Source organism: Mustela erminea, chromosome 3 (assembly GCF_009829155.1).
Source record: "Mustela erminea isolate mMusErm1 chromosome 3, mMusErm1.Pri, whole genome shotgun sequence".
Classification (NCBI taxonomy): domain Eukaryota; kingdom Metazoa; phylum Chordata; class Mammalia; order Carnivora; family Mustelidae; genus Mustela; species Mustela erminea.
In genome coordinates, this window is record NC_045616.1 from 23,158,525 (window position 1) to 23,230,613 (window position 72,089).

Consider the following 72,089-nt stretch of genomic DNA (forward strand, 5'->3'; position numbering starts at 1 on the left):
TTCATGAGATAGTAGTCAAGCTCTCAGCTGTGTCGGGGTTTCACCTAAACACTAGACTGGAGGAGAATCTTTCTCTAGGTTGGCTCACATCATTATGGGTAGACCTCAGAATATCTACTTCTGCAATCAGTCACGGGAACCTCCGCATGAGACTGCCTTATGACATGTCATTGGTTTTCTTCACAAAGAGCCACTGAAGAGCAGAAAGGGGATAGAACCATATTTAAAGAACCAATACACAAAACCACAGCAAATTTCATGAAAATTATAACTAGATTCAAGAAATCTGAAGAAATCCCAGGAGCAGAATAAAAACATGAAAAGAACCTATATTACATCACATTATTATCAAGTTATTCATAATATCTTAGGTGTTATATAAATATAAATTATATTTACAAAATATAAATATATATTTATAAATGCATAAAAATAAATTTTTATTTATTTTTATTTTATTTTTTATTTTTTATTTTATTTATATTTTATTTTATAAATATATATCTATTTATAAAAACATTTATATACACACATTAATATATTTTGTTGCTTGAAGTTTGTCTACAATTCATTAATATTCTGGTCACTTCTCCTACTTACTTTTTCTCTCATTGTTTTATTTTGGACAATTTCTATGGTTTTATTTTTAAGTTTATTCATCTGTTTTTTTTCTCCAGTATCTTAGCTGCCACTTAATTTCACCTGATGTATATGCTATTTGAGATATTCTTATTTTATGTCCATAAGTCTGAATTGCCCCTTCTTAATATATTTTGTGTACCTAGTTAACATTTTAAATTTTTTCTCTAGTCTCCTGAGATATAGTTTAATAACTTATAATATTGTCCATGTCATTTCTGGTTCAGTTTGATCAATTTATTTTTTATTATGAGTTTTTATAGATGCCAGGCATGGTGAATTCTACCATTTTGAGTGTTGGATATTTTTCTAGCCTTAAAAATATTTTTGGGGGTGCCTGAGTGGTTCAGTGGGTTAAGCCTCTGCCTTCAGCTCAGGTCATGATCTCAGGGTCCTGGGATTGAGCCCCACATCGGGCTCTCTGCTCAGCAGGGAGCCTGCTTCCCCCTCTCTCTCTGCCTGCCTCTCTGCCTACTTGTGATCTCTCTCTCTCTCTCTCTATCAAATAAATAAATAAAACCTTTTAAAAAAAGAGTTAAAAATATTTTTGAACTTTTTTCTGGCATGTGGTGAAGTTACTTAGAAACAGTGTGGTATTCTGGGTCTCATATTTAAGCTATGTTGTGTGAGACCAGAGCAGTGTTATGTCTGTGATTATTTTTTCTTTACTACTTAGATAGAATCCTTTTGAGTTCTAGAAAGTCCTATAAACTATGGGGATTTTCAGTCTAGCTGATAGGAGCTATGTGCACTGGGTATATAGGCTGTCTGAGTTATATGCACTCTTGCTTCTAAGTCTTTGGGGTAGTTCTTTTCCCCCTCTTTGAGTAGCTGAATCACATACATGCACTGCTTAATATCCAGATGAATACATGAGCCTTTTTCTACTCCACTTGGCAAACTTCAGTTGCCTTGACTGTTCTGCCTCAGTCTCCTCAAGTCAGATAAATCACTGGGCTCTGGCTGGGTTCCATCTCTCTGAACAAAGATCTATGTAAACTTCAGATAGAGAGCTGGGGCAATTATAAGGTTTACCTTAGTCTTCCATCCCACCTATATTTATCTGTCTCAGATCATTATCTTTAATGACCTCTTTTTCAATGTATAGAGGACCATTGTTTCATCCATTTTGTCTGTGTTTTTCAGTGTTCCTGACAAGAGGGTAAATCTGGTCCCTTACTCATCTTGGCTAGTAGAAGTTCTGGGCCCCAATTTTAAAGTAGCTGATGCATATCTACATGCTGTAATGGAAATGTGACAGTGACCACTAAAAACTCATTTCCAACCACCAGCTTCTTCTCACTTTTCTTATTTTATTTATGACCCCATGATTCAACCTATAGCCTCAGCATCTTTGTTTCTATCAATTGGCTGCTGTGTTCTGATAAACTTAAATTTTTATAAGCACTTGGTTCATCTTATTCTCATTTGTACTGTTCTCACTCGTATTCAGTTTTCTTTCTGTTTTACCCAGGCCTTCCGTAATCTTTTAACATAAAATGGATCCACATGACTCTCAGTCTTATATAGCTTTCATTTAATGTAGGATAAAATATAAAACTTCAAATGAGCTTTAAAGCCCTCACTATCTAGTCCCTTCATAGGCCTGCACATTTATGTCATGCTGTTCTGTCTGCAAATTACTTGTCATGTTTTCCTTTTTTCAGCTACTTGAAGGCTTTTCCCATGTCAGATCTCATACATATGCTATCCTCTCTGCTTGACGAGCTTTTCTCCTACCTCTTTGTGAGGTTAGCTCTTTTGTTTCCTTCGGGACACAGTTTGTGTGCCATTTTCTGAAAGAGACCTTCAATGGCCACTGAACCCCAAATAAGCCTCTTTTCTAGAGTATTCTCCCTCTTAATCTTGTTGGTTCTAGTGATAACTGTAACTATTAATTCTACTCAACTAGAATTTAATTTATATTTCTGACTGTGGTTTAACTGTATTTCTCGACCATAAATGACATAGCATAAAAAGTTGTCTCTTCCCCTTATTGTGGCTGGCACGAGCACAGGAACACCAGGAATAGTTAAATGAGCAAATGAATGAATGAGCTGTTCTCCATGACTTTATTGTTTGCTTCCATTCTGACCTCAATTTTGCTTTCAAGTTAATTTTTCAAAACATACTCCAGGTTACTTTTTGGTCTAAATAATACCAAATTTCTCTTCTAAATTAAAAAAATATTTAAACTTGGTCTCATTAACATATACTTAGTTAACAATTATGTATAATTATTATATAGCAATTATATATAACAATTATATATAAAAATGTAACATATACTTAGTTAATAATTAAGTACATTAACATATACTTAATGAACATATTATTAGTTCCAGAGGTGCAATTTAGTGACTCATCAGCTGCATGTAACACCCAGTGCTCATTACTTCAAGTGTCCTCCTTAATGCCCATCACCCAGTTACCCCATCCCCCCCACCCAGCAACCTTTAGTTTCTTTCCTGTAGTTAAGAGTATCTTATGGTTTGTCTCCCTCTCTGTTTTCATCTTATTTTATCTTTCCTTCCCTTCCCCTATGTTCATCTGTTTTGTTTCTTGAATTCCCATGAATGAAATCATATGGTATTTGTCTTTCTTAGACTGCCTTATTTTGCTTAGCATAATGCCATCTAGGATCAAAGTTCTCTAATTTCCTACCAAATTTAGAATGATTTAAAAAAAAAACCCTAAGGCTTCTAACATAAGTCATAGATTTATTATTTATTTCTACTTTATGCTCTGACAAAATATGTTTTCTCACTTTATGTCTTGGACAAAGTTATTCCCTCTGTGTAAAGCAAAAACAAACTAAAAAGCAAAGCAAAACAAAACAAAACAAAAAACCCTTTTACCCTGTACCTCTCCCGGTTCTTTCCAAGCCCCACTGCTCTCTGAGAAACTGTCTCTCCATTAACTCCATGTAAAAGTCATCACAGCAACTTCTAAATCCCCAAGTCTCTGTTCCCAAATAACTCAGTAATATACTCATTTGTGATACTGCTTAATATTTATTCTAAGCTTTACACACCTTACAAAGAGTACGGGACTGTCCTAGCCTCTTTAGTGTTTACATCTAGAATTGGACACATTTTTTATAATAGAATAATTATCACCATTTCATATGCAACTGTGAGTACAGACTGAAGTGTAAACTTGAGGGGCCCCTGGGTGGCTCAGTGGGTTAAGCATCTGCCTTTAGCTCAGGTCATGATCCCAGGGGTCCTGCTCAGTGGGGCGCCTGCTTCTCCCTCTCCTTTTCCCCCTCCTCCTGCTTGGGCTCCTGCTGTCTGTCACATAAATAAAATTTTTAAAAAATTGTGTACTTTAGAAAAACTATATAATTTTTTATACTGACATCTATAATTTAAAATATGTCAGCAAACTGGTAGATGGTGTGTGCTTTGCAGTTTAGACTATAATCCAGGTATGGCAAGCATTTTTGATTAAGAACACACATTCCAGGAGAGGTCAAGTGTTAGTTCTAATCAGGAGGTCCAGTCTCAACACTGCTAATTAGTATCCTAATAGCAGGATTTTTTTTGTGTAGCATAATAGTTGAATGTTTCCTGGCATTAGGAGTATCAAAAGAGACTCTTTGTAAAATCCAGCGTAATAAAGTTAGTGGGTTTATGTCAAATATTTTAAGAGTTATGCCTCAATCTGTATGAACTAAGTATGTGAATCCTGCCAAGTGTGGAGTCTAAACCACTAGGCTTTAGGAATGATAGCCAAGTATTGGCCTTGTATTTAGTCATGGAGTGAAATTTTAGGTTGTCTCTTGCTGAAGAAAGGGTAACAGTTCTGCCCCAAGAATGCTTTTTGGTATCAGAGAATTCGAGGAGGTTTCAAATCTGCAAAAGAAAAAAGAAAACAAAAACAAAACAAAACTTTTCTTCTCCTTGCTTTAGGAAGTTTTCTTGAAAATATGTTTATACTCATTAAAATTTCCAATTTTTTTTTTCTAACTTGATGATTAAGATAAGTAGTTCATAAAGCTTTTCTGGTTGTTTTATGAAGCTGATTTTGCCTGAAAGTGATAAAATTCATGATAAGGAAAGCATACTTTCTTTAAATATGATTAAGTTTGCTATTAATGAAGAAGGATTCTCTCAGAGATGAAATATATGTATATATTCAGATACTGAGAAAACTGTCCAAATAAGCATCATTTTATGAGAAAATTTATTAAAGAATTTTTCTTTCTTTTCCTTTTTTTTTTTTTTTTAAGATTTTACTTATTTGACAGAAAGAGAGGGAGCACAGAGAGAGGGAGCAGCAGGCAGGGGGATAGGAAGAAATAGGCTACCTGCTAAACAGGGAGCCTGATGCAGGGCTTAATCCCAGGATACTGGGATTATGACCAGGGCCTAAGGCAGACACTTAACTGACTGAGCCACCTAGGCATCCTAGGTGGACGCCTAAAGGAATTTGTTCCTTACCATACAAGATTAAATATAATTTATGACATTTTAGAAGAATGTTTTCTGCTGTCTTCTGGCCACTTCCACAATGTAGCCAAAATCTCTTTTTGGAAGATGTGTCTCTTTCTCTTATGCTGCAGAACCTCCCTTTTGTAACAAGGCTCTGGCTACTTACTAGCTACTTGCTGATGCTGTGCTCAATCTTCCCCACCTTTTTATCCCTGTTGAATTACTCTTCATTATCAGTTTTGTGAATCACCGAGTCTTCAATTCTCTTTTTTATTGACTTCCAATTAGCTGTCTTAGTCTACAATGACTTTCTGTCCTTTGACTCACTGTGACACATTTTTTTCAATTATCATGTTTTTTCCCCTAAATTTATTTATTTATTTTTAAATTTTATTTTATTTTTTCCGTATTCTAAGATTCATTGTTTATCATGTCTTCTCTGAAATTTCTGTTTTCAGTGGTTTAATATAAGTTTTACACTCATGATTTAACTGGAATTTCCTAAGCTCTATTGTTATTCACACTGTGCCCAACACTGCATCTTAAGTCTAAAAATACTCCAGAGGTAATTCTTTGTTGATTACGATAACAAGGTATTACTATGAAAAGAACCATTTAAAGACTTCCTATGCCATTAATTTGTATTTTGGGTTTTTGTCTATAGATGCTTTGTTTTTATAAAAAATCATTTGTAGTTTTTTTTTTTTTTTCTAATTTACATTCCTTTCCATCATTGTCACATTTTAGTTTTGCAAAACTATCCAAAACTGATTTGAGAAGTTATAATATCTTTCATTGGAACTGATTTTGTGATAGAAAATCATATCCAGATCAAGGTGGCCCTGGGCTAATAATGAAGAGATTTGTCTATTTTCCAGAATTAATACTTTGTAAACAAATACAAATTTCAGGAAAGAGCCACATCGCACAGAATATAAAATTTAAAATAAGTTGGTGTAAATATAAGTAGGGAATAAAGTAAATAGAGAGACAAATGCCCTCTCATACTTTTTAAACACATCCTTATACTGTTAGCTAATTCAAAAATATTAGTAAGTATATACTATGTGCCAGACACTGTTCTTAGTGACTGGGATAAATCATCAAGAGGAATTCTTGCTTCAGATTTATATTTGGGTCAAGGACAGACAACAGACAATTGTGGTTTATATATACTACTTTTTTTTTTTTTTTTTTTAGAGAGAGGGAGAAAGAGTACGTGAGCTGGGGGGAGGGGCAGAGAAAGAGGGAAAGAGGGAGAGAGAGAATCTGAAGAAAGCTCCATGCCCAGCACAGAGCTCAACACTGGGCTCCATCTCATGAACCTGAGATCATGACTTGAATTGAAATCAAAAGTCAGAACTTAATAGACTGAGCCACCGACATACCCTTGTGTATATTATTAAGGAATGACAATCACCTTTCCAAAGAAGACATACAAATGGCTAACAGACACACGAAAAGATGAATAGAATTTTCTTTGCTTAAAAGAAGAGTGAGAAATCAGTTCTGAGTGCTGGGTTCTAAAGCTCCCTAAACACTTGAGACAAATACCCATGACAACAGAGGACGGAGAGCCAAAGGTATCTCTTCCATTCTCTGATGAACAGGATCCTTCTTGGGCTAGTCGAGGATTCACAAAGGCACTTAGGGCCCAGGAGACGTTGCTCTTCCTTGGACTCACCTCATAAGAAGCTGTTTCATTTTCAGTCCTTTGTGGATCATCAGATGCTATATAAAGTAAATATCTTTTTTGGAGCCTATTATTTCTATTGTATGTTGCCTTATTGATGGCCACCTTGTCTTAGGTGGACTTCAGTACATTATCTCTGTTTTCCTGACAGGTACTTCCTGAGAATTCACTGGGTGTGCAGTTCAGTAAGATTAAGTAGTCTTCTCCATATTACAGCCTATCCTTCGGTGGTTTGTTTTATGACTGAAATGAAATGATGTTACTGAGGTGATGATGGAGAGTCATATGTTCTAAGGTGCTGAAACTCAGAGTCTTATTTTAGGGGCTGAAAATGTGGGAATGAACTTTGTATCACATGACCTCAGACATTTGGAATCACTCAGTGTTTTAAAAACCTGCCATCATAGTTTATCCTGTGTTTTAACATAGGATAGATCTGGGATCTGTTGCTGGGGCTGGTCCTCTTCACCAACATATTTACATCTATAACCTGAGCAGTAGGTACTTCATTCTCTAGACACCCCTGCATCCATAAAAACTCACCAATTCTTTGCCCTATTCCTGTGGACATGGTTCTTCTAACAAGGCAAGAGAGTCAGCACACCTAGCGCTTTGACTATCTCTTGATCTAGACTGCCTTGAACTTCTTAATGAAGTCAACAAGTGTAAATAGAGATAGAGGCCAACTAAGTCAGAATGATTGTTACTTTTATTATTTTAGAATGAATGTAGAAATGTAGTGCTTTTTCAAAACCTCTTAAGCATTCTTCATAAGCTTCTTTTCCTTCCATGTAATTCTCAACATCTGGTGAGGTGTGTTAAGTGGACATCTTAGTGTGGACAAGGAGGATAGAAATACTGTTTGAAAGTACCAATGTCTCTGCATCTGATCTTGAGAATAGGCTGTAGGACTGACATGCATGGAAGAATAAAGAATAATAAGGAGGTGATTGCAGTAAGGCTAATGAACTTCTCTCACACCCAGATGGTGACAGGGAATGTCATCTAAGAGATGGTCAGATTCTAGATATATTTTATATAAAAGCTTGACCATAGGGTTTGTTTCTTCCATAAAAATGACATGAGAGAAAGAAGAAGGTGAGGTATCCATCCATGGTTTTTGTTGTTTGGAAAAAGAATGGAGGCAATTGGTGGAGAGGTTTAGGACTGCTGAAGCTGGAGGTACGTTAAAATTCTGTGGCGATGTTGAGTTGGCACTTGTATATACGAGTTCAGAGCTCATTAGAAAGATCTGTGCTAGAGTTAAACATTTTTTGTTTTATTTATTTTTTAAAATATTTTATTTATTTATTTGACAGACAGAGATCACAAGTAGGCAGAGAGGCAGGCAGAGGGGGCGGGCGGGGTGGGGGAAGCAGGCTCCCTGCTGAGCAGAGAGCCCCATGCGGGGCTCAATCCCAGGACCCTGGGATCATGACCTAAGCTGAAGGCAGAGGCTTTAACCCACTGAGCCGCCCAGGGGCCCCCTAGACATTTTTTAATAGTCATCTAAATTCCATAGATTGTATTTTAAAGACTGACTGAGAAAATTAAGGGTATAAACAACTAGTGTACTAAGAAGTGAGTTTTGGGACACTCCAATGTTAAGAGGTCCATTAGGTTCGAAATATGGTACAAATGAACTAGGTAACTCTATCTTCATCATTTTCTCCAAAATGAACCCAAGAAGAGATAGATTTTTCAATGCATATACAATGGGACTATAAATGAATGCATGTTTTTTACATTAACATTCTATCATTAGGTTTAAGATGAATTTCTACAGAGCAAAAGGTATGTTCTTCTGAGGTTATTTTAATGATTTATAATGTTTTCAATATATTTTTATCAACTTTAATTTATAATAATTAGAAGTTTCTATTTTTAGGAAATAATTTTTATATTCTTAAGAGGATATCTGGAGATAGGGCAATTATTTAATTTCTAAACTTCCCATTTAAGTGCTATCAAAAGTTGGAAATCTGTTTTACAGCTTTTATTATGTTATTATCAGCTTTTTTCAGGTGTTGTATAAATATTCCATAATTTTTATTATGACTTTGAGCGAGCATTTCCTTCAATTATTTCTAATTAAAGTTACAGAAAAATAACAACAAGCTTCGTGCTAGGACATACACTCTAACTAGAAGATTTCTTATCTTCTGCAACTCTATTACCTTAGGAAAATGTTTTGTCCTGAAACAATATGTTTCAATATGATTGACTTGGATCCTATTTTAGATTTACTCAAACTTAATAAAAGTGCACTTTTGCAGATTGAAGTTTGCTCTTAGTCAAGAATGATGGAGGCCATTAAGGCACCCAGGTCTGTATGTCTCTGCATGTGCTTCTGTAGAGGGACATGTGTAAGTCTCATTGGTGTCTAGGTGTGTGGTATGTATTTGTCCAAGAACACAGTTTTAGTGTTTATTGTTTTTTATGTTACTCTTCATAAAATAGACATTAATACCTATAAATAATGCATAATCAGTATATATCGATCATCTTTGATAAGCCAAGCCTTGAGGAAGGTAACAATTTTACCACAAAAGTCACCATGCTATCTCCCAAATTGCTCGTTTACCTCTTGCAAAATTTAAAGACTGTGGTGATTCATTTCTCTAAATTTGCAGATAAAGTTCCCTCACATGAACTCTTCCTTTAAAGAGCTCAATGAAGTAAAAACATGCCAAATATTATTATGATGTTGTGTGAAAAGTGAGGCAGTCCCATCCACTGAAGGGACTGATAAACCTTATTAGGGTTAACGGGGGGAGGGTTTCCATATGGTAGCAACAGTTGCTGTATTTCTGGAAGGATGTTCAAGACTCAAATTTCTGCCATTCCATCCCTTTTTTCTTACTTAACAGCTCCTCATAAGCTCTTGTCACTTTTTGGAGATGCCTTCTCTGACACCTTTGGTTCATCATGTTCCTTTGTTATACTTTCACTTCCTGATGATGGTGTTCCTTTTCTTAATTTACAATAATACATTCACTGCTGAGATTGTGTACCTGCCCTTTCCCTGAATCCCCTTCCCTATCTGAAGGCCCATGAATGGAAGCATTGGAATGTGTCAATCTGTTCACCTCAGGATCCCACAGAGGTATGTTCAGTGGTTAGAGCAGTAGACTACACCTTGGTATCCCAACCACTAACGGAGTGCATGGTCTGACCAGTAGAAGGAGGTCATTAATTACTTACTGGATAAAGAATTAAGACATTTAAAAAAAGAGTTGAACTTTTGGGTGTCTTGGCAAAATCTAAGTATATAAAGGTCCTCTTAGACCTTTATATAAGTAATTGACATTTTCTCATCTCTTTGTACTCATTATATTCAATTTGAATGATCATTGGCATCTCTGGGCAGTTAGATATGGTACTTAATGGCTGCCTTTATTCATTTGGTTCTCTAGTGAGTTTACAAATTGTCTTAGTAATTCACACTTTTCTGCTTATGTTGACCTTCAAAGTCTTCATGCAATTTAAGGAGGAGTCTCCTCATAATTCTTTTCCTTTTTAACTTCTTCAATATTTCCATCGGAACTATTATATTCTGGACTTTTTTCTTGACCATGTTTTTAACCTTAGCTTCCTTCCACCCCCAAAGGTATCACATTGGACCTACCACTAATCATTTATTCTAAATTCTATTTGTGAAATGGATAGTAATTATAATATATGACTCGCTCTTTTTAAAAGATTTTTCATTTATTTATATGACAGAGACAGAGAGTGAGCACAAGCATGGGAGCAGTTGGCAGAGGGAGAGGGAGAAGCAGGCTACCCAAGGAGAAGGGACCCTGACACGGGGCTTGATTCCAGGACCCTAGGGTAATCGCTTGAACTGGAGACAGCTGCTTAATCAACTGAGCCACATAGGAACCCCAATATATGTCTCTCTTTGTATTTAAAAAATAATGTTTAATTGTTCATCATTATTAAAATCCTACCATCAGAAAGAAAATAATATGTTTCACCTCTGGGATGTACTTTCTGAAGGAAATGGGTCTAATTGAATATGTTGTTTATTTCCACAAAGAAGTTGTCATTTTCAGTGCATTATTGCTTGGAATCAGTTTTAGCTAATAAGACTGCCTGCTTTTGTCAGGCAGAATTAAGAGAACTTGATTTTCATAGATTTAGAAAAGTTCTCACTTATTGTCAGTTTTTCATATTGAATTTTTTAAATGATGTAAATTGGGATCAAGAGGAAGACAATGGAGAGTGCTTTATGAGAGCACAAACTGAGGAAAATAATGCTAAAATCCTGCAGAGTTCCAGTGCATTAAGTTAAAAAATATACATATTTGTGGAAAAGAGCTTCATATACATTTTAGAGGGAATGCAGACTGCCAAATTTATGCATGGGCAGAAGCTAACTCTGTTGTTTTTGAAAGGATTTTTTTTTTTTTTAAGACAAAGCTTCTGCCCACCTCTGAAATAATGTCTCTGAAATTTCCACTGCTTAAATAAGAAAATTTCCCTTTGAGCCTGTGTTGTGTTTGTGAGCATATCACAATAACATGTTAGTAAATCACCATGGATTGTGTAGGATCAGTCAAGTGCCCAAAATCAGGATACCAGAGTAAGAAGATACCTTGAATTATATAGAAATATAATGTAAGTGTCATACCATGAATACTCTGGATTCTGCTGTGTTCCTTGGAAGAGTATTGAGTTCTTTGTTTCAGCTACTAGTCCTTAAATGAGTTGGACATGACACCTGGACATACTTGGGTGTCAGGCCAAAAATCTCAGTTCTGAGAGGGGGATGGGGTTATGGACATTGGGGAGGGTATGTGCTATGGTGAGTGCTGTGAAGTATGTAAACCTGGCGATCCACAGACCTGTACCCCTGAGGATAAAAATACATTATATGTTTATAAAAATTTAAAAAACAATTAAAAAAAATCTCAGTTCTGTTCTTCTATCCCTGGCTGGGTTGCTTGGCATACCACCAACTAATATAGGACTCTGGATTGCTTGGAGATTATGGAGGGTTGATGTACAGAATTTGAACAACCTCTCTCTAATTCTCTTCTTTATGTGATTCTCTCTATGTCTACAAGTTTGGTTGTCTCATATTATTTAAAAAATACACACCATTGGATAGTCGACATTTTTTTTTATTCTAGTGTGTCCCTCAAATAAATAATGTTTGGACATTCTTTAAAGTTTTGGGACACTCCAATGTTAAGAGGTCCATTAGGTTCAAAATATGGTACAAATGAACTAGGTAACTCTACCTTCATCATTTTCTCCAAAATGAACCCAAGAAGAGATAGATTTTTCAATGCATATACAATGGGACTATAAATGAATGCATGTTTTTTTACATTAACATTCTATCATTAGGTTTAAGATGAATTTCTACAGAGCAAGAGGTATGAGGTACAGAGCAAGAAATATAATACATTATATTTCTATATTTCTATCTGGTTCCTCAGGCCAGTTAGAGTTCAACTCTAACTCTAACTCATGGTTCAACTCATGTCTGGTCTCAGTCCAGAAGGCTCAAATATGTGAAAATCACCCAGTGCCACTCTGTTCTTCCAAACAAAAGCCCCCTTCCAGAATCACCTACCTCTGGTCTCTCTTTAGTACTTTTAGAATACACATTATGTATTCTTTCTGGAACTTACAGCTATCTCCTATGAGAGAGTCGCTGTAAGAGTGGCTTATTTCATCCTATGTGTGGTTTTACAGTGTGATGGATTCATTCTAATTTGTCTGAGATGCCATCTGGTTATCGAGAGTATTCTATGGGCTTCTTTTCTAATACAGTTTATAAATCTCTATATTAATAAACTAAAATTTAAAAGATTTTTTAAAATTATGCCATAGCTTTGAGAGCTCAACATTCTTTATTTTTAAAAGCATTAATAAACTCATTATTAAGCCATTATGAAACTCAAATGGAATACTTTTATTTAAGCTTCAGCTTTTAGCCTGATGAAATAAGATGCCAACATATATTAATAATTGAAGTTTAATGAATGCTCTTTCTGTCAAATTTTTTGTGGTGTTAGATCTGTTTATCTGGATACGGTACAGTTTTGAGTACCCACATAATGAGAAAAAAAGTCCTGGTGATTTAGTCTCTCAAGTTTTCCATGAGAGAGAGAAATAGAAAGTAAAGGGGGCAGAAGTGAGATCTGCTTGTAGCAAGAAATGAAGAAGGTTGCCATCAGGGGTTTAGTCAGAAGGGGAAGGTCTGAGAGACATGAGCTGTAATTCTGAGGTAGAAGTAAAGAGGCAGTGAAAGGAATTACACTGGACAAATCGAGCCTGTTCTATTAAAAGATCATTTCTGAGATTCTATTATTAAAGATAGTTCTTGCCACTTCCTGCACTTTTACTTATGTCATTGGAAATTGGGTGTCACAATTCCCCTTGAAACCTTTTCATAATCTGTCAGAAGCTTCTGGCTCCTTTTGTCTTTTTGGATAGAATGGAACAATAATATCTTCAGTGACCTTATGTATAATACTGACAGTTTTTTATTTTCTGACTACACCAATGAATGAATGGATGAATGAATGACTAATCAGAAGAGCTGGGGAAGTCCTAGAATGTATCTGCCCAGGACAAGACTGAATTCCTCAACAAATTTTCCTTTCCCAGGACTTAGTAAGGACTTATTAAGTCCTTAACCAGAATAAAGAGAATTGAACACAAACAGGGTTTAAAGATTTTATATTAGGAAACATTTGAGTCCCTTTTATCAGAAGATTACAATATTAAGCAATATTGATGTAGTATGAACCCAAGGAGCAGAAGGGAAAGGTAAAGAGGAAAAAAAATGTGTGAAATTAGCTTTGGTGGATTACACTGAAGAAACAGTAAGTTTCTCACATTTTTAATAGTTTTAGCTGAATAGTCTTTTTAATCAGATGATCCTTGAATTTGAATTACATTTGAAAGTCTCATATTATTTAAAAAATACACACCATTGGATAGTCGACATTTTTTTTATTCTAGTGTGTCCCTCAAATAAATAATGTTTGGACATTCTTTAAAGTTTTGGGACCTGTACCCCTGGGGATAAAAACATATGTTTATATAAAATAAAAAATTAAAAAAAAATACACACCATTGGATAGTCGACATTTTTTTTATTCTAGTGTGTCCCTCAAATAAATAATGTTTGGACATTCTTTAAAGTTTTGGGACACTCCAATGTTAAGAGGTCCATTAGGTTCGAAATATGGTACAAATGAACTAGGTAACTCTATCTTCATCATTTTCTCCAAAATGAACCCAAGAAGAGATAGATTTTTCAATGCATATACAATGGGACTATAAATGAATGCATGTTTTTTACATTAACATTCTATCATTAGGTTTAAGATGAATTTCTACAGAGCAAGAGGTATGTTCTTCTGAAGTTATTTTAATGATTTATAATGTTTTCAAAATATTTTTATCAACCTTAATTTATAATAATGAGAAGTTTCTATTTTTAGGAAATAGTTGTTATATTCTTAAGAGGATATCTGAAGATAAGGCAATTATTTAATTTCTAAACTTCCCATTTAAATGCTATCAAAAGTTGGAAATCTGTTTTACAGCTTTTATTATGTTATTATCAGGTGTTGTACTAATATTCCAATATTTTTCTTAAGGCTTTGAGTGAGCATTTCCTTCAATTATCTAATTAAAGTTACACAAAAATAACACAAGCTTCGTGCTAGGACATACACTCTAAGATTTTTTATCTTCTGCAACTCTGTTACCTTAGGAAAATGTTATGTCCTGAAACAATATGTTTCGATATGATTGACTTGGATCCTATTTTAGATTTACTCAAACTTAATAAAAGTGCACTCTACTGAGTGTAGAGTTTACATTATGGGTCACTGTTGGTGTTTGACAATCTGTGGGCTGGACCAATCTGTAAGACAAGGGTTCCCTTGTTCTATATCCTCACCAGTATTTTGTGTTGTCAGTGTTTCTGACTTTAGCGATTCTAATAGGTACATAGCAGTATCTCGTTTTAATTTGCATTCCCTGATGACATATAATGTCACATATAATGACACATCTTTTCATATACTTACTTTTTGCCCATTGTATGTCTTTTCTGGTGAGCTGTTTATTAAGAAATTTGGTGCATTTCTTTTGCTCCCCACCCCGTTTTTCAATTTTATTTTATTTTTTCAGTGTCCCAAGATTCGTTGTTTGTGTACACACACAGTGCTCCATGCAATTCATGCCCTCCTTAATACCCACCACCAGATCACTCATCCCCCCACTCCCTTCCCCTCTATAACTCTCAGTTTGTTTCTCAGAGTCCTCAGACTTCCATGGTTCGTCTCCCCCTCTGATTTCCCCCAATTCACTTCTCCGCTCCATCTAATGTCCTCCATGTTATTCCTTATGCTCCACAAGTAAGTGAAACCATATGATAATCGACTTTCTCTGCTTGACTTATTTCACTCAGCATAATCTCCTCCAGTCCCAACCATGTTGCTACAAAAGTTGGGTATTCATCCTTTCTGATAGAGGCATAATATTCTATTGTATATATGGACCACATTGTCTTTATCCATCTGTCTGTTGAAGGGCATTTTGGCTCTTTACACAGTGTGGTGATTGCCGCTATAAACATTGTGGTATAGATGGCCCTTCTTTTCACTACATCTGTGTCTTTGGGGTAAATACCCAGTAGTGCAATTGCAGGGTCATATGTTGCTCTATTTTTTTTTTTTTTATTTTAGGATTTTATTTATTTCACAGACAGAGATCACAAGTAGGCAGAGAGGCAGGCAGAGAGAGAGGAGGAAGCAGGCTCCCTGCTGAGCAGAGAGCCCGGTGCAGGGCTCAATCCCAGGACACTGAGATCATGACGAGCCAAAGGCAGAGGGTTTAACCCACTGAGTCACCCAGGCATCCCAGGTAGCTCTATTTTTAATTTTTTGAGGAATCTTCACATTGTTTTCCAAAGTGGCTGCACCAATTTCCATCCCACCTAGCGTGTAAGAGGACTCCCTTTTCTCCACATCCTCTCCAACACTTGTTGTTTACTGTCTTGGTAATCTTTGCCATTCTAACTGTTGCATTTTTTGGGGGGGGGGGTTGTTCATTTTCTTATTGATCTAAGAGTGCTTTCTGTATTTTGGACAACAGTGCTTTTTTAGATGTGTCTTTTTCAAATGTTTCCTCTCAGTTGGCTTTGCTTCTCATTCTCTTGACAGTGTATTTCATAGAGCAGAAATTTTTAATTTTATTAAATCCCAGCTTATCAATTCTTTCTTTCATGGGTTGTGTCTTTGGTATTCTGGTATCTAAAAAGTCATTGCCAAACCCAAGATCATCAGATTTTCTCTTGTTACCTTCTAGGAGTTTTATGCAGTTTTGTATCTTATATTTAATTATGTGGTCCACTTTGAGTTAATCTTTGTGAAGGGTATAAGGTCTGTATCTTTTTTTTTTTTAAGATTTTATTTATTTATTTGAGAGAGAAAGAGGTAGAATGAAAAAGAGCATGAAAGGGGAGGTCAAAGGAAGAAGCAGACTCCCCATGGAGCTGGATCCTGATGCAGGACTCGATCCCAGGACTCTGGGATCATGACCTGAGTGGAAGGCAGTCGCTTAACCAACTGGGCCACCCAGGTGCCCGAAAGGCTTGTATCTTGATTCATTCTCTGCATGTGAATGTCTTCCAGAACTGCCTGTTACAAAGACTATCTTTACTCCATTTATTGCCTTTACTCCTTCATCAAAGATCTGTTGACTGTATTTATGGGGGTCTATTTCTTGGCTCTCTGTTCTGTCCCATTGATCTTTTTTTCTATTCTTTTGCCAATACCACATTTTTGACAATTGTAGTATGTCTTGAATTCTTGTAACGTCAATCCTCCCTCTTTGTTCTTTTCCTTCACTTTTGTGTTGGCTCTTCTGGGTCTTTTTCTCTCCATATAAACTTTAGAATTAGCTTGATGATATCTACAAATAACATGTTGGGATTTTATTAATAGTGCCTTAATTCTATAGATCAATTTGGAAATAAGTGACATCTTGACAATGGTGAGCCTTCCAGTCTCTGAACAGAACAGAAATCTTTTTGAGTTTTAGTTAATTAAATTTGGGGGAAGATATAATAAGCTCAGGTTAATAAGGAATTGACAAGCCAGTCCAAGATCTGACTTTATTGTCTTCACTGCTAATTTTCCTAATAATATCTTCCAGGATACATTTCTCACTGCAGTAACAAAATTATCATCATCTCTGTGAATATTATCATTGCTGACATTGCCTTCACTCTAGTTAATCTTGAGCTTCTCTTTACCAACAACTAAATGTTTATTTTAAGCTTTCACATCACATCCAACTATAACGTCTATTCATACTTCTTCCAGAATACATTTTCCTTACACAGTTAAAAAATCCTTTGAAAGAGCAATTGGTGGAAATGACCCTAGCTGTGATAAACTACTTTCTAATAGCGAATTGCTTTTACACAAAATAAGAATTAAGAGCTTTAATGATTTAGTGATTTGCTATTTCCACTAGTCCAAAAGTTTCCATCAGAGAGCTGAATAGTATTGAAGTCTGTAGAGGTATATTTCTCAAGGGAATCACCAGGGCATCAATGATAATAATAATTAGTAGTATAACTGTAGCAACTTGACATTTTATAGGGATGGAGTGTACAGTTCAATCACTGACACTGTAATTCTTAATAGACTTGTAATGGAAGAGGAGTTGAAAGTTCTTTAAAGCTGGTGTTTTCCTAGTTTTAGAAAGAAGGAGCATGGTTTCTGAAATTCAGAAAGAAATTGCCTGCTTGGAAAAGTGTAGAGAACATACCACAGATAATTGACTTTTCACTTACTAATGCCTCAAGAACTATCATGAAGACACCATTGTGGAGGCGAATAATTAAGAATGAATAAAATGGGTCACCTGGGTGGCTCAGTGGGTTCAGCCTCTGCCTCCGGCTCAGGTCATGATCCCAGGCTCCTGGGATTGAACCCCACATCAGGATCTCTGCTCAGCAGGGGGCCTGCTTCTCCCTCCACTCTCTGCCTGCATCTCTGCCTACTTGTGATCTCTCTGTCAAATAAATAAATAAAATCTTTTTAAAAAATGGATAAAACTTGTCCTTGTAATTCCCAATCTAAAATAGTGGCTAAACAATGAGGAACAATTAAGGCATAATTAGATTAAATATATGATCACCTAGTGAGCAAATAGAAGTCATTTTAAAATTCTATTTATTTTGAGCTCGAACCATTTCAGATAAGTGGATGACAGAAACAGCACACACTCATTTGGCTTTATGACTTTGTAGGAAATATCAACCACATGCCTGGGTGGTCCGATGAAACTATTTGGCTCACTGAAAGGCAGCCAGCTCTGGAGTCAACGAAGAACAGCTGAGTCTGTGTGGTTGGTGCGGGCTCCAGTGGGAGGTATTCTCACACTTGGCCTCTGTGACGCAGCCAAATTAGTTATTCAACTTGAATATGTCGATGGCACATGGGACACTGTGTCTAGTCCCTCAGGAGCCCTGACTGAACTGCACTGGTGTTATTTTGGAGTTTGGGTGCAAAGCAGTCCATCTTGGATAAGGACTTGGGATGTTAGCTCTTAAGGGATTTAGCTTCACAAATAAGAAAAATTGATTATGGGATAATGACTTGTCAGGAGAATCTAATCAGAGCAGAAGAATGAAGAAGCTGCATTTTCATTACTGAATGTATTGTGATTACATTTCTAGATGAAGTTTCATTTGGGGATGCAAAAGATTTTGAGTCTGGGGGAAATATACATACAGAAATGCAAGAAGGAAAGTACATTAGTATGTTGAAAAATGTACTCATCTCTTTTCATGGATGAGTTGGTTAAATCAGTATTATCTTATTTGTGACAGAATAGCACTCATTAAATATTCTTTTTAAAATATTTTTATTGGGGCACCTGGGTGGCTCAGAGCATTAAGCTTCTGCCTTCAGCCCAGGTCATGATATCAGGGTCCTGGGATTGAACCCCATGTTGGGTTCCCTGCTCAGTGGGGAGCCTGCTTCCCCCCACCGCCTTCCTCCCAGCCTACTTGTGATCTCTCTCTCTGTCAAATAAATAAATAAAATCTTTAAAAAATAATTTTTTTTTATGTATTTGAAAGAGGTAAAGAGAGAGAGAGCAGGAACAGTGAAGAGGGGCAAAGGGAGAAGAGAATCTGATTTAGTGCTGAGTAGGGAGCCTGATACAGGGCCCAGTCCCAGGAGCCATGAGATCATGACCTGAGCCTAAGGCAGACACTTAACCCACTGAGCCACCCAGGTGACCCGCTCATTAGTTATTCTTACCTCTAGAAGTTTCCAGGATCTGAAATGGCTCTTCAGATAATTGAGGGGGAATTGTCTGTGGGACAGGAAAATAAGCTCCTACAGTAAGCATGACCTATTTGGGAAGCAAACTGAACCAAGGTAATAGAAGAGCAGGTAGGAGTGAAAGTAATAATAATAATGATGGTGATGATGATGTAAATACAATATCTAACACACCAGTGCTGATTCCAGTGCACTGCCCAACTCTGTCCTGGGAAAGGAAATTATACTTCATTACAATGCTGCAGGCTTATCAATCTGTTTTGAGTGATGGGTTCACTAGATGTTTCCCTATAGATTTACTCTTGTATTTAATTCACCAGAACAAGTTTAAGATACTCTACCTATATGTAATATTTTATATATATATATATATATATATATATATATATATATATATATGTGTGTATATATACACACACACACACACACATACACACACACACACATATACGGGGGGGGTGAGAGAGAGAGAGAGAGAGAGTATATATAATATATAGTAATTTTTCCCCCATTCCATTCATTCATTGGAAGGTACATCACTTTCTGAGTACACAGTAGCATGACAGTTAATGTCTAGGTGCTGTGTTCACATTACTGAACACAAAGGAAACTTGAGCACAAGACTTCATTAAGGATAAGGATAGTCAATATTGACCTGGCACTACTTTCTAAAATTAATATAACACAATAAACTTAATTTTAGGGTCATAAAAATAGTAGGCTTTGAATCTTCTTCCTACTTCCTATTTTAGATGTAAAAAGCAAACAAACAAATATGTTTCATGGGCACCTGGGTGGCTCAGTTGTTTAAGGATGGAACTCTTGATTTAGGCTCCAGTTGTGATCTCAAGGTAGTGAGATTGAGTTTCAGGTTAGGCTCTGCTCTGGGTATGGAGCCTACTTGATATTCTTTCTCTTCTTCTCACCCAAAAATATCATACAAACATAAACACACACACATATATATTTCATTGTAGCTTAAAAAATAGAAGAAAATTACTCACAGAAGACTGATACATATTAGATACACTTGATACATACCAGATGTGCACTTGATCATATATCTGACAGATGCTTATGTTTTCTGTAAATATATAGAATAAGGTCTAGAAGTATAAAATCCCAATAATATGGGTTAGCATTGATAGAGGCTCTAAAGTTTCATAGAGCTCAAAAAATTATTCAGTATTATTTCCATTTTTAGAAGTTCTCCATGGAGAATGCATTAATTTATTACCTGTATATTTCAAAGGTTCTTTATTATTACTGCTTCTCAGGACATGCCTCATACAATTGCCATTGCCAGATAGCAAAAGGTTAACTAGAGCCTAGAATTTTTTAACCTAAGCACATTAAGATTCTTGTCTCTTTTCATGCTCTTTAATGGGACTAAATAGAAGATCAAGTTAAAGCAAGTCAAGGTAAAACCAACTAATCTCAGCTACCAAAGGGACTGATACAGTAAAAACCATTAGAGACAGAGTCTTAGTACATTCACCAGAAATCCTATTTAGAAATTGCTCTTTTCAACATGTAGTGTTGTATTTAATAGAATACAATACTAAGCCAGAAATTTGGACTTTTTTATGTAAATCTGACTTACTTCACATAAGTAAGATACATGGCTTAAGCCAGTTATTGACTTATGAACTTTTGTCGGCTTTTTCTGGATTTATTTAAAATGAAATGAATATTGAGTGAAAGTACCAGGAAATGTATCATTTTACTTAAAGGACGACTAAGAATTGACAGAAATTAATGACATTGAAGTTGGCTAAGTTGTTAAAATTGAGGGGGTAAGCATAAAAAAATCCCCACATCTGCATTAGTGACTATTCTCTATTTTTTCCCTCAATATTGAAAAAATATGTTAGAAGGTGCAGAGGTTGAACGTTCACAGTATTCCAAAGATTTAATATAAATCAGAATAGCAATAAATATGACCAGTTTAGACCACAAGGAAAACAACGTGTGGGAATGTTATTAAATGTTGAATGAGAGAAAAAGGCTCATTAAGAGGAGAACTTTATATACATGTATCTTTGTGTGTGCGTGCGTGTGTGTGTGCATGTGTGTGTGTGTGTGTGTGTTTGCTTCCTTCATGCTAACTCAGTGCATTTCTCTGATAACCATGATTTTGCACAGTTGTTCAATATACCTTCTTGTCCTCTGTCTATCACTCCAGGCATGCAAGATTCCTTCCTTTTCTTAATGCATGCCTAACGCAACTCATAAAGTTGGCTTTTACACTTTACTATTCACTTTCCTTAGACTTCTTTATTTCTTTCATTTCTCAGCCAAAGAACACCTAACATGAGGTGTTCTCCAACACCGAATAGAGTAAACCACACATCCCAGTCTAAGTAACACCTATACCATCACCCTTATGAGCACCAAGACCACCGTGACCACCCTGACTGCAAGCACCACTATACCACCACCTTCTCACCGGCACCCCCATCCCAATTCCAGCTGCACCCCTGCCTCAGGGTCACCATCAGCACCATCACAACTGCCTACCCTCTTGATTGACTCTTCTTCTCAGGGTGAATGCCATCATCTAATACATCCCGTATTTAGTTCTATAAAGGCTGAGACTTTGGTTCATGGATATATCTTCAGTCACTGGAAGATAAGGAAGTCAGTAAACAGAAAGTCAGTAAATACTTGTAGATTGAATAAATAAATGATGTAAACTTTCTTTCCCTTCATATAGAAAGCCAGTTTCCTAAACACCATCTTGTATATGGTTTACACCTTCCCCTTTAATAACACAAAATTATGTTACAGTTGAATATAGCTAAACTCTCTCTCCCATCTGTCTTTTGTTTCTTCTAGAAGTGTTAGCATATTTTTTGTTACTGAAATTTTATAATATATCTTAATAAATTAAAGAGCAAATACAATTTCTTTGTTTTTTATTTCAGTGAATATTTGCATTACCTTTTCAGCTTTTTTAAATCTTTGGTTTGTTTCAATAAAAATAAGATTAATCTGATTAGTACCCTATAACAATACACCTGGAGTTTGTTTTGTAGGTGCATAGAATTAGGTCTTTTGGGGAATACAGGCATTTGAAACATTATAATTTTGGTACCTAGGGAAATTTATTATTTTTTAATTGTTAGATATACCATCTTTTTTATTTTAAAGATTCTTTATTTATATATTTTAGAGATAGAGAGAGAGTGGTGGGGGGAGAAATAGAGGGAGAGGGACCAGCAGACTCTGCCCTGAGCACAGAGCCCTGCACAGGGCTTGATCCCATGACCCTGAGAGCATGACCTAAGCTGAAATCAAGAGACAGACATTTAACTGACTGAGCCACACAGGCACCACTATACCCCCTTTTTTTTGACGAGTTCCAGTTTCAGGGGTAAATACTTAAAAAAGCTCATGCCCACTCCTCATTTTAAACCACAGATACTAAAACATTATATTTTCTCCTTCTACTATTTTTATGTTCTCTCTCTCTCTCTCACTGGCCTTCTTACTTACATTTAAATTTCCATCAGAATGGAATATTCATCAGAATACAATGAGATGTGAGGTACAAATCTAAATTTATTTTTCCCGAAATATCTAATCCATTTTCACAAAGCTATTTAGGGAGTTCTTGTTTCTTCCATACTGATGTAGCCATTGTTTTCCTGATTTTCCTGTGCAGATGATAGTCATATATAATTATAGTAGTAGTACCACTCAGTTCCAAACTTACACGTCTTATTTCTTACTCTTAATTTAATGGTGGCTTATGTCTAACAACAGTGACTAAATATTGGTTTATCTAGTGATGTCTTGAGCTCAATCTTTAAGGGAAGATTTCTCCATTAGATATAATATTTAGTATACGTGTTCTCACTATGTGGCTTTCCTCCTCTCTCTCTTAAAGATATCTCCTAATAAACAAAAGATTTAAACATCTTACCCAGTTTACATAATGAGCACGTATGGGCTTTTGTGCTCAATGACTTCTGTTACCATTGTTTTCAGGAAGGCCAAATAAAAATGACAAAAACTGCCCACAGACTGGAAAGTAGAGAAAGTCAGAACATATTTCAAACATTTGGCATCAGAGAGCATTTTCTTTGGACTCACTGGAAATGGCTGAAAAATAAAAATGAAAAATGATAATTTAATAAATCCCCCAGTGATTGAGCCCAGCATCTGGCCCTCTGCTCAGCAGGGAGCCTTCTCCCCACCCCCACCCCCACCCTCTCTGCCTGTCTATCTGCCTACTTGTGATCTCTGTCTGTCAAATAAATAAATAAAATCTTTAAAAATGCCCCAGTATTAGCAAATATACTTCTCAATGGCCCATGGATTTTTAATGATATCCCAGTAGAAACTAGAAAATGTCTTAAACTGAATAGTAATGAAACTGTGGCACATATCAACTTAAAAGAATCCACTAAAACAGCCTTGGGCAAATTTTTATATATATTTGTTTTAATATATATGTTTGTATATGTGTTTGGTTTGATTCTCAATATCTGATTCTAGCTGCATGAGTGTTACCAAGCCAATTAAACTTTCAGTACTTCAGTTTATTGATTTAAAACAGAAAATAACTATTTGCCTCATAAAGTGGTTATGAAGATTATGGAAGAGTCATTTTACCAGAAATGGTTTATAAAGGAAAATATATATATCACAACAACTTAGACTGACACAAAACAGTTTGAGATTTCTGAATTTTTCATTTATCATCTTTGAGTGAAAACAAAGACCAGTACTACTTGGTGTATTTAAATCCTGTACCATACTGAGTAACACTGACTGAAGTCATGAGGTGGTTAAACTCTTAGTTTATCCCTCAAATATTATGAGAAAAATAGTTCAATGTCCAAAGGATCTATTATTTTAAGTGAAATCTCTATGAGTCCTAAAATAGATTTTCAGATTGTGCATTCTGTTTCTATATTCTCACTACTAACTATAGTCTGCCCGTATAAATATACTAATGCTTTAGAAGTAGATTGGACCAATCAGTGATAGAAAAATCATGACTGTAAGCCAACATCAAGCTGAAGAAACAAGAATCCATAACCTCCAGTATGAAGTGAAACTACGTGGGAAGAGGAATTCAATGGGTCTGGGCTAAAATAATAAAAGCTTGAAGGATATAGTTAAAATAAATGAAGTACAACTTTTAAAAGGATCACTGGGAAAATAGAGCAAGGGCTTTCAATTTCATTAACAGGGAATTTAATTTTAAGTCAAAGTAAGAAACATAACCATTATTTTGTAGAGATAGCCAATGGAGTAGACTTCGTAAGGAACTGTTCGTGTTTTTCAATGGGCTTTGACGTTTTAAAGCTCTAATAATATTTAACTTGGACCAGGTTAAAATCATAAAGATACGGAATTCAAAGAAGGAAGCTAAATGCCTTTTTAGGGTTGGGAGTTTGGGAGTCAGGGACCCACATATTTCCATTTATACATAAGAAATGGAACTCAGCCTTTTATTTTTCTTCCCCTTTAAAATAGCAATATGGCACCTTTGGCCAAGTAAGAAAAAGAAACATTTGGTTTGCTTTGTGTAAGCCTTTCTCTTTATTTTTCTTGTTAAGAGCAGCCATGCTTTCCATTTTTATGTAATACTGGAATATTTCCCTGTAATTTAGTTTTCTGCATTTCCTCTCTAAATTCTGCTTTATTAATTTTCAGATATTATTGTCTCAAGCTCATTTTCTTTGTTTGCATTGCAAGCAACTTTATGCTTTAATTTATTCACCTTTACATTATAAGTTACAACTTTTAACATTCTCTGATTCCAAGCCCGGTTCTTATTTAAAAATTAAAACAATATTTTTCCATTTAACCTTTTTTATTTTGATTATGATATTGATCTTGATTTATATGTAAATGTTTCCTACTCTTTTCATGTTGTACTCCAATTCGCTCCCAATATCAATAATAATATTGTTTGAAAAAAAATGTGCCTTTGTTTTTAGTCATGTAACTTTTGGAGAGAAGTATTTTGTTTCATTTTTCTTTCTTTCTTTCTTTCTTTCTTTCTTTCTTTCTTTCTTTCTTTTTAAGATTTTATTTATTTATTTGACAGACAGAGATCACAAATAGGCAGAGATCACAAATAGGCAGAAAGGAGGAAGCAGGCTCCCTGCTGAGCAGAGAGCTTGATGCCATGTGGGTTTCAAGCCATGCGGGTCTCAATCCCAGGACCCTGGGATCATGCCTTGAGCCAAAGGCAGAGGCTTAACCCACTGAGCCACCCAGGCGCCCCCCCCCCCAATTTCCTGTTCTTTATGAGGCAGCTACTCTATGCTAATCCCTGTGTTCCAGTATGGCCACTCCTCAAAAATTAGGAGAGTTGTTATGAAGCTATTCAAACCTATGTGAAAAGGAAGGAAAACAGGCTACATGACTTGCCAAAGCCAGCTAGTAACTGAACAGGGGTAATCAGATGGTGAACCCCGTTCATGTCCCAGGGTTTCTGTCTGTTTCTTTATAGCAGGTAGCTGTAGAAAGGGCAGAAAATTAAACATCTGAGTGTAGCTGTTTTGCAGTTTTTCTTTATTACATCCTTTAGAGTCTGATTCCTGGTGTTTGTTCATTTTTCTTACTGTTTCCTCTTATTTAAATTTTCAGTAATCTGACAAGTTGCACAGTGAGTGAACAGTGTTCTGTAAGTCAAAGGTTTTATCTGTTATTATGAATTTGTCAAATGAACACTTACTAGGGGAAGCACAGGGTGCCAGATGGAGAGCCTTGCTTCAATAAGAGACAACAAGAGGAATTGCAACCAGGTTTATTATTCATTGGTCCTGGAAGAAAAAACTGGGACATTTTGAGAGGCCACAGAGGGAGGTCAAGACACAGTGCAGACAGACAGCAAGCTAGAGCTCCTTTTATTAAAGTCCATGTGTAGAATTCTTTGGGGATCCCAGGCTAAGGCCATATTGATCAATCCAAACTTAACTAGCTGGGTTTTGGTAAGCCACATGGTGGTTTAGCCTAGGAGATATACAGGGGAAAGCTCTAGAAGACAGGGAAGAATATTGATTACAAGGGCTGTTGGGAGAGATGACCTCAAGAACTTACATTGGTGGCATGCCTGGCTGGCTCAGTTGGTTCACTGCTTTTGGTTCAGGTCATGATCCCAGAGTCCGAGGATTGCAGGGGACAGTGGCCCTCCTGAGTGTCTGGCTTCCTGATCCGCTGGGAGTCTGCTCCTTCCTCTTCTTCCTCTACCTCCTCACCCCCACCCCCTCCACTGTTCTTCAGGCTCTCTCACTCAAATAAATAAATAAAATCTTAAAAAAAAAAAAAAAGCTTTATTTGTTTCTGAACCTGGGAATAATAATTTAAAGTGTAAAAGGAGACCAAAGTTTGAATCTTGGTTTTATTGCTCAGTATTTAACTTCCAGAGCTGTAACCTCATCTAAATAAATAACTAATCCATATACAGGACTTGGCTCCATGCTGGGCTCACACGCAGGACATGGTTGATGAAACAATAGTGAGATGTGTCAGTTTTATAAAGCCCTGGGGGGTGGATGCCAGGACACCCTGGAGTGGAGTTTTGCTGGGGATGGAATGGCAGAAGCCTGCATGAGGCACAGAGCAGCGGTGATGAGAATTTCACTTCTGTGTTGCTAGGACGAGACTGAAGTGTTACCTGCCTTTGAAGCGCCTCTCTCTAAGATTTTCAAAAACCTGGTCAGATCACAGTTTCTCAGGGAACTCCCTCCTTTCCAATTGTCCCAAATATACTTCTGTGTATATTACATTTTAACTCAAAACTCCTATATCTAAGTTAATTTCCACATGTTTTATTATGTGTGTATTTCTCCTCACACAAACCATAAATTCTACAGGAAGGAGTTTTGTGAATTTACTGGATTAAGTAGCTTATACTCACTTTATAGAATCATTCAGCATTTACTGAGTGCCTGGAGAACGTCTTGTAGCTACTGTTAAATAAGTACATTGCCATTTTATTTATGCCATCGAATTGAAATAATCAGAGTTTTGGCAGGGACTGATATAATTGAATAATTAAAACTTTTCTCAATTATTCAAAAAAGCTAGTAAACAATTTCTCAGAAAGCAACTCGAAGTACTTCTTAAACCATCTGTGTAAATAACATGCCAGTTGACACAACTTTTTAGCTTTCAAAAGACAATAAAAATTGTTTTTTTTTTCCTAAATTAATAAAATATAGTGGAAAAATCATCTGTCTGTAGTACAAAATTAAACTGAGGTCCAAGGGCATAAATAATAAACCTCTGTTCAAGCAAATGCAGTCTTCATTTATAAAGTGATCACTAAAATATGGCTTTGGAACAAGCAGAAGATAAATCCAATGTCAGACTTTTCTAGTGTTATTGTTTCCCCAAGTTTATTTGTCCTCCACTGGTTTATTTAAAAGAAATCACTGTGCATTCTGGAATACAGTCTTTGCCCATATAAAAGAATAATTCTGATGGAGTCTACATGAGTGAGTTAAGATCTTTGTAATTTGGAGGATAAAGAAATACTGGTGAAAGTGTTTAGAGAATGGCCATGAGTAGGAAAAATGAAGGTTTCAAGGACAAACAAGAGATAGGAAATGCTCCTTGTCTTGGAAGCTTTCTGAGAAAGTGCTGGATATGGTTGTATATGCAGTTTTGACAGTGACTTTCTAAACAATTAGTTCATCATAAGCTTCATTTTAATAATTAATTAATTATGGAGAGGGGGAGAGCCGGGGAGGAGGACAGTACAAGGGAGAGGGAAAGAGAGAATCTCAAGCAGGCTCTGTGCCTGGCACAGAGCCCAACGCAGGACTCGATCTCATGACTCTGAGATTATGACCTGAGTCAAAACCAAAAGTCTGTAGTTTAACCCACTGAGCCACCCAGGCGCCCCAATGTCCAACTACTCTGGAAAGCATTTTCTGCTACAGTAGGTCTAAGCCTTACCATCTGTTTTTACAGTTGGGGAGTTCACTTAAAGAATGTATTTAGGATTATTCCTTTGCAGTATGTGTAAGTTAAGTGAAAAGTTTAAAGGAACATTTTCCTCTAGTGCTTTTTAAAGATACGTGTGTACGTGAGCCTTGGTGATGGCATGGTGGGTTTGGGGAGGGTGAGTGTTTTGCATGAGCATGTACTAAGGAGCCTAGAATTAAAATAACGCTCTGTGTCAAGCAATTCTACATAGCTTTTCTTATCCTCGAATTTTTTAAAGAATTTCATGTCTTAGATGGCATATAAAGTATTTTGAGCTTTTATTCTAACTCTTCTGTTGGATATATTTAGCCCAAAGAGCCCTATAGTATATGTTGTATGTGTGACATGAGCTGATTTTAAGTAAAATGAAATGTTATCACATCTTTACCTGTAATAATGATGTGGGAATGCAGTTGTGTTTGAAAATAACAGATCCTTCTGTCTTAGAAAACATCATCATTGTCATCCTAGCGGAGAGGAGGCAGGTCACCTTAATCTGAGTGAGAGGATGTCATTCGGATAAGGATGGAGGTCTCAGTAAAAACAATTTGTAACAGTGAAGAACAACAGAATCTTCATTATTTCCTTTCAGCTGAATGATTTAATATTGCATGGTTTTATGTGCGAAGATAAAAATAATCTTATAAAACTGTAGGAAGAAATCCCTAGTTAGTGTATAGCTAGTCAAAATAAGAATCTGGTAACATCCAACAAATAGTAGACCTGTACAGCAAATATACACTGTGCAGAAGCTTCTAAATATTGTTACTATTCATCACAAGGCTAATTATCTATGATTAAAGGTCCAATGTTGGCTGATTCTGTAATTAGCATCTATTTCAAACATATTAAGTTGTATATCAAAGTAATTATAATGTGTTTTGCCTTATTGATTTTGTATTTGTTATAAGTACTAAATTAAGTTGTATTATTAATTTCTTTCTAATGCTTTAAGCTCATGTTTTATTACTTTCATAGGATGCAGGTGTGAAAAGTGTAATATTAAAAGTATTCTAAAAATTGCTTCACCCTCAAACCTTACAAAAATGACATTTGTGAAATAAAAAAAATCTTTAATAATATGCTAGGGCACCTGGGTGGCTCAGTGGGTTAAGCATCTACATTTGGCTCAGGTCATGATCCCGGGGTCATGAGATCGAGCCCTGCATCAGGCTCCCTGCTCAGTGGGGAGCCTGCTTCTCCCTCTCCCTCTGCCTGCAGCTCCACCTGCTTGTGCTCTCCCTCTGACAAATTAATAAATAAAATCTTTAAACATATAAGGCACTCAGAAGTAATATATGTGTTAAGATCAGATGTTTACAGGTATAACCCCAAGGTATTAACAAATAATATATACACTCAACATATAAAATTCAAGCACTTTGTGTTTATTATTCTTAGTCACAAATATATGCATATGTTGTGTTTGCTTTTTTTTTTACACCTGAAAAGTCTTGCATTTCCCACATACCTCTCTATATTAGTTTCATTCCTAAGAAAAAGAATACCAGTGTATTCTGGAATACACTGAAAAGAATACACTGGTATTCTTTTTCTTAGGAAATATAGGAAATATAGTATAATATTCCCATTTTCTTAGGAAATATAGTGCAATATTGCACTATATTGTAACTGGTTTTGGTTTCACTGTGCAGAGCCCCAAGTAGCTGGAGGTTCGGACAGGAGCTTCTGAAGGACATGCCAAACTGTCTCACAGCTTGAGCCCAAGATGTATTTCAACAGCCATCATTATTCAGGATAATGTGGCCTAAATTTAGACCAAAATGACAGAAAGGAAAATCACCATGTTTTTTCTTATTACTGTAAAGACTCTGGAATGGACTCTAGACTGAATCACAGTTCTGATTTAATTAAGATATTAAGTTGATATCATTCCCTGAAGCTTCTAGATCATTTACTGTGTAGTTACTGTCTTACTACTAAGAGAAATACTGGGATAGTCATCCAAAGCAATGCCAATTGAGAGAAAAGGGAAACCCATAAATGTTGTTTGTTAGGAAGGCTCAGTACAGTTAAGATGAATATTTATATATTCCATGGAAAGAACTCTGAAACTTAACTCTGAAATATAAAGTGACATTTCTGTATCTGTTCTGTGTGGGGAAAATATTTCTTTGTCTTTTTTTAAAGATTATTTATTTATTTGAGGGAGGGAGAGAGAGCACATGACTGGGGGGAGGGGCAGAGGGAGAGAGAGAAGCAGACTCCCCGCTGAGTCTGGAGCCTGACTCTGGCCTTGATTCCAGGACCCTGGGATCATGACCTGAGCTAAAGGCAGATGCTTAACTAACTGAGCCAACCAGAAACCCCAAAATATTTATTTAATAAAGTGATATGAGGTCAAAATATAAACACATAAGGAAAAAAACTAGCAGAAGATCCATAACCTTGGAGTAGACAAAGAATTCTTAAACTCACAAAAAACTTTATTCAATAAACTGGACTTTATTATAATTATGAAATTGTTCTTCTGGGAATACCACTTATAGAATAAGAAATAAAATACATATGGAGAGAAGTTATTTACAGTATATACATTAGACAAAAAGTGTGAGGAGAAGATATTTACAATATATACATTTCACAAAAAACATATCTAGAATATGTATGTTTAATGTGTGTACATACATACTTAATTTTGTGTGTTTAATATGTGTCTTGTATGTTTAATGTGTGTGCATACATGTGTGTGTACATACAAACTTAATTTTCTGTGTGTGTTCATTACTCCCAATCAGTGACACAGACAACTCTATAGAAAAATAGGAAAATGAATTGTGCAGGTACTTTGTAGAAGAGAAGAAACAAGAAAATAATCTCGACATTGTTAATGATCAAGAAATATTTTTTAATTTTAATTTTTTTAAAGATTTTATTTATTTATTTGACAGAGAGAGATCACAAGTAGGCAGAGAGGCAGGCAGAGAGAGAGGGGGAAGCAGGCTCCCCGCTGAGCAGATAGCCCAATGTGGGGCTCGATTCCAGAACCCTGAGATCATGTCCTGAGCTGAAGGCAGAGGCTGAACTCACGGAGCCACACAGGCATCCCAAGAAATATTTTAATTATAATATTATACCATTAAAATAAAAAGAAATTAAGAAGACAAACAGCAAATATCAAGTTCTCAGGAAGATGGGAAAGTGTGGGACTCTTTCAGTATAGAAGGAAACACCATCTAAAGAAAAATAAATTACTTCAGTTAATAACTTAATATGTACATTTTCTATAAGGTAATTATAAAATGCTAATGAAATAAATTTTTGAAAAGAGCTAAATAAGCAGAGATGCATACCACCCTCATAGATTAAAAAAATCAAGATAGTAAAGATGTTAATTCTCTCTTAACTGATCTGTAGGTTTCATGAAATTCCTATTAAAATATTAAAATACTAACTTTTTTTGAGACAAGACAAGATGTAGGGCTGGCCAAAAAGTTCTTAGAGTTGACACCAAGATCATGAACCATAAATGGAAAAATGAGTAAGTTGACCCTCATAAAAATAAAATTAAAAAAAGAACTTTTTCTCTTTGAAAGATCTTGTAAAGAGCGTGAGAAAACACACTACATACTGGGAGAAAATATTTGCAAAATGCCTATCTGACAAAAAAAAGTGTGTAGTTTAAAAAAATAGTGAACTCTCAAAATATAAAAATAGGAAAAAATTTCAAGTGGAAAATGAGCAGGAGACATAGATATTTCTCTAAAGAAGATATAAACATGGCAAGTAAGGACATGAAAAATTCAACATTCTTAGCCATTTTAGGAAAATGGAAATTAAGACACAGTGAGATGCCATCGCACACCTATCCACATGGATAAAATAGTGAAAACACCAAATGCTAGCAAGGATGTGGAGACACCAGATTGCTCATACATTAGTGGGAGTATAAAATGATAGACTTTGGAAATCAGCTTAGCAGCATCTGAAAAACAAAACACAGCAAAACTAAACACACACCTGTGTAGGTTTTGTCAATTACACTCCTGTTCAGTGATCCCAGGGAACTGAGAACCTATGTTCAGTGTGTGTGTTCATTGAATGAATGTTCAGTGCATGCATGTTCAGAGCTCTTCTAGTCAGAATAACTGACCCCTGGAAACAACTCAGATGTCCTACAGTGGGTGAATTTTGTTTTTCCATTGGGTGATTTTTAAACAACTATTGTACATCCATTCCATGGAATACTACTTGGTAATGAAAAGGAACAAACTCCTGAACTATACAATGACTTGGATGCATCTTAAGGGAATTATGCTATGTGAAAAAAGCGAATGTTAAAAGTGACATACCATGCAATTACATTTCTGTAACACTCTTTTTTTTTTTTTCATTTATTTGTGATAGAGAGAGAGATAGGGTGCACAAGCAGGGGGAGTAGCTGGAAGAACAGACAGAGGGAGAAACAGGCTCCTTGTTGAACAAGGAGCCTGATGTGGGACTTGATCCCAGGACCTTGGGATCATGACCTGAGCCAAAGGCAGCTGCTTAGCAGACTGAGCCACCCAGGCACCCCCTGTAACACTCTTGAAGAGATTAAGTAATGGAGATAGAAAAGGCATTCCCAGTTCCCAGGGGTTTGGGGTAAGGGTAGAAGGAAGAGAAGGAGGGTGAGAGAAAATGCAGTAGGAAGTTGGATACCAAGAGAGAGCAAAGCATAAGGGACCTGTGTGATACTAAAACCATTCTTGGGGCTACATCTTGGCTATAGTGACAGTTACATGAATATTGGCATGTGACAAAATCGCATACAGCTAAATACATGTGCATACAAATGCATGTAAAAATGCGAGATCTGAGTAAGTCTGGCGGCTTGTCTCAGTGTCCCTTTTCCAGTTGTGATACAGTACTACAGTTAGGCACAATTCTGCCATTGGGGAATATTGGGTGAGGATATATGTAATCTCTGTATACTGTTTCTTAAATCTTCATGTGCATTTACAACCATTGCAAAATAGTTTAAATTTTTTACAGTTTAAAAATAAGGCAGCCACAAAAGTCTACATTCTGTGCAGTTTCATTTTTATAAATTCAGACTGGCAAAAATAACATATGGTGTTACATGTCAAGATTGGGGGAGGGTCATGAATGAAAACAATCATAAGCAGAGCTTCTGAATTATTTATGGTGTTCTGTTTCTTGATCAGATTCTAAATGTTTCCATTTTGTGAAAAATGCATTCAAGTCTATACTTGAGATTTGTGTGCTCTTCTGTTCATATTTTTTTTAATTAAAAAAAAAGTTTACTAATGAAGTTTGAGCCTCATATGTTTGGGGAAAAAGTGAGATCGACATTAAAATCTATTTTTTTTAAATCACTTGATTGAGGTATGGTCAATATGCAGAAAGCTGCACATATTTAATGTGTGCAACTTGATGAGTTTGGAGATAAACACCCATAAAAGCATCACCACAATCAATGGCATAAGCATATCCATCACAGCAAAGAGAACTGGTAAATTGTGCGGTAAATAAGCTGATTTAATTCTCTTCTCCAATGTTATAAATACAAAATTTCTGTAAATGTTTGGCTCACAGAACTGTATGAAAAATACATGTGTATATAAATGTATATAAATTTGGTAGTTCATGAAACACTTTGGGAAATTCTGAGTTATGAGTCATGAAGGCTGTTCGTATAAATCTCCGTGAAATCCTTGAAACCTTAAACCCCTGAGTTCTGAAAAAGCTCTGAGATGTAGACAAGAGTCATTAAAGTCAATCAGATTTTATGAGGGAAGGATCACTTCATTATATCATTGCCCATCTTTTGAATAAAGAGATTTTATAATTAAATCACTTAATTTAACTACTAACATTAATCACACATAACAGTTGGGAGGGAGATTTATTACTGATTAAAACATTGTTTGGGAATATTCTGTGGATTTGAGTTCTTGCCTCTATATCTATTTTCAGTTAGGTAGGAAATTATCTATCAAATATGGACTATGAGGGTGGGTGGGGGAAAGAGTTCTGAGACTAATGACAAGAAATGGGCAAAAAAACTAAAAGGGCTTTCGTTTGAACTGGAGACTTCAATTCTGAGTAAACTGGTATGTAGAAAGTTCAGATGCTTATTGTGTTTTGTTACATTTGAACATTAAAAGGTGTGGGGGGGTGCTGCCTGGGTGCCACAGTTGGTGGAGTGTCTGACTCTTGGTTTCATCTCAGATTGTGATCTCAAGGTTGTGAGATTGAGCCCCCTGTAGGGCAACTCTCTCAATGCGACGTAATAATAATAATAATAAAGTTGTGGTGAGGAAACTCCAGGGGAAAAATAGATTAGAAACATGGTTATTAAGTAGTAAAATTAGCCTGCTGACATTTTTCTCTGTCTATCCTCACTCTCTTATAGATTCTAGGCACTAAACCTCTAATTCTTGTCAATATGTTTTCCACGAGACCCTGAGTTTGTTGTGGCTCTAGAATGTTCCAGAATAGAAGCTGATGGAGCTGGACTGGATTTTTAGATACAATGAAATCTACCCACACAAACAAATACACAATTGCCTTCTCTGTTTCTGATCTTCCTATAAAGCTGTTGAATTTTAACTTAAGCTCTTTTTAAAAGTACTTTGAGTATCACTACTGGAGGTGATTATTTGTCTGACATAATTGTATATTTCCAAGCTGAATTTCATTTTTTATGTTTATTACTATATTCATAATCTGCACAGGCCAATTTATTTCTCTGTTTATTCTCCTTTTTTGTACACCTACCTATTTATTATCATTTATGTATCCCACTACCGTACAGTTTGCTTCCCTTTCCACATCATTAATTTAATACCAGAGAAGATTGCGACTTAAACCAACCCCTTCCAAAATTTCTCCTTGACACTTGCCACATCCTTTTAAATGACAGGTGTCATTACCCTGTCTATAAATTTTGGGCCTTTTGTCAGTCTTTATAATTGTTCTCCTCCAAACCGCTTTAAGCTAATTTTGCAAATATTATTTTTTGACATGATGTCAAATAATTCATAAGCGGATAGGATTTGACAGGATAATACATGCACTATCTTGTATATCTGATTCATTTTCTCAGGAAACAAATCTACAAATATATGTAGCTATCTGTATTTCTAAGCTGTTGACCATTACAGTTGTTTTGAAACATCAGATAAACAGGGATATGATTGGTTCCTCATGTAATTAGCCCATGTTAACATATCAATGTATATCTATCTATCTGTCTGTCTATCTACTGATATATATGTATCTCCACTGGCAAGTAGAGACACACATGTACAAACATAGTGACACACCTTAAGTTATATTTAAAGTCTCACTTGATATGTAGTGTTAAAAATAGTTTGATTCCCTTTGCTACTCCAAAGTATGTCCTCAATCAAAAATTATAAGGTTGAGTCCATTCTTGGCTACTTTTTAAGATCTGTCAGAATTGTGGGGGTATGCAGTATACAATGTATTTGCTAATTCCTTTCAGTTCACTTACATTTTGTAAGGCATCTTTTATGATGTTTTGTTAATTGCTTCTACAATATGTACTCAGCCTCCCGTAAAACATGTAGTTTCCATAGTGACTGTTACGTCTTGTTTTATTTTATTTTTATTGTGTTCTAAATTTTATTCATTCATTCATTCACTTATTCATTTGAAAGAGAGAGGGAGCTCTAGTAGGGGAGGAGCAGAGAGAGACAACCATACTCTGCACTGAGCACTGAAGTTGCAGGGCTTAATTCCATGAGACTGAGATAATGACCTGAGCAACAATCAAGAGTCAGATGCTTAATGGCCACCCAAGAACCCTTGTTACGTCTCATTTTAATAAATAAACAAAGTTTATATATTAGCAAAAGTCTGAAGAAAATAGGGTGATGAGTAATCTACATTTCTTATCCATTTGGTATGTATTTTATTTAGCACTGACTACTTTTTCATGCACTATGGTGAAATATGAAGATATAATAGAAAACACAATTTTAAAAACATAATTTAAGGACATGATAATCTGCCTGACAAATATTTTGAGGCACCCAGGGTGAAAGCAAATGGGAGCCCCATAAATGTACATTATAACTTTGTTACACTAGTTTTATTTTTATGGAATACTTTAGCCATTTTGGTGGCACTTAGTTATGATAGGTCATAATTTTAATTGAAAATCTGTAATTAGCAGAATTGTGGGAAATCAACTGGCTATTTCATTTGCATGGAAAGAATTCTATTTATCACTTTAATATTAATTTATTTTTCTTCTAACTTGTTCTTTAAAGCTATATATTGTTTGGTATCTTCTTGTTTTTTAAGTGGGCTCCATACCCAGCATGGAGCCCAATGCAAGGCTTGCATTCATGACCCTTACATAAAGACCTGAGCTGACACCAAGCATCAGACACTTAACCCAGCCACCAGGGCATCCTTGTTTGGTATTTTTAAATTTATGACTTAAGCCATGTACTGTTTGGTATCTTTTCCCTGAGCAATTAGAATTTATCTTTATCTGTCTTTTTCTACTCTGCATTTCTTAGTAAAGGTAGAGACTTTATAGCATTATTCCCCAGTGAAATATAAAATCTATATTTTTTAGGAAATTACATGATTTCTCATTTCCATTGGCTGACTATGACAAATTTTTTGAGGTCGTTATAATGCAGTTATTTATTATTAGAAGTTCGGCTGTGTCCTTGATGACTATTTAAGTCCATAACAATTCCTGTTTTACTGTGTCATACTTATGAGGCCATATTTTTTCTTTTTCTTTTGCCATCATATGTTATACAGGAGAAGAAATGGATCTCAGGTCAGTCCATTTTACCACTTCTTATTGATGTGGGGGAGGTACTTTGAAGATTGAAGTTTTTATTAAAATCAAGTTCTGGTATACTTTCTAAGTAGCCTCAAATTTCAAATTTTTCTCTTAAAATAGAAATTATTTCAAAGAAAAAGTTTTCCTTTTGATCTGGGGGCCAACTTTTGTTTAGGCACAGTGCCTGGGGTGCTCATTACTTTCAGGGAGTCATAAAAATGCTTTAATTTAGTTTAAATTCACAAGAAAATAATGATATTTTAGGTCAAACAATATGTATTAAATATATTAATATATTCATGTTTATACCATGTAGTTGTAAAAAAAAAATTGAGTATTTTTTTTTGTCTGTTATAATCTATATGTGCTGCCAAGGTGAGCATGTGTTTTTTTTTTTTTTTTTTAAAGATTTTTCTTTATTTATTTAACAGACAGAGATCACAAGTAGGCAGAGAAGCAGGCAGAGAGAGAGGAGGAAGCAGGCTCCCAGCTGAGCAGAGAGCCCGATGCGGGCCTCGATCCCAGGACCCTGGGATCATGACCTGAGCTGAAGGCAGAGGCTTTAACCCACTGAGCCACCCAGACGCCCATGTGTGTGTTTTTAATGGAGGAAGGAGGTGAGGAAGGAGGTAAGGAAGTTAAAGAGTCTAGGACCTACAGAAGTCATAATAGAGTCATAATTGATTCTGGTTCTCTTTAATGAAACGTGGGAAGCTGTGGAATTATTGATGAATCTAATCAGTGAATATATACAGATGCATACACTCACACATGCTGTGATATTTTGTGTATATTTAATGAGTAAAAGCCATTTGCAATCATTTTTTATGTTTTTCTAATTCTCACTATCTCTGTACATTAAGGAATTAGTTGTGGGGGAAATATAGTTGAATGGGCAAGTTGATTTTGAGTGGAGGAGACCCCAAATGAACCCTAAGCCCTGCAACTTTAGTATTAAATAAGTGTATCTGCAAACAGTTAATGTAGGAAAAGAATTGAATTGCCCAAGTGTACAGATTAATTTCATAATTAGTGTTCTCTCTATGGTACTGGTAGCCCCACACATTTTTATAAAGTCTTTTCTTCAATTGTCTTCTTTAAATTTTGGAGAGAATTAAATTTAGAGGTCTTTCAAAACTACCTCAGAAATCGCTGGTAAGTGCTGATTGGTCTTTAAAGTTAACAAAATAAATACTTATGAATAAAATTCCTTCTAATAGTTTTTTGGTGGAATACTTGGGGTTTTCTTTCTTTCTTTTTCTTCCTCTTCTTTTTTTTAAAATATTTTATTTATTTAGATGACAGAGAGTACAAGTAGGTAGAGAGGCAGGCAGAGAGAGAAGGAGAAGCAGGCTCTCAGTTGAGCAGAGAGCCTGATGTAGGACTCGATCCCAGGAGCCTGAGATCATGACCTGAGCTGAAGGCAGATGCTTAACTCCCTGAGCCATCCAAGCACCCTAATACTTGGAGTTTTCTATGTATAAGATCATATCTGCAAATAGTGACAGTTTAACTTCTTCTTTACCCATATAGATGCCTTTTGTTTATTTTTGTTTTTTTGTCTGATTGCTGTGGCCAGGAATTCCAGTAATGTGTTGAGTAAAAGTGGTGAAGGTGGACAGCTATGTCTTGCTCCTGATCTTTGAGAGAAAATTCAGATTTTCACCACAGAGTATGATATTAGCTGTGGGGCTTTCATATGTGGCCTTTATTTTGTTGAGGTCTGTTCTCTTTAAACACACTTTCTTGAAAATTTTATCGTGAATGGGTGTTTGTGCTTTATCAGATGTTTTTTCTGCATTTATTGACATGCTCATATGATTTTTATCCTTTGTTTTGTTGATACGGTATATCACATTGAGTGACTTGTGAATAGCGGGCCTTGTTTTATTTATTTATTCTTGGAATAAATCTCGTTTGATTATGTTGAATGATCCTTTTAAATTATAGTTGAATGCAGTTTTCTTATGATTTGTTAAGGACTTTTCACTGGGGATAGTTAGTGTCCTATAGTTTTCTTTCTTTCTTTCTTTCTGTCTTTTTTTTTTTTGGTGGTGCCTTTGCCTTTGTCTTGTTTTAATTTCAGGATAATGCTGGACTCTTAGAATATATTTACACTAGACACACCACACACATACACACACGAAAATGATTTGGTTTAAAAAATGAAGAAAGGACCCAAATAGACATTTTTCCAAGGAAGAAAAACCAATGGCCAATAGACACATGAAACGATGCTCACCAGTATCATCAGAGAAATGCAAATCAAAACCATAGTGAGGTATCACCTTACATCTGTCAGAATAGCTGAAATCAAAAAGAAGAAAGAACAAGTGTTGGTGAATATGTGGAGAAAAAGGAGCACTCTTGCACTGTTGGTGAGAGTGTAAATTGGTACAGACACTGCATAAAATGTTATGAAGATTTCTCAAAATACTAGAGAGAAATACTGTATGATCCAGTATTTCACTACTATTAACTAAAAAAAAAAACAAAAAAACTAATTTCAAAAGATATACATACCCTATGTTTATTACAGCATTTTTCCAAGATATGAAAACAACCTAAGTGTCCATTAGTAGACAAATGGGGAAAGAAGATGTGGGGTGTCTGTGTATGTGTGTGTGTGTGTATGATAGGATATTACTCAGCCATATGAAAGAATGAGGTCTTGCTATTCATAATAGCATGGAAGGACCATATGATTTCACTCATATATGGAATCTGAAAAGCAAAAACAAATAAATAGACAAAAAGCAGAATTAGACCCATAAATACAGGGAACAAACTGATGATTGCCAGGGGGATGGGGTTATAGGGAGGAGTCACAGAGTGAAGGGGAGTGGGAGATACAGGCTTCCAGTTAAGAAATGAGTAAGTCATAGAAATAAAAGGCATAAGGAATATAGTCATTTTTATTGTAATATCACTGTATGGTGGTAGGTGGTCGCCACACAAGTGGTGAGCATAGTGTAATGTTATAGAGAAATTGAATCACTATGTTGTGCACCTGAAACTAATGTAGCATTGTGTGTCAATTATATTCATTCAAAAAAAGGAAAAAAAAATAAAATTGCTAAGTTACTCGAAATAATAATGCAAAAATCACAGTTTGGTAATTTATTTATTTATTTATTTTTAAAAATTTTAATTTTTTTTTAAAGATTTTATTTATTTATTTGACAGAGAGAAATCACAAGTAGATGGAGAGGCAGGCAGAGAGAGAGAGAGAGGGAAGCAGGCTCCCTGCCGAGCAGAGAGCCCAATGCGGGACTCGATCCCAGGACCCTGAGATCATGACCTGAGCCAAAGGCAGCGGCTTAACCTACTGAGCCACCCAGGCACCCACAGTTTGGTAATTTAAATCACTGTTTCAGTGTTTGCATTGTTGTAGTTCATGCAAGACCATAACTATTAAAAATACCTTAATTAAAATGTGGTCTCCCATTCTTACCTTTAATTCAATTATTTACCTTTCCTTTAGATTTAGTTTTAAGAATATTGATATGCAGAGGCACCTGGGTGGCTCAGCCTTTTAAAGCCTCTACCTTCAGCTCAGGTCATGATCCCAGGGTCCTGGGATTGAACCCTCCATCAGGCTCTCTTCTCAGCAGAGCCTGCTTCCCCCTCTCTTTCTGCCTGCCTCTCTGCCTACTTGTGATCTCTGTGTCAAATAAATAAATAAATAATTAAAAAAAAGCATATCGATATGCAAAATAGAATTAAACTGTCTAATTACAATTTATGCAGTGAAATCACACTGAAGATGATGTGGAAATATTGCTTTCTAAATTTTCTTAATCTAGGAAGCAAAAATACATCAGAAATAGAGCTGTAGTTTTAAAATTTTGTGCATTTATCACTAACCATCAGAGAAAAATATATAATCATCTTAGGAAGTGGTATTACTTTAGTCAAACTGATTTTCATGTGGGGCCATTCTAAACAAGATTAAAATTCACAGTATGATCACATAAATGTTTATTAAAATGTTTTAAACATGTTCACTATTAAGATAATACAATAGAAAAGAAATGGAGGGGGTTTTTTTGTTTGTTTTTTGTTTTTTTTTTTTAGTGATCTGGTTAATTTCATCTGTTCAGGCAATCAACATGAGTAATTTTTTAATGTAATTATGTGTGTATATTCCCTTTAATTTTTTAATTTTAATTCAATTAGCCAACATACAATATATCATTAGTTTCAGATGTAGGGTTCAGTAATTCATCAGTAGCTTATAATACCCAGTGCTCATCACATCATATGCTCTCCTTAATGGCCATCACCCATTTACCCCATGGCCCCCACCTCCCCTCCAGCAGCCCTTAGTTTATTTTCTCATTCTTTTCCTCCCTCTCTGATAACTTCCCATTCAGTTTTCCTTCCCTTACCCTGTGATCCTCAATGTTGTTGCTCATATTCCACGTCTGAGCATGTGATAATTCACACGAAACCATGTGATAACTGCCCTTCTCTGATTGACTTATTTCTCTCAGCATATTACCCTCCAGTTTCACCCACATTGTTGCACATGGTAAGTGTTCATCCTTTCTGATGGCTGATTAATATTTCATTGTATATGTATACCACTTCTTTATCCATTCATCTGTCAATGAACATTCTCAGCTCTTTCCACAGTTTGGCTAGTATGGACATTGCTACTATGAACATTGGGGTGCAGGTGCCCCCTTCATATTTATCTTTGGGATAAATACCTAGTAGTTCAATTCTTGGGTCATAGGGTAGCTCTATTTTTAACTTTTTGAGGAACCTCCATACTGTTTGCCAGAGTGGCTGCACCAGCTTGCATCCCTATCAACATCGTAAGAGAGTTCCCTTTTCTCTGCAGCCTCACCATTTGTTGTTTCGTGACTTGTTTTTATTTTTTTCTCCTTTTTTTGTCTTTTAAAAATTTTTTTTATATTTCTTTTCAGCATAACAGTATTCATTGTTTTTTCACCATACACAGTGCTCCATGCAGTACGTGCCCTCCTTAATGCCCACCACCTGGTTCCCCCAACCTCCCACCCCCCACCCCTTCAAAACCCTCAGGTTGTTTTTCAGAGTCCAGAGTCTCTCATGGTTCACCTCCCCTTCCAATTTCCCTCAACTCTCTTCTCCTCTCTATCTCCCCATGTCCTCCATGTTATTTGTTATGCTCCACAAATAAGTGAAACCATATGATAATTGACTCTCTCTGCTTGACTTATTTCACTCAGCATAATCTCTTCCAGTCCCGTCCATGTTGCTACAAAAGTTGGGTATTCATCCTTTCTGATAGAGGCATAATACCCCATAGTGTATATGGACCACATCTTCCTTATCCATTCATCTGTTGAAGGGCATCTTGGTTCTTTCCACAGTTTGGTGACCATGGCCATTGCTGCTATAAACATTGGGGTACAGATGGCCCTTCTTTTCACTACATCTGTATCTTTGGGGTAAATACCCAGTAGAGCAATTGCAGGGTCATAGGGAAGCTCTATTTTTAATTTCTTGAGGAATCTCCATACTGTTCTCCAAAGTGGCTGCACCAACTTGCATTCCCAATAACAGTGTAACTTGTTAATGTTAGCTATTCTGACTGGCGTAAGGTGATAGCTTATTGTGGTTTTGAATTATATTTCCCTGATGCCAGGTGATGTAGAGCATTTTTTCATGTGTCTCTTGGCCATTTGTATGGCTTCACTGGAGAAATTCTGTTCATGTCTTGTGCTCATTCCTTGCCTGGATTTTTGGTTTTTGGGGTGTTGAGTTTGATAAGTTCTTTATAGATCTTGGATACTAGCTCTTGATCTGATATGTCATTTGAAAATATCTTCTCCCATTCATAGGTAGCCTTTTAGTTTTGTGGACTAATTCCTTTGCTGTGCAGAAGCTTTTTATCTTGATGACATCCCAATAGTTTATTTGTGCTTTGTTTCCCTTGCCTTTGGAGAGGTGTCAAGGAAGAAATTGCTGTGGCTAAACTCAAAGAGATTGTTGCCTCTGTTCTCCTCAAGGATTTTGATGGATTCCTGTCTCACATTTAGATCTTTCATCCATTTTGAGTTCATCTTTGCATATGGTATAAAAAAAAGTGGTCCAGTTTCATTCTACATGTGGCTGTCTAATTTTCCCAGAACGATTTATTGAAGAAACTGTCCTTTTCCCATTGGATATTATTTCCTGCTTTGTCCAAGATTAGTTGCCATAGAGTTGAGGGTCTGTTTCTGGGCTCTTTATTATGTTCTATTGATCTATGTGTAGTTTTTTTTGTGTGCCAGTACTATACTGTCTTGATGATTACAGTTTTGTAACATAGCTTGACATCTGGTACTGGGGTACCACTGCCTTTGATTTTCATTTCCTCATTCCTCTGGCTATTTGTTTTTTTTTTTCTGGTTCCAAACAAATTTTAGGATTGTTTTTTCCAGCTCTGTGAAAAATGTTGATGATATTTTGATAGGGATTGCACTGAATTTGAGAGTGCTCTGGGGAGTATAGACATTTTAACAATACTATTCTTCCAGTCCAGGAGCATGAAATGTTTTTCCATTTATTTGTGTTTTCCTCAATTTCTTTCATGTGTTCTGTAGTGTTTAGAGTACAGATACTTTGCCTCTTTGGTTAGGTTTATTGCTAGGTATCTTATGGTTTTTGGTGCAGTTGTAAATGGGATTGATTCCCTAATTTGTCCTTCTTCTGTTTCATCCTTAGTATATAGAAATGCAACTGAATTCTATGCATTGATTTTATATACTGCCACATTGCTGAATACCTGTATAAGATCTAGCAATTTGGGGGTAGTGTCTTTTGGGTTTTCTACATAAGTTATCCTGTCATCTGCAAAGAGTGAGAGTTTAACTTCTTGGCCAATTTGAATGCCTTTTATTTCTTTCAGTTGTCTGATTGCTGAGGCTAGGACTTCTAGAGCTATATTGAACAACAGTAGTGAGAATGGGGATCCCTGCATTGATCCTGACCTTAGGGGAAAAGCTCTCAGTTTTTCCCCATTGAGAATGATATTTGCTTTTGGCTTTTCATAGATGGCTTTTATGATATTGAGGTATGTTCCCTCTATCCTTACATTGTGGAGAGTTTTAATCAAGAAAGGATGCTGTGTTTTGTCAAATACTTTTTCTGTATTAACTGAGAGGATCCTATCATTCTTGTCCTTTCTTTTCTTAATGTGATGTATCACACTGATTGATGTGTGAATGTTGAACCAGTCTTGCAGCCCAGGAGTAAATCCCACCTGGTAGTAATGAATAATTCTTTGAGTGTACTGTTGGATCCTGTTAGCTAGTATCTTGGTGAGAATGTTGACATTTATGTTTATCATGGATAGTGGCCTGTAATTCTCTTTTTGGTGGGGTCTTTAGTTTTGGGATCAAGGTAATGTTGGCCTTATAGAACAAGTTTGGAAGTTTCGCTTCCATTTCTGTTTTTTGAAATGGTTTTGGGAGAATAGGTATTAGTGCTTTAAATGTTTGGTTGAATTCCCTGGGAAGACCATCCAGCCCTGGACTCTTATGCATTGGGATTTTTTGATTACTGCTTCAGTTTCCTTGCTGGTTATGGGTTTGTTCAGGTTTTCTATTTCTTCCTATCTCAGTTTTGGTAGTTTATACATTTCTAGGAATGTATCCATTTCTTCCAGATTGCCTAATTTGTTGGCATATAAGTGCTCATAATATATTCTTAAAATTGTTGTAGTTCCTTGGTGTTGGTCATGATTCATGACTTTATTAATTTGGACCCTTTCTTTTTTCTTTTTGATAAGTTTGGCCAAGGGTTTATTGATCTTATTAATTCTTTCAAAGAACCAGCTGCTTCTTCTTCTTCTTCTTTTATGTTATGTTAGTCACTATTCATCATTAGTTTTTGATGAAGGGTTCCAAGATTTATTGTTTACATATAACACCCAGTGCTCCATGCAATACATGCCCTCCTTAATACCCACCACCAGGCTCACCCATGTCCTCAACCACTCCCCTCTAAAACTATGCTTATTTCTCAGAGTCCACAGTCTCTCATGGTTCATCTCCCCCTCCAAATGAATGTGGTTCATTTCCCCCACCCTTCACTTTTCCTGCCCTTCTCCTAATGTCCTCCATGTTATTCCTTATGTTCCACAAGTAATTGAAACCATATGGTAATTGACTTTCTCTGCTTCATTAATTCACTCTGCATAATCTCCTCCAGTCCCATCCATGATGATGCAATCGTTGGGTATTCATCCTTTCTGATGCCTGAGTAATATTCCATTGTATATATGGACCGCATCTTCTTTATCTATTCAACTGTTGAAGGGCATCTTGTCTTCTTCCACATTTTGGCTATTGTGGACATTGGTGCTATGAACATTGGGGGTACATATGGCCCTTCTTTTCATTACATCTGTATCTTTGGGGTAAATACCCAGTAGTGAAATTGCTAGGTCATGGGGAGACTCTGTTTTTAATTTTTTGATGAATCTCCACACTGTTTTTCAAAGTGGCTGCACCAAGTTGCATTCCCACCAACAATGTAAGAGGGTTCCTCTTTCTCCATATCCTCTCCAACATTTGTTGTTTCTTGCCTTGTTAATCTTTGCCATTCTAACTAGTGTAAGATGGTATCTCAATGTGGTTTTGATTTGAATTTCCCTCATGGCTAATGATGATGAACATTTTTTCATGTGCCTGCTAGCCATTTGTATGTCTTCATTGAAGAAGTGTCTTCTTAAGTCTTCTGCCCATTTTTTTACTTGATTATTGGTTTTCTGGGTGTTGAGTTTGAGAAGTTCTTTATAGATCTTAGATATTAGCCCTTCGTCTGCAGTGTCATGTGCTACATTTTATATCTTCTCCCATTCTGTGGATTGCCTCTTTGTTTTGTAGACTGTTTCCTTTGCTATGCAGAAGCTTTTAATCTTGATGATGTCCCCAAAGTTCACTTTTACTTTTTTTTCTCTTGCCTTTGGAGATGTGTCTTGAAAAAGCTGCTATGGCCGATGTCGAAGAGGTTACTGCCTATGTTCTCCTCTAGGATTTGGATGGGTTCCTGTCTCACATTGAGGTTTTCACCCATTTTGAGTTTATCTTAGTGTATGGTGTAAGAGAATGGTCAAGATTCATTCTTCTGTACATAGCTGTCCAATTTTCCCAGCACCATTTATTGAATAGACTTTTTTCCACTGGATATTTTTTCCTGCTTTGTTGAAGATTATTTGACCTTAAAGTTGAGGGTCCATATCTGGGCCCTCTACTCTGTTCCATTTGCCTATGTGTCTGTTTTTGTGCCAGTACCATGCTGTCTTGGTGATCACAGTTTTGTAATAAAGCTTGAAATCAGGCAACTTGATGCCCCAGCTTGTTTTTCTTTTTCAGCATTTCCTTGAGGATCCGGGGTCTTTTCTGGACAAAGAACCAACTTCTAGATTCATTGTTGTGTTCTACTCTTCTTCTGGTTTCTGTTTCTGTGATTTCTGCTTGAATCTTTATTACTTCTCTTCTACTTTGTTTTGGCTTTACTTGCTGTTCTCTGTAAAAATCCTTTAGCTGTAAGTTTAACTTGTGTATTTGAGACTGTTTTGTATATCTCTTTTTTGAGAAAGACTTGTACTGCTGTGTAGTTCCCTCTTAGGACCATGTTTGGTGCATCTGAAAGATTTTGAACAGTTGTGTTTTCATTTTTGTTTGTTTTCATGAATTTTTTAAATTTGTCTTTAATTTATGGCTAACCCGTTCATTCTTTAGTAGTATTCTCTTTAACCTCTAAGTGTTTGAGTTCCTTCCAAATTTCCTCTTGTGATTATGTTCAAGTTTCAAAGCACTGTGATCTAAACATATTCAGAGAATAGTCCCAATCTTTTGGTTGAAACCTGATATGTAACCCAGGATGTAATCTATTCTGGAATATGTTCCATGTGCACTCTAGAAGAATGTGTATTCTGTTGCTTTAGGATGGATGGAATGCTCTATATATCTGTGAAGTCCATCTGGTCCAGTGTGTCATTTAAATCCCTTGTTTCCTTGTTGATCTTCTGCTTAGATGATCTGTCCATTCCTGTAAGTGGGATCTTAAAGTCCCTTACCATTATTGTAATATTATCAATATTTCTTTAATTTTGCTATTAATTGGTTTGTATGATTGCCTGCTGCCAAGTTAAGAGCATAAATAATTATAATTGTTAGTTCTTCTTGTTCGATAGAGCCTTTAAGTATGGCATAGTGTCCCTCTTCATCCTTTACTACTGTCTTTGGTTTAAAATGTAATTTGTCTGATAATGAGGATTGCTACCCCAGCTTTCTTTTGATGTCCATTATCATGATAAATGAGTCTCCACCCCCTCACTTTCACAGACACATCTGGAGGTGCCTTTAGGTCCAAAAAGAGTCTCTCATAGACAGCATATGGATGGATCTTGCTTTTTTTAATGCCCTGTGTCTTTTGACTGGAGCATTTAGCCCATTTACATTCACAGTAACTATTGGCAGATATGAATTTAATGCCGTTGTATTACCTGCAAATCCTGTTTCTGTATATTGTCACTGTTTCTTTCTGGTCTGTATTACTTTGGGGCCCTCTTTTCACTCATAAGATCCCCTTTAATATTTCTTGTAGTTCTGGTTTAGTGATCACAATTTCTTTTAGTTTCTATTTGTCCTGGAAGCTCTTTATTTCTCCTTCCATTATGAATGACAGCCTTGCTGGATAAAATATTCTTGGCTACATGTTTTTCTCATTTAGTACCCTGAATGTATCATGCTAGCCCTCTCTAGCCTGCCTGGTCTCTCTGGATAGGGATAGTGGCAGTCTAATGTTCTTACCCTTGTACATTAAGCACCTCTGTTCTTGAGCCACTTTCAGCATTTTTTTTTTCTTTACCTCTGAAGCTTGCAAGTTTCACTATTAAATGTCAGGGTGTTGATCTATTATTATTGATTTTGAGGGGGCTCTCTGTGCCCTCTGGAATTGAATGCCTGTTTACTTTCCCAGATTAGGAAAGTTCGTAGCTATAATTTGCTCAAATATACTTTCTGTCCCTCTCTCTCTTTCTTTTTCCTCTCAGACCCCAATAATTGTGTTATTGTTTCACTTAATCTTATTGCTGATTTTTCAAAGCCTCCCATCATGGTCCATTAGTTGTTTTTCTCTTTTTTCCTCAGCTTTCTTCCTTTCCATCATCTTGTCTTCTAAGTCACTGATTCTCTCTTCTGTTTCATTTACCCTAGCTTAGATTATTCATTTTAGACTACATCTCAGTTAAAGCATTTTTACTTTTGGCCTGATTAGATTTTATTTCTTCACTAAGAGATTCTCTAGTGTCTTTTATGCTTTTTTCACCCCAGCTGGTTCTGAAATTTTACTTATAGCTGTACCAATTAGATCTATGGTAGAGAATTTTACCTCTGGTTGTTTCTTTTCTTTTCTTTTTTTAAAAGATTTTATTTATTTATTTGACAGAGATCCCAAGTAGACAGAGAAGCAGGCAGAGAGAGGAGAAAGCAGGTTTACTTCTGAGCAGACAGCCTGATGGGGGGCTCAATCCCAGGACCCTGGGATCATGACCTGAGCTGAATGCAGAGGATTTAACCCACTTAGCCACTAGGCACCCTGGTTGTTTCTTTTCTATGAATTTCTCTTTCTAGTCATTTTGTAGATAAGAATAGATGAGCAAAAGAACAAAATAAAAAATATCAACCATGATCCCAGTGAAATATACACTAGACAAATCTGAAGAGGTCAGAAACCCCCAAAAATGGGGGTGGTAGAATAAAGCAAGAATATTATCTCACAGGTGGGCAAAACAGGGTGATCCACTTGGTCCTCAGTGGATTTTGTTTTTTTTTGTTAAAAGAAACTAAATACCAAAATTTTACAATTTTTTTACAGAAAGAAAAACATATATAAAAAAATAAAATTGAATACATCGAAAGGAAACAAAAAAAGGAAAAAATATGTATATGATGTAAATATAGAAATGAAAAGTAAAAAGACTTAAAAACAGAGAATTGATAAAATAAGAAACTACTTGAAAAGGAAAAAAGAAAAGAAAATTTTAAACCAAAGACCAAAGTCTCACGAGAAAAAAACCTTGAGTTCTACCTAGTGTTTCCCCCTAGTGTATGAGTTTTTCAGTGTGTGATCCATTAACTTGGATTTCACCTGATGTTCCTGCTGATCTTCTGGCAAAGGAGCCTGTTGCACTGATTCTCAGGTGTCTTTGCCTGGGCAGAGTTGCACCATCCCTCTCCAGGGGCCCAGGCCCAGTGTAAGCTGCTTTGGGTTGCTCTAAGTGTCTCTTGTTACATGAAGGCTTTTCACATCACTTGCAAAAAGTGGTCTTTTTTCTATTTGTAAAATAGCAGTAATTGTTTTCATAGAACCCAGATTGAATTAACAGGTTTTCAGAATGAAACTACCTGGGTTCAAGGGATCAGATGAAATGTGGCTCCCCTACTCTTCTGCCATCTTCCTACCTAGATAATTTTTTTAATTTTTTTTCTTAGTGATGACACACAATTAAGTAATCATATTAGTTTCAGGTGTACAAGATAGTATCTCAACACATTTATACATTATGTTATTCCCACCATAGGTGATTTAATCTCTACCTTGTACCATAGGAAACAGACATTGTGGGTGGCTGTCCATAAAGTAATTATCCCAGTGCCTTTCTCCTGCACTAGGATATTTGTTTGCCAGGCTCCCCCAGTTGGGTTTTGCCCAGTGAATCATCAGTGAGATTTGCTGCTTTCTGGGAACATGTTTCTTGCTGAATAAAAAGAGTAAATCTGAAGAGAAGTCCTTTACCTACAGTCCTTTTATTTTCTTTTTCCCTATTGTGGATGTGATCTTAAATGTTTAAAAACATTTAAGAATGAAAAGCATGTATACTGCTTTATCCTGTAAAGCAAAAAGGCAGAGTGCTGGATCTTTGACCTTATTGATGAGCTATACCGAGTCCAGAAACATCAACTTCCAGAGTTCCTATTATGTGAGATAAATCAAAGTGTTGTGTTGTAAACTATTCTTATTTGTGCCTCCATTTATCACAACCTAAGGAATGAAATAATTCCTGATATACTCATGCAACAATATATTATTTATATTCCCTCCTTGGAATATCTTTGGAAAAAATCTTCTATTTACTTGATTGGTATATTTAGCTATTATAAAAACAAGTAAGAATTTTGTTGTTGCACAGGTACATTAATGCTTAGATAGTTTTGATATTGCTACATGTATGTATTTATGCCAGACTAGTGGTGATGAGAGAGTATCTAATTGTGGATTTAATTTGCAATTCTTTGATTACTAATGACATGAAACCTCCTTTCATATTAGTGTTGGTCACTGTGGCTCTTTTCCAGTGAATTGCCCTTCATGGTCTTTGCTCATTTTTTATTTACTTGCCACTTTGTTCTCATAAATTTCTTTGTATTCTTTATAGTTTATGGATATATAAGTCAAAGTTGTGAATATTTTACTCTTAAAATGTCCTTGTTTTTTTTGTGCCTCATCAAAAAAATTCCTTCCCCATTAGAACATGATTAAAGTATTCTTTTTTTTTTTTAATTTCCTTTTGGTTTTACCTCTTTAATTCACATTGAATTAATATTTGTATGTTCTGGGAAGTGGTGATCTAATTTTATTTTATGTTGACAATGTAGATAGCATCTTCTTGCTATGGTAAATGGGGCCATTTTCTGCTATTGTTTTTATAGTTTTTAAGAGATACATATAGATAAAATTGTTTTATGTGTCAAGTTTAATTTTTAACCTAGCTGCCTCACTGAGTTGTTTTATGTTTTGTAATATTGAACTATTTCCTATGATTCTCTTTGCATAAAACAATATTTGTTTCTTTTTTTATTCCTTGCAAAATTTCTTAATTTTTATTTTGTATTCTTGTCTTACTTATATGTTTAGACATCTAAAACATTGTTGAAAATTAGTGACTTTGTTTTTTAAATACTGCTGCAAAATATTTGATAGAACACAGCCTCTCTGAAAAGGTAGGAGTCTGTGTCTCTTCTCCTTAAACTTAGATGAGATGTGTGACTTTTTTTTTTTAAGCAGTAATATATAACAGAAATGATACTGTACAGTGTCCTAGGCTATACCCTAAAAGAACGTCAGCTTCTGACTTGTTCATTGGAAGACTGGTTTTCCTCATCTGTTAATGTAACAAATTTTAGTACCATCATGCTGTGAAGAATCTCATGCCACAGGGAGTGGCTTTGTATTGGCACACCAAATGAGTTACCAAATATGTGAGTGAAGACGTCACTAGGTGATTTTAGCTCCCAGAAATTTGAGTTTCCTCAAGGAGGTCCATACATAATAAAGCAGATAATATCATCCCTCTTATGCCTGCTCCTAATTTCTAAGTCACAGATGTTGTGCATAATAAAATAGTTCCCATCATCAATTGTTGAGAGTGGTTTGTTATGTAACAACAGATAACTAGATCTGGAAAATTTCTTTTCCTTATTCTTGACTTTAATGAAAATAACATGAAAACGCTTATGTTAAATACAATATTTGGAACAGATTTTGATTTTGGCCATTTTTTGGTTAAGGACATGCCTTTTTCTTATCTTTTCTATCTTCTTGGAGTCTCCCTTGTTCCTTAGTTTGGGGTTTCTTACCTCCTCTCGAAACCAGCATCATTGCATCTGAAATCTCTCTCACTGACACTCTTAAACCTCTCTTTCTCTTAGAAAGATGCTTATCTTTACATTAGGCCCACCTAGATAATCCAGGATAATCTCTCCTTAACGTAATGGTATTTGCAAAGTCCCTTTTGCAGTGTAAAGTAACATATTCACAAATTTGGGTAAATTGAACATGGACATCCTTGATACAGAGGAGGAATTATTTCGGCTATCACACCATTGAGTTTGCAATTGAGATAAAGATTAACTTTGCCTTTGAGTCCCACAGTGACAGCCCCAGCTGTCCAGTTGTATCTGCCCTTGTCAAAGTCTTGAACAGAAGATAGCCTTAAGGTGACTGGAATCAAATCACAGGATAGGCAGCTTGTGCAAAACGTATAGTTAGGATGAGGCAAATGTTTCCTATAAGACTGCAAGGCCACAAATTTAGACAGTGATGAGGTTTGAAGGATCTTGGTCTGAGAAATAAAATCCTGGGGCAAATACGAATTGTTCTGTAGGACACTCAGACATCTTTATCATAAACAGCTCATCTCTTCTCCACATGGCCATGCTTTATAATATTGCTGGTAGGTCTTACCTGTATGTTGTATTCTGTCATTCTTATCAAATGAGTTGGATAGATAAGACCTCATAACCAGTAAGATTTTATTATTTTAGAAGTTTTAAGTTTAAAAATCTTACTGATTGCCGAGGAGGAGTCAAGATGGCGGAGAAGTAGCAGGCTGAGACTACTTCAGCTAGCCGGAGATCAGCTAGATAGCTTATCTAAAGATTGCAAACACCTGAAAATCCATCGGCAGATCGAAGAGAAGAAGAACAGCAATTCTGGAAACAGAAAAACAACCACTTTCTGAAAGGTAGGACCGGCGGAGAAGTGAATCCAAAGCGACGGGAAGATAGACCCCGGGGGGAAGGGCCGGCTCCCAGCAAGCGGCGGAGCAACAGAGCACAAAATCAGGACTTTTAAAAGTCTGTTCCGCTGAGGGACATCGCTCCAGAGGCTAAACTGGGGCGAAGCCCATGCAGGGTCAGCGTCGCCTCAGGTCCCACAGGGTCACAGAAGGATCGGGGGTGTCTGAGTGTCACAGAGCTTGCAGGTATTAGGATGGGAAAGCCTGCTACAGAGACAGAGCCGACAGTAAGCTCACAGCTTGGTGTTACCTTGAACCGGTCGCAGGCTCGGTGAGCTCGGAGCACGGCCGGAAGTCAGGCAGACGGGAGTAACTGGGCGCTGTTCTCTGAGGGCGCACTGAGGAGTGCGGCCCTGGGCTCTCGGCTCCTCCGGGCCGGAGACCAGGAAGCCGCCATTTGTATTCCCATCCTCTGGAACCCTACGGAAAGCGCTCAGGGAACAAAAGCTCCTGAAAGCAAACCCGAGCGGATTACTCAACCTGGCCCCTGATAAGGGCAGTGCAATTCCGCCTGGGGCAAAGACACTTGAGAATCACTACACCAGGCCCCATCCCCAGAAGATCAACAAGAAATCCAGCCAAGACCAAGTTCACCTACCAAGGAGTGCGGTTTCAATACCAAGGAGAGCAGCAGAATTCCAGAGGAGGAGAAAGCAAAGCACGGAACTCATGGCTTTTTCCCTGTGATTTTTTTTAGTCTTGCAGGTAATTTAATTTTTTTCTTTTTCATTTTTGGTTTTTTTCTCGCCTTCTGGTTAAATTTTTTTTTAACTTTTACCTTTTTCTTTTTTAACGTTTTTTAACTAGTTTATCTAATAAATATATTTTTTCTTTTTTATATTTTTCTTATTTGTTTTCTTTTTTTTTAATTCTTTTCTTTTCTTTTTTTTTCTTTTTTCTTTTTTTTTTCTTTCTTCCTTTTTGAACCTCTTTTTTCCCCTTTCTCCCCCCTCACGATTTGGGATCTCTTCTAATTTGGTTAAAGCATATTTTCCTGAGGTTGTTGCCACCCTTTTCGTATTTTACTTGCTCCCTTATATACTCTTATCTGGACAAAATGACAAGACGGAAAAATTCAACACAAAAAAAAAGAACAAGAGGCAGTACCGAAGGCTAGGGACCGAATCAATACAGACATTGGTAATATGTCAGATCTAGACTTCAGAATGACAATTCTCAAGGTTCTAGCCAGGCTCGAAAAAGGCATGGAAGATATTAGAGAAACCCTCTCGAGAGATATAAAAGCCCTTCCTAGAGAAATAAAAGAACTAAAATCTAATCAAGTTGAAATCAAAGAAGCTATTAATGAGGTGCAATCAAAAATGGAGGCTCTCACTGCTAGGATAAATAAGGCAGAAGAAAGAATTAGTGATTAGAAGACCAAATGATAGAGAATAAAGAAGCTGAGCAAAAGAGGGACAAACAGCTACTGGACCACGAGGGGAGAATTCGAGAGATAAGTGACACCATAAGATGAAACAACATTAGAATAATTGGGATTCCAGAAGAAGAAGAAAGAGAGAGGGAGCAGAAGGTATACTGGAGAGAATTATTGGGGAGAATTTCCCCAATATGGCAAAGGGAACCAGCATCAAAATTCAGGAGGTTCAGAGAATGCCCCTCAAAATCAATAAGAATAGGCCCACACCCCGTCACCTAATAGTAAAATTTACAAGTCTCAGTGACAAAGAGAAAATCCTGAAAGCAGCCCGGGAAAAGAAATCTGTAAAATACAATGGTAAAAATATTAGATTGGCAGCTGACTTATCCACAGAGACCTGGCAGGCCAGAAAGAGCTGGCATGATATTTTCAGAGCACTAAACGAGAAAAACATGCAGCCAAGAATACTATATCCAGCTAGGCTATCATTGAAAATAGAAGGAGAGATTAAAAGCTTCCAGGACAAACAAAAACTGAAAGAATTTGCAAACACCAAACCAGCTCTACAGGAAATATTGAAAGGGGTCCTCTAAGCAAAGAGAGAGCCTACAAGTGGTAGATCCGACAGGAACAGAGACCATATACAGTAACAGTCACCTTACAGGCAATACAATGGCACTAAATTCATATCTCTCAATAGTTACCCTGAATGTTAATGGACTAAATGCCCCTGTCAAAAGACACAGGGTATCAGAATGGATAAAAAAACAAAACCCATCTATATGTACCCTCCAAGAAACTCATTTTAAGCCCGGAGACACCTCCAGATTTAAAGTGAGGGGGTGGAAAAGAATTTACCATGCTAATGGACATCAGAAGAAAGCAGGAGTGCGAATCCTTATATCAGATCAATTAGATTTTAAGCCAAAGACTATAATAAGAGATGAGGAAGGACACTATATCATACTCAAAGGGTCTGTCCAACAAGAATATCTAACAATTTTAAATATCTATGCCCCCAACGTGGGAGCAGCCAACTATATAAACCAATTAATAACAAAATCAAAGAAACACATTAACAATAATACAATAATAGTAGGGGACTTTAACACTCCCCTCATGAAATGGACAGATCATCCAAGCAAAAGATCAGCAAGGAAATAAAGGCCTTAAACAACACACTGGACCAGATGGACATCACAGATATATTCAGAACATTTCATCCCAAAGCAACAGAATACACATTCTTCTCTAGTGCACATGGAACATTCTCCAGAATAGATCACATCCTCGGTCCTAAATCAGGACTCAACCGGTATCAAAAGATTGGGATCATTCCCTGCATATTTTCAGATCACAATGCTCTAAAGCTAGAACTCAACCACAAAAGGAAGTTTGGAAAGAACCCAAATACATGGAGACTAAACAGCATCCTTCTAAAGAATGAATGGGTCAACCGGGAAATTAAAGAAGAATTGAAAAAAATCATGGAAACAAATGATAATGAAAACACAATGGTTCAAAATCTGTGGGACACAACAAAGGCAGTCCTGAGAGGAAAATATATAGTGGTACAAGCCTTTCTCAAGAAACAAGAAAGGTCTCAGGTACACAACCTAACCCTACATCCAAAGGAGCTGGAGAAAGAACAAGAAAGAAACCCTAAGCCCAGCAGGAGAAGAGAAATCATAAAGATCAGAGCAGAAATCAATGAAATAGAAACCAAAAAAACAATAGAACAAATCAACGAAACTAGGAGCTGGTTCTTTGAAAGAATTAATAATATTGATAAACCCCTGGCCAGACCTATCAAAAAGAAAAGATAAAGGACCCAAATGAATAAAATCATGAATGAAAGAGGAGAGATCACAACTAACACCAAAGAAATACAAACTATTATAAGAACATACTATGAGCAACTCTACGCCAATAAATTTGACAATCTGGAAGAAATGGATGCATTCCTAGAAACATATAAACTACCACAACTGAACCAGGAAGAAATAGAAAGCCTGAACAGACCCATAACCAGTAAGGAGATTGAAACAGTCATCAAAATCTCCAAACAAACAAAAGCCCAGGGCCAGACGGCTTCCCGGGGGAATTCTACCAAACATTTAAAGAAGAACTAATTCCTATTCTCCTGAAACTGTTCCAAAAAGTGGAAATGGAAGGAAAACTTCCAAACTCATTTTATGAGGCCAGCATCACCTTGATCCCAAAACCAGACAAGGATCCCATCATAAAAGAGAGCTATAGACCAATACCCTTGATGAACACAGATGCGAAAATACTCAACAAAATACTAGCCAATAGGATTCAACAGTACATTAAAAAGATTATTCACCACGACCAAGTGGGATTTATTCCAGGGCTGCAAGGTTGGTTGAACATCCGCAAATCAGTCAATGTGATACAACACATCAATAAAAGAAAGAACAAGAACCATATGATACTCTCAATAGATGCTGAAAAAGCATTTGACAAAGTACAGCATCCCTTCCTGATCAATACTCTTCAAAGTGAAGGGATAGAGGGCACATACCTCAATATCATCAAAGCCATCTATGAAAAACCCACCGCAAATATCATTCTCAATGGAGAAAAATTGAAAGCTTTTCCGCTAAGGTCAGGAACACGGCAGGGATGTCCATTATCACCACTGCTATTCAACATAGTACTAGAGGTCCTAGCCTCAGCAATCAGACAACAAAAGGAAATTAAAGGCATCCAAATCAGCAAAGAAGAAGTCAAATTATCACTCTTCGCAGATGATATGATATTATATGTGGAAAACCCAAAAGACTCCACTCCAAAACTGCTAGAACTTATACGGAATTTGTTAAAGTGTCAGGATATAAAATCAATGCACAGAAATCAGTTGCATTTCTCTACACCAACAGCAAGACAGAAGAAAGAGAAATTAAGGAGTCAATCCCATTTACAATTGCACCCCAAACCATAAGATACCTAGGAATAAACCTAACCAAAGAGGCACAGAATCTATACTCAGAAAACTATAAAGTACTCATGAAAGAAATTGAGGAAGACACAAAGAAATGGAAAAATGTTCCATGCTCCTGGATTGGAAGAATAAATATTGTGAAAATGTCTATGCTACCTAAAGCAATCTACACATTTAATGCAATTCCTATCAAAGTACCATCCATCTTTTTCAAAGAAATGGAACAAATAATCTAAAATTTATATGGAACCAGAAAAGACCTCGAATAGCCAAAGGGATATTGAAAAAGAAAGCCAACGTTGGTGGCATCACAATTCCGGACTTCCAGCTCTATTACAAAGCTGTCATCATCAAGACAGCATGGTACTGGCACAAAAACAGACACATAGATCAATGGAACAGAATAGAAAGCCCAGAAATAGACCCTCAACTCTATGGTCAACTAATCTTCGACAAAGCAGGAAAGAATGTCCAATGGAAAAAAGCCTCTTCAATAAATGGTGCTGGGAAAATTGGACAGCCACATGCAGAAAAATGAAATTGGACCATTTCCTTACACCACACACAAAAATAGACTCAAAATGGATGAAGGACCTCAATGTGCAAAAGGAATCCATCCAAATCCTTGAGGAGAACACAGGCAGCAACCTCTTCGACCTCAGCCGCTGCAACATCTTCCTAGGAACAACGCCAAAGGCAAGGGAAGCAAGGGCAAAAATGAACTATTGGGATTTCATCAAGATCAAAAGCTTTTGCACAGCAAAGGAAACAGTTAACAAAATCAAAAGACAACTGACAGAATGGGAGAAGATATTTGCAAACGACATATCAGATAAAGGACTAGTGTCCAGAATCTATAAAGAACTTAGCAAACTCAACACCCAAAGAACAAATAATCCAATCAAGAAATGGGCAGAGGACATGAACAGACATTTCTGCAAAGAAGACATCCAGATGGCCAACAGATACATGAAAAAGTGCTCCATATCACTCGGCATCAGGGAAATACAAATCAAAACCACCATGAGATATCACCTCACACCAGTCAGAATGGCTAAAATCAACAAGTCAGGAAATGACAGATGCTGGCGAGGATGCGGAGAAAGGGGAACCCTCCTACACTGTTGGTGGGAATGCAAGCTGGTGCAGCCACTCTGGAAAACAGCATCAGGTTCCTCAAAATGTTGAAAATAGAACTGCCCTATGATCCAGCAATTGCACTATTGGGCATTTACCCTAAAGATACAAACGTAGTGATCCAAAGGGGCACGTGCACCCGAATGTTTATAGCAGCAATGTTCACAATAGTCAAAATATGGGAAGAACCTAGATGTCCATCAACAGATGAATGGATAAAGAAGATTTGATATATATACACAATGGAATACTATGCAGCCTTCAAAAGAAATGAAATCTTGCCATTCGCGACAACATGGATGGAACTAGAGCGTATCATGCTTAGTGAAATAAGTCAAGCAGAGAAAGACAACTATCATATGATCTCCCTGATATGAGGAAGTGGTGATGCAACATGGGGGCTTAAGTGGGTAGGAGAAGAATAAATGAAACAAGATGGGATTGGGAGGGAGACAAACCATAAGTGACTCTTAATCTCACAAAACAAACTGAGGGTTGCTGGGGGGAGGGGGTTTGGGAGAAGGGGGTGGGATTATGGACATTGGGGAGGGTATGTGCTTTGGTGAGTGCTGTGAAGTGTGTAAACCTGGTGATTCACAGACCTGTACCCCTGGGGATAAAAATATATGTTTATAAAAAATAAAAAATTAAAAAAACATCTTACTGATTGCCTTATATTAGCAAAAGGTATTTTATCTACCTTACTCACCCAGAAGTCCCAGATTCTTTAAAAATGACATTGTTACTGCCTTCAGGGAAATCTAGTACTTAGATAGCACATTGGATCCAGTGAAGTCTCTATGCACACTAATATTAGCCACCTTCCTTGGCATGCTGGTAATGGACAAAAAAGATGAAAGTGTATGGCTATGGCAAAAATGAACCAACAATCAGGGAAATCATTTCAAAATGTATACCCCCTCACTGTCCTCAGTGTATTCATTATACACAAATTTCTACTTTATAATTATTATATATTATCAATAATATATTATTGTATTATTTATTATATGTGATCAGTATATTACTAATTTTATATGTAATATATCATTTAATCATATGAATAATATATCTGTAACATTACTAGTAGTATATATATGGTATATATGTTATATATAAATAATATGTTATTAATGTTATTATGGATTAATATATAAATATATAATAGAAATTTATTATAGTTGGTTTTCTTTTCTTTTTTTTTAAGATTTTATTTATTTATTTGATGGAGAGAGAGATCACAGGTAGGCAGAGGCAGTCAGAGAGAGGGATGGAAGCAGGCTCCCCGCTGAGCAGAGAGCCTGATGTGGGGCTCGATCCCAGGACCCTGAGATCATGACCTGAGCTGAAGATAGAGGCTTAACTCACTGAGCCACCCAGGTGCCCCAATAGTTGGTTTTATTTTCACAGGTAATTAATTCCACTTTAATTTGTTAAGGTGGATTCCAAACATAATTAATTTCTTTTTTTTAGCTAAGCCCAACTTTCTTGAATTTAGTATAAGAGGTCCTAATAATGATATGCAGGCACAACTTTATGATAAAGTAAGTGGAAATACTAAATCTTCAAGTAAACTGTAAATGGCAGCAGTGCTTTCTTCTAAGCTTTCAAGCAGAAGATTATAATACAGCCTTGAGAGGAGTAGAAGGAAGTATAGTTTTTACTTATAATTTTCTGCCTGTATCTGGTGGTCTTCTGTCTACATTGTATGGTTAACTGTGACCCCCTTGAAATGAAGCACAGGAGCTTGTGGGATATCCCTCCTGGGATAGTCACATGTAAAAGGATAAAATTAGACTCTGATTTACACTATTCACAAAAAATAACTTGAAATGGATTAAAAATTTAAATGTAGGGCCTAAACCTGTAAATACCTAAAAGAAAACAGAGAAAATGATTCTGATATTGACTTTGACAGTCAGTCACTATTTGTTTATGACATCAAAAATTTGAGCAATAAAAGCAAAAATAAATAAGTAAGACCACATCAATCTGAAAACTAAAAGGCATCAATAGAATGAAGAGGCAGCCTATAGAATGGGGAAAAATATTTGATAACTGTACATCAGATAAGGGATTAATATCCAAAATCTAGAAAGAATTCATAGAACTCAATAGGAATATGACTCAATCTGATTTTGAAAATGTGTGGAAGACTTAAACAGATTTTTTTTCCAAAGAAAACATACAAATAGCCAAAATATACCTGAAAAAGTGTTCATTTCTAATCATGTAAAATTCACATCAAAACCACAAGGAGATACTACCTCACACCTCTCAGAATGGCTTTTATCAAAAGGGCCAGATAGTTCAGTGCTGATAATGTGGAGAAAAGGGAACCCTTGTGCACTGTTTGTGAGACTGTAGATTGGTACAGCCATTATGGAAAAGTGTTTGGAAGTTCCCCCCAAAATTTGAAATAAAGCTACCATATCATCCATATCATCCAGCAGTCTCACTTCTTCACATATATCTGAAGAAAATGAAATCACAATCTAGAAGAAATAGCTGCACCGCCATCTTCATTGCATTATTATTCACGTAGCTAAGACATGGAAACAACCTAAGTGTCTCTTGGCAAGTTAGTGAACAAAATAAATGTGGTAAATACGTACAACAGAATATTACTCATCTCTAAAAAGATGAAATCCTCCCATTTAGGACACTATGGATGGAACTTGAGGGTCTTATGTTAAATGAAATAAGTCAGACAAGAATGACAAACACTGCATGATCTTATTTATATGTGCAATCTAAAAAAACCCAAAACAAACAAACAAACAAAAAAACCCAACAACAAAAGAAATGAAAAAGCCAAACTCATGGAAACAAAGAATGGAATGGTAGTTTCCAGAGCCTGGGGGTGAGGTGTAAGGGGAATGGGGAAATGTTTATTAAAAGTATAAACATCCAGGCATAAAATGAGTAAGATCTGGGGATCTCATATTTACCATGATGACTCTGGTTAATGATACTATATTTTATACTTGAAAGTAGACAAGGGAATAGATCTTGAATGTTCTCACCCCACCAAAACATTTTATTCATGGGAGGTGATGGACGTATTAAGTTTTTGAGGTAATCATTTAACGACGCATATATATATATATCAAATTATCAGTTGTATGCCTTAAATTTACAAGTATTAGAGGTCAGTTCTGTCTCAACAAAGCTGGAAAAAGTGAAATGAATATTATATTGTCTCTATTGGATCCTGTTTCCTTCGTGTTGAACTTACTGTATACAACTAAATGCCACATTGCAAAGACATAATGAATACTTTGGTTGATTATGATAAGACAACAATATGGCAGATTGTATTGATCACACATGGGAGAAGAATTAGATACTATATCACAGATTGAAATACTTAAATACATGTCATTGTTCAAAGGAAACTGAAGATATAATGGAAATAGAAAACTTTTCAGGAGGAGAACCTGATTACTATTACATGATTGATTTACTTGGAAAATAATGTTCTTAATTTTTCTCATGAAATATTAAGAAGTCACTTGATTATGATTTAATGAGTTGTTCTGTAGAAACCTGGACACATTAGGGGCACCTGGGTGGCTCAGTCAGTTGGGCGGCTGCCTTCAGCTGGGGTCATGAAACTAGGGTCCTTCGTGGAGCCCTGCATTAGACTTCCTGCTCAGCAGAGAGCCTGCTTCTCCCTCTCCCTCTACCTGCTGCTCTGCCTAATTGTGCTATCTCCCTGTCAAATAAATAAAAACTTTTTTAAAAAGAGAAAGAAAAAGAAACTGGACACACGATATTCTTCCTTGAGACTTTGACATTGGCTAAGGCTCTTACACACACAGATTTATCATCTGTGTGGTTCTCAGGTTTAAGTATGAATCACTATGGAATGGGCTTCAGTATGTGACTGGTCATGCTGCATACTAACTCAGAGCTTTTCATAGGGCAGACAGTTAATTTCAACAATGATTACTAGTTTATGTCATTGCATGGATTACTTGAAGAGTCCAGGGTATTGTCTTTCTCAAAGATCAAATACTCTACCTAAATCCAAACCACATTAATGGCCTGTTTTTAAATATTACATACCACACTATATATAAATAACAACTTCATGTCAAAAGTGATTAACCTGAATTTTAAAATTCGTACTTTAGGCCAGAAATAAAGCACCGGTATAAAGTAGAATGTACTTTCAGATAGCTCATTTCTCTATAGGCATCTCATTTTGTTGGCTGTAATTATTCTATATTCATTGAAAGCCATTGTTGTTTCTTTCCATACTTTTAAGGTGAGACCACAACTTAGTCCTAGATATTTAGGATCAGATACTGTAAAACACATGCACATAAACACAATTCATGCAAAATAGCTAACCTCTGAATATTTTGTTTATTTCCTTTTCAGTCATGGTTATAGAACTATGGCTTCTAAACTCACTATTGGATAGAGATTTTCCTTGTTTAAGTAGAATGTGTTTGTATATTGCCTATATTTACTAATATATTTGCTACATATTGAAACACCAATATTGGTTGTTACATTAAAAAGGGAATCTGAAGAGACATTCTAAAGCATCATTACGCTTGACTTTTGAACAACACAAAGGTTGGCACACCAATCCCCTGCACAGTTGAAAATCTGTGTATAATTTTGACTCCCCAAAATTTAACTACTGATAACCAGGAATCTTGCCAATAACATAAACAGTCAATTCACATATATTTTGTACAAGTACCATATAATGTATTATCATAAGAGTAAGCTAGAGATAAGAAAATGTTACTAAGAGACCATACATTGATTTCTTAATGTATCATTACAGAAGAGATAATACATTGATAGTACTCTACCATATTTATCAAAAAATAATCCATGTATAATTGGACCCACTCATGTAAACTTATGTTGTTCAAGGGCCAACTATAGTAATATATGTGACTATGGATTACAAATATATGTGACTATGGACTGTAGTAATATATGTGACTATGGAAAACATTCTTCAAATAGCTATTTCCTAAGATGCCAAGGGCATGGGCATAAATCATGCTTTGGGGAATTTTTTTTTCACGAGGATGAAAGAACAAATTATTCAGGTGTTTTGTTTTCTATTTACTTAAATGCAGATTTTTTAGAGTTTAAAGGTGTGGCACGGTTGCCAAACTATGGAAAGAACCAAAATGCCCTTCAACGGATGAATAGATAAGGAAGATGTGGTCCATATACATTATGGAGTATTATGCCTCCATCAGAAAGGACGAATACCCAACTTTTGTAGCAACATGGATGGGACTGGAAGAGATTATGCTGAGTGAAATAAGTCAAGCAGAGAGAGTCAATTATCATATGGTCTCACTTTATTTGTGGAGCATAACAAATAGCATGGAGGACAAGGGGTGTTAGAGAGGAGAATGGAGTTGGGAGAAATTGGAAGGGGAGGTGAACCATGAGAGACTATGGACTCCGAAAAACTATCTGAGGGGTTTGAAGTGGTGGGGGGGGTGGGAGGTTGGGGTACATGGTGGTGGGTATGATGGAGGGCACGGATTGCATGGAGCACTGGGTGTGGTGAAAAAATAATGAATACTGTATTTCTGAAAATAAATAAATTAATTTATTAAAAAAAATACTGGCCATTCTAAAAAAAAAAAAAAGGTATGCTTCTATAAACAAGATGTCTCCAAACTGGTAATCTCTTCTAAATCTCTTATGAGACTTCAGACAAATAGATTTTTGTCTTTTTCTTCAAGATTTTGATTTTATATGTCTGGTCTAGGATATCGAAGTTCATATTTTTAATAAGCTTTTATTATTTCTGATTCATAGTCACATTTGGAAACGTTACTTTAGATTCCCTCTTTAACTCCCTCTAATACAAAAGTTTAAAGTGAGCTCTCAGAAAGTGCTAGATTACAGTCAGTCTGTGGTCAGATTATTTTATAGCCACTGTCTGTGACAGTATTCTGTATTGTTTATTTAAGATAGATCCTTATGCCAGATGTAACAGAGGGAAACTTTTCAATTTGTTGTGACACTTTGGGAGTCTGCCTTGAATTCATGCCCATACAGAATCATTAAATGTCCATATGGAGGCAGAACACAGGAGTGGCTCTTTCTGATGAAATCTGTCATTTTTTTCCCTTCAGAGAGAGGCTTTGGATACTCTTGGTTTGACATGTATTTATTGAAACTTTAGAGTAAAGCATTAAAAAGGATGGAGAATCTTCCCTTGATCAGCAAAGTTTTAAGACTTGGTAGAAGCAATCTGTTGCCTGAGTTATAAATGAATCTCAGTATGCCCATTATAGAAAATAAATATTAGAGGATAATTACCTTCCAGTTCCCACCCCACCCCTGATATCAGAGATTTGGCTTTCTCAGTAATAATGCAGAGTGTAAGATGATAAAAAATAACTGAAATCAAATAATTATATAATAATAATGAAATTAATGATATTAACTAATAATAAGTTATTACTGTTATGCTACCATTGACACTAAATTATCTTGAGAATTGATGGCATGAGCAAAAATGATATTTTCATGATTATATACTAGTTTATGATTATTTAAACATGAGAAATGGATGGACTGCTGTAAAATGTTTATTATGTGCTAGTTTTCTCAATGACAGAATATGTATCCATCAGAAATAGAGTCATTGAACCTACCACATGTTTGCTTCTTCTGTAAGATATTTTGAGAAATATTCTTTCTGAGGAACATGTTTTAAGGTAATATAATCAACAGTTGTTGCAGGCAAAGTTGGCCTAAAGTTTGAAGATATCTAGCAAATAAAGAGAGCTATACTATAGAAGTCATCCATATACATAGTTACCATAATCAACCAAAGTATCCATTATGTCTTTGTAATGTGGCATTTAGTTGTATAAAATAAGTTCAACATGAAGGAAACATATACACAGTTTTTTAAATGAGATTTGACCACACTTTGAAGTCATCTTGTTTCATATTAAATGTTAATCAAGGTGAAAGAATTGGCAAATTCGAGGCCAGGATATTACCTAGTCCTTCTGGGTTATTGTTTGAGATGTTTATTAAGATATTTCCAAGTAGAGACAGCCTCTTCAATAAATGGTTTTGGGAAAATTGGACAGCCACATGCAGAAAAATGAAATTGGACCGTTTCCTTACACCACACATGAAAATAGACTCAAAATGGATGAAGGACCTCAATGTGCAAAAGGAATCCATCAAAATCCTTGAGGAGAACACAGGCAGCAACCTCTTCGACCTCAGCCACAGCAACATCTTCCTAGGAACATCACCAAAGGCAAGGGAAGCAAGGGCAAAAATGAGCTATTGGGATTTCATCAAGATCAAAAGATTTTGCACAGCAAAGGAAACAGTTAACAAAACCAAAAGACAACTGACAGAATGGGAGGAGATATTTGCAAATGACATATCAGATAAAGGGCTAGTGTCCAAAATCTATAAAGAACTTAGCAAACTCAATACCCAAAGAACAAATAATCCAATTAAGAAATGGGCAGAGGACATGAACAGACATTTCTGCAAAGAAGACATCCAGATGGCCAACAGACACATGAAAAAGTGCTCCACATCACTCGGCATCAGGGAAATACAAATCAAAACCCCAATGAGATACCACTTCACACCAGTCAGAATGGCTAAAATTAACAAGTCAGGAAATGACAGATGCTGGCAAGGATGTGGAGAAAGGGGAACCCTCCTACACTGTTGGTGGGAATGCAAGCTGGTGCAACCACTCTGGAAAACAGCCCGGAGGTCCCTCAAAATGTTGAAAATAGAACTACCCTATGACCCAGCAATTGCACTACTGGGTATTTACCCTAAAGATACAAACGTAGTGATCCAAAGGGGCACGTGCACCTGAATGTTTATAGCAACAATGTCTACTATAGCCAAATTATGGAAAGAACCTAGATGTCCATCAACAGATGAATGGATCAAGAAGAGGTGGTATATATACAAAATGGAATACTATGCAGCCATCAAAAGAAATAAAATCTTGCCATTTGTGATGACATGGATGGAACTAGAGGGTATCATGCTTAACGAAATAAGTCAATCGGAGAAAAACAACTATCATATGATCTCCCTGATATGAGGAAGTGAAGATGCAACATGGGGGGTTAGGGGAGTAGGGGAAGAATCAATGAAACAAGATGGGATTGGGAGGGAGACAAACCATAAGTGACTCAATCTCACAAAACAAACTGAGGGTTGCTGGGAGGAGGGGGGTTGGGAGAGGGGGGTGCGTTTATGGACGTTGGGGAGGGTATGTGCTATGGTGAGTGCTATGAAGTGTGTAAACCTGGCGATTCACGGACTTGTACCCCTGGGGATAAAAATATATTATATGCTTATAAAAAATAAAAAATTTAAAAAAAGATATTTCCAAGTAGAGCTAAAGAATCCTAGTAACTATCTTAGTAGATATATTTAAAGTCAAAGAATCCAAGGAAGATCTATAATATGTAAAATGTTTATAATGGTAAATGTTTAACTACTGGGCTTCTAATTTGAAAAATAACTGTGTTTTGTCACATTTGCCAGTTTGAGTGGTCTAAATACACCAGTAGCAGCTGATGTTAATTCAATGAGATTATGGCCACCGAATTTGAAGTTAGAAAGAGACACTGGATTGGCTCCCCAACAGGCATGAGTTGGACATCATGTCATTTAACCTTCCCAGATTCAACAGAAAATAATTCTTTTATATACATCATCCTGTAGGGAGCATTTTTGTTTCTTTAACACTTATGTAAACAGCAGACTCTAAAATGATCCTCAATTATCCTCGCATCACTGTGTTTACACCCTTATATAATCCTCTCCCCTCTGAGTGTGGCCAAAAACTGTGATTCGCTTTTAACCAATAGGATATTTGAAAAGTGTGCCATGTCCACGATCAGGTTGTGTAAGATTATAATGCCCATTTGCAGATTTCTCCCTTACTGGATTAGGCTAAGCAAACAGCCATGTTAAGAAGTCTGCCAGGCAAAGAACGGAGACAAACCTCGGTCCTTAGCCCCACGGGCCACAGAGAAGTGGATTCTGCCAAGAACCATGTGAGATTTGAAGCAGATCCTTCCCCAGGCAAACCTTGACATGAGACAGCAAGCCAAAAGGACACCTTGATGGTCACATTGGTGAGAACCTAACTGAGCTTTGCCTAGAATTCTGGTCCATAAAAACCATAAGTTAATAAATGTATATTTTTAATATTAATATTATTATATTATTTTAATTTTAATCCACTATATTTGTAGTAATATCACACAAAAATAAGTAATACAGCTCACATGGTAGTTACGCTGTGCCAGACCCTATTCTAAGAGCCCTAAGAAATGTTGACTCATTTAATCTCCATGACAGCCCTTAATTAACCTCATTTTATAATTAAGAATGGGAGCACACAGTCACTCAACAACTTGTCCAATTTCACTGCGCAAATAAGGAGCCAAGGTAGGATTTAGATCTAAGTCCTTGGGCTTTTGGATTCATGTCTTTAGTCTCTAAAATGCCTGCCCTGCCGTGTCCCTGTGCCAATCTAAATGAACCCATTAGCCCCATCTAATGTCTCCAACGAGGATATATCACAATAGACTTCTGCAAAAGCATAATACCTTGCTTGGTAATGGACCAGAACATCCAAAGGTTTTATGTCACTTCATTTGAATTCCACTGAGGTATTTTCTCACAAACACTTGCCAGGACTTTTTATGCCAAGAGACAGGCGTCCTTGGTAAGTTACACAAGGAAGAGTCTGGTTGTAGCCTGTCTACAATCTGTGTGCAGTTAAAGAACATTCTGCCAGAAGACCGAGCAGGCACGGCGTCTGTTTCAGCCAACGTTGTGTAATCATTGCACCATCTTTGCTCTCATAGCCCATCATTTCAATCTCCCAGATAGACTAAACAACCCTGTCATTTACCTAATGCTAAAATAGATTGAAGGGAAACTCATAACGTGGTCTAAAATATTCTTTTCATCAATAGAGTTAAGCATGTGATGATCAGTTATAAAATAAATGCCAGTGTTGCCGTACCATTTTCTTATACTGTAATATTGGCTATCAGTTGTGAGTAACTGTGTTGTGACACTTAACAGTGCCCAATTGTGGATGACAGATGGGAGACTACATATAATGCAAAAATCCTAGTTGATTTTTTTTTTCATTTTTATTTATTTATTTTTAAAGATCTCATTTATTTATTCGACACAGAGAGAGAGCACAAGTGGGGCGAGGGTGGCAGAGGGAGAGGGAGAAACAGGCTCCCCATTGAGCAGGGAACCCATTGTTGAGCTTGATCCTAAGACCCTGAGTTCATGACCTGAGCTGGAGGCAGATGCTTAACCAACTGAGCCTCCCAGGCACCCCTCTAGTTGACTCTTTAAATCACATCAGATGCTCATGTCTACAAAGTAAGTGTCGATCCTGTCATTACTCTACCATTCAAGTTGTCCATATTTTTAAAATCATTTAACAAATGCTTACCATAATTAAATCAGGGAAGTGTGATGGATTTGTTTACAGCGACCCCATAACACGCCCTAAAGGTCCATTCTTCCCTTACTACTCAGAGTACTTTAGCCATCGAACAATTTTATAAGCCTTGAGTGAATTTTACTATTACAAAGTTTTCTGCACCTCTCATGAGTGTTACCTTGATCCTGGCAATGCTGTACTACCTTACTTGTCATCCTCTACCCCTTTACTTCTCAAATGCATGTCTATCAAGACAGTTTTAAATTGTATAATGTTTCTTTGTGTATTCCACCAGATTTTGAGTTCCAGTGTCATAATTTTTTTTTTTTTTAATTCTCAGGACATAATTTAGCAGATTGTCAATGAAGTATTTGTTTACTCTATGAGTGAATGAATACAATAGTGGTCCATATACTCACAGAAAATATATACTCATGTGTGTTAATGTTCAGGCTCTTGATCAGTTTAAAAGTATCAAATAAGATGAAGTGAAATGCAGTTGCCCTTGCACTTGCCATAAGAGGATGGTACCATTTACCTGGGGTGTTAAAATTGAGGCAGAGAAATGGAATCAAGTTTTTTTCAACTTTAGGATTCATAAAATTTATTAGGTACTTCTAGCTCTTCTAACTCAATGATAAAAACATGAAAAATTAGAAAAATGGTACAATCCCCATGGTGTATCATAAATAGTTTTATTTTGTGTGAGTTTATGTCTACCTGAGGGATTTCCTTTTTCTTCCTTTGTTACTTTCTGGAAATCTTTTTAGGAGGCACTAGGAAGAAGAGAGAAAGAAGGAACAGAGAGATGGTACTATGTAATCTATTTATGCAAATAAATCTAGTTTCCATAAAACTGGATTTTCTATCCATCTAAGGACATATGTTACTAATTAACTCAAGGGCTATAAGCAAATTGTATTTAGTTCAAAACTTTTCTACACACAATCTGTTCTGTCAGCCAGTATTAACTAAGATTACCATCTCATTTATAGAAAAAATATCAAAGCTCCAATTGCATTAAATCTTTTGGTTCTGATGAACCTATTTTCACGGCCATGAAAAGAAACAAATTCCAAGATATTTTGACAAACAATACATATTCCTTTACATTCAAAAGCCTTGAGAGGACCTTCCAGCTGATGACTTTATTCCCCCCCCCAATTAAATGCACCTTCTACTGAGAGAGTTACCAATGCAAACTGTTCGATCTTATTGTTGATTCAAAACACTTTCCTTCTTTTCTCAGACCCAAATGTCAATTGAGAGATGGAGCTGTGGTATTGCAGGAGTGATGGGTATTATGATCTTTCTTTTTACGTCTGTCTTGTGGTGATGGAATGGAGATGGTACGAATAAGAAGCAGGTATACTCTCCTCTAACTTGACTGACTTTAATTTACCCAGTTTGCTGAGCACTTGTTGTCACTCTTCTTTAATATTAACTGGAGGTTGGCTTCCTGTAGCAGTCATTATATTTTTTGTTCCCATGATATTATTTGTTTGTTCTGGAAGCTTCCTTGCTGCCAGAGATCTGACTAACTTTTCTTTAAGTCTCTTCCGATCACCTTACTGTCTTCTGTCCTTTGGTGGTGTGATCCTTTGCATAAATTGAATTTGGCTCTGCAACAAACTTCCCTAAAACTTAGTGACCTTATTGTTATTGTTGTTCACGGTTATTGCTTTGTGATTTTTCTCTTATGGACCAATTTAACTAATGTCTGCTTGAGTAGCTCTTATGTCTGTAGGCACCTGGCCAATGGGACAATCTTGGACAACACTGCTTATGAGTTTGAAGGTTGATTAGTGAAGAACTAGAGACCTTATCCCTGTGGTGTTTTTTGTGTGTTTTCTTGGTTTTTTTTTTTTTTTCATTTTCCAGAAAATCATATCAGGCCTGTTGACTTGCTCATCTGAATTTTTCATGTGATATAAGAGAGAGCAAGTCCCAATGTACAAGAATTTTTCCAGACAAATGCTTTTTGGGGAACAGTATACTTCAACCTCTCATGCTTCTTTTCACATAACTAAGCTCAAGACAGGCATATTGGGCCACTCGGAGGATAGATAATATTCTATTTCTTAAAACTTGATAGGTATTTGTGCATTCATTCTTCCTCTTTAAAATATTTAAATTTGTTCTATATTTGTTATATGGTATATTTTAATATACGCATTTTAAAGAATTTGGTAACAGAAGAAATTAGGAGACTTATAAATTAAATAGGACTACTAGTTTGGCATCTAGCATTTGTTAACTTTAACAATGTAAGAATTAATCAGTTACTCATTGGAAAATAATTAAAGACAAAATGAGAGTGAAAAAAATAGAAGAATGTTGGGCTCCGCTTAGAGATAAAGGGCCTGACTAAAAATAAAACCAGTAATATTTAATTTTCTAAATTCCTATTTTGTGTCTGACTACAATAAGATTAAACTGGAAATATGCAAAAGAAAGATCTCTGGGAAATTTTTCGAAATTTAAAATTAAATAGTACACTTATGCACATAGGTCCATAAGTAAACCACAAGAGACATTAGTAAATAATTTTTTTAGTATTAACAGATTATTTTATTTTTTTAATTTTTAATTTTTTAATTTTTTATAAACATATATTTTTATCCCCAGGGGTACAGGTCTATGAATCGCCAGGTTTACACACTTCACAGCACTCACAAAAGCACATACTCTCCCCAATGTCCATAACCCCACAGCTCTTCTCTTCCCAACACCCCTCTCCCCAACAACCCTCAGTTTGCTTTGTGAGATTAAGAGTCACTTATGGTTTGTCTCCCTCCCAATCCCATCTTGTTTCATTTATTCTTCTCCTACCCACTTAAGCCCCCATGTTGCATCACCACTTCCTCATATTAGGGAGATCATATGATAGTTGTCTTTCTACGCTTGACTTATTTCGCTAAGCATGATGTGCTCTAGTTCCATCCATGTGGTCACAAATGGCAAGATTTCATTTCTTTTGATGGCTGCATAGTATTCCATTGTGTATATATACCACCTCTTCTTGATCCATTCATCTGTTGATGGACATCTAGGTTCTTTCCATAATTTGGCTATTGTGGACATTGCTGCTATAAACATTCAGTTGCATGTGCCCCTTCGGATCACTACGTTTGTATCTTTAGGGTAAATACCCAGTAGTGCTATTGCTGGGTCATAGGTATTTCTATTTTCAACATTTTGAGGAACCTCCATGCTGTTTTCCAGAGAGGTTGCACCAGCTTGCATTCCCACCAACAGTGTAGGAGGGTTCCCCTTTCTCCACATCCTCGCCAGCATCTGTCATTTCCTGACTTGTTAATTTTAGCCATTCTGACTGGTGTGAAGTGATATCTCATTGGGGTTTTGATTTGTATTTCCCTGATGCCGAGTGATATGGGAGCACATTTTCATGTGTCTGTTGGCCATCTGGATGTCTTCTTTGCAGAAATGTCTGTTCATGTCCTCTGCCCATTTCTTGATTGGATTATTTGTTCTTTGGGTGTCAAGTTTGCTAAGTTCTTTATAGATTTTGGACACTAGCCCTTTATCTGATATGTTGTTTGCAAATATCTTCTCCCATTCTGTCAATTGTCTTTTGGTTTTGTTAACTGTTTCCTTTGCTGTGCAAAAGCTTTTGATCTTGATGAAATCCCAATAGTTCATTTTTGCCCTTGCTTCCCTTGCCTTTGGCGAT